The sequence below is a fragment of the Seriola dumerili genome, unplaced genomic scaffold (genome assembly GCF_002260705.1).
Source record: "Seriola dumerili isolate Sdu_G_001 unplaced genomic scaffold, Sdu_1.0 BDQW01000264.1, whole genome shotgun sequence".
Classification (NCBI taxonomy): Eukaryota; Metazoa; Chordata; class Actinopteri; order Carangiformes; family Carangidae; genus Seriola; species Seriola dumerili.
The window spans coordinates 271,030-343,118 of record NW_019174519.1 but is presented as its reverse complement, the minus strand read 5'-3'; the positions used below and the strand labels follow the sequence as shown (position 1 = coordinate 343,118).

Below are 72,089 nucleotides of genomic sequence, written 5' to 3'. Positions count from 1 at the left end.
GAGATAGCTATCAAGCTTTCAGGTAGACAAAATTATGTGAATTTTAGTCCAGAAAGGAAACAAACGGGGCAAATCCAAAATATATATAAAAATGATTTGTGTTTTTGTTCAAACAACATGTCATTCTGATTTGAATAAGACTTCTTTTGGGCACTGGTACAGAAATGACATCTGACATTCTTATATTCTCTCCAAGAGAGAGGGAGAGGTTATTGTTTTCCACTCTTTTTGTTTTTGTTACTATTATTTCTTTCTTGTCACAGGTTGAGCCTGGCTCAGAATTTCCGCCATTGTTACTGCACCGCGCAGTGCATTCTGGCGACACTTAGCTGCCCCAAGTCCACACAATTCAGTGGGCATGGTTTTTGATTGACATTTTGGGCAGAGGTAACAAAAATTGCTTGCTGCAAATGATAACAGTCATTTGGGGTTGTGAATGATGAATGGTATTCAGTAAAGTAACACAGCCCAGATGATTATTAGATCAGTACTGTTCCAAATAAAATGTCAATCAAGTTTATCAAATCAACTGATAAGTTATCACACTATTTTTCAATTTCCTTAACACCTTAAAGCACTTGTCTGTCGATAAGGAAAAAAAGCAATTTACATACATTTAATCACTTCCTTTATTAATACCTATGCATTTTTTTGTAACTTTCACCCTTGAAGCCACTTTCCTGAAATGATAAATGGCAAATGTTGTGTTATGAATGATGAATGTAAGAATGGGAAAATGATGAAACATGGCTCTGTGTTCATATCACAACTGATTTAATCAAATCAACTTTAAATTTATCACATCACTTGATATTTTATCACTCCATTTTTCAGTTCACCTCCATTTTTATCAATTCATTTTTCAACCACTCACAAACAATAGGCTATTGTAGAGAAACGTAACGGACGAAAAACAGAAGGTATTTCATGCGTCAAAGATAGTAGAGGTATTGCAGTAAAGTCCGGGTCAAAGTGGCTTTACTGTTTCAAAAATATTTTAGCCGGAATTTGATGTGGCTCAAGCATTAATACTCAAACACACTGACAGCATCTGACCACAACATTACATTTGTGCACTAAGTCCATCTATATCTCATTTCAGCCTGAGAAGTAAACTGACGCCTACTTTTTCTTTCCACACTAAGTCACTAAGCTCCATGTGCCTTGACTTCACTGGTCTTGGTTATGACACACGTCCAACCACACTCTCATGTGTGTACCAGACCACATCTTCCCTCATTGGCAAATAAAACCTATTGACCGCAATACAGTAAATGTTTATTCAGCTAAATGTAATGGTTCAGCATTATGACATATACTTGATGGATCTTCATGGTGCCTTTAACTGTCTGCAGATCATTAACCAAGGATCTCTCCACATCTCATATCTCATGATATACATCTGTGACACTCTTCAATGTCAAAGATAAGGCGATATCAGATGTGGACTTGGCTTTTGATAGACCTCATACAATTTAGCCCCTCTGTATGCCAATCCCCTTTGCTACTAATGCACCTGCCATCCGTTTTGTTGATGTTGTAAATGTAACATCCTATTTTTTTCCTGCAGCAATTCAGAAAAGTCATTAAGGAGGATTTGGAAGGTTCCATAAACCTTCTCCTTTGTTGTTCAAATGGACATCCATCTCTGCTTTTTTTCAGGTGTAGATACTTAAGAGAATTGGAGAGAAGGCATTTCTGCATTTACAGCCATGTCCTGTTCTCCTGTGGTAGCTAATTTGGTGTTGGGATGTGCAAGTCTGGTGGTGGGCATTGGGTTGGGGTGAGACGGTTGGTTGCAGCTTCTTGGACAAACCACATTGTTGATGGATTGGAATCCCACATTGTTTTTTACAGGCTGCTTGGTCCAACAAGCTCCAGTTTACCTCAGGGGTGGAAGGTGAAACACTGGCACTACCCACACAGTGTGGCATTTAACAAGTTCATGCAGTTTTACTCGCCTCTCATGCTCGAGCGTGATGATCCACCAAGCCAACAGGTCTTTTCCTGTTGTCAGGAGCTCTGTTGTGTGTCCATTCCTCCCAGCTTTCTCCACTGGGCCGGCTCACCTGCAGCCCTGTGCTGGGTCCCTTTCTATCCGTTGGTCCAAACAATCACTGTGTGGAAAGATAATTAATACCTTGCTGCTGGTGCACGAGGTCCATGCAGGAGAGGTAAACAGGAGATAGACACTTCCATCTAGTGAACTCAATTACACCCTGAAACAGTTAGAGCGTCCACATGAAAAACAGTCCTGACCTATTTTCGGATAGATTAGCTAAGTACCTTAGTTGTCTATACCTATTTCTGTCTAAATCACACACAAGTAAATTAAAACAGACAGATATCAGTTTATGTCACGTTTTTACTTAATTAATGGCTGTATTTTTATATTATTTTTGGTGCTTTAAGTGGCATATCAATTTATCTTTATTCTTTAGTCATTTATGTATTTATTTTTTATTTTTGCAGTTTCAGTCCTCCATATCCGTAATCCTGTTGGGATTAAATGATCTTTGCTCAATCAAAATGAAGCTCTAGTAGTTATTATGTAGTTATCTAGTGTGAGAAACTCTCCTGTTTGTTAAAAGCTCTGTTTTAAAAGCAGAGTGGACACATGAAATGATTCAAACAACAAAACCACCCACTGATACAAATATATACTGATCTTTATTGTAAACTCATTTGTCCCTGTTAGGACCCTGTAGGAATAATGAATCAGTTTTTCCAGTGATCTGATTGGTCAGTAGTTGGGCTGTTGACAGGTTTTGATCTGATCCTCTGACGTTTAAATGCCACAGAGTAGGTGAGTTCAGTATTAGTTACCATGGTGATTTACCCCGGTAACAAGTGAACCACTGACTGAAAACCTGACGTCCACGCATGCATGTTGTCCTTTAAAATCATAGATATCCCTGTTTTTTTGAAAGCTCTGATATCCTCCTTTACGATGATAAATTACAGTTAAATGGATCAGTTTTCAGTTTAATAGTCTTACTGGGTAAATATTCTATTCATGAGTGTGAATGTAAATAAATCAACCCAACGCCTCACAGTCATAGACTCAGTTCACTTCATGAATGACTTTAAACTATAAAGTGTAAAGTTAAACAAAAAGTTTTATTTTTTACACGTTGTTGTCGTGTGTGTGTGTGTGTGTGTGCGTGCGTGTGCGTGCGTGTCCGTGTGTGTGTGTGTGTGTGTGCGTGTGTGTGTGTGTGAATAAAGTTTGAGAGAAAAAAGCGGCAGCGAGTGACAGCTCGCTGTGATTGGCTGACAGCTGACCTATGGTGAGCTGACAGGAGGCGGTGTAGTGAGTGGTCGGAGCTGTTGCAGAATGTTTGGAAAACTTTTCATTTCGCTGTTTGTCCTCTTGGCTTTCAACCATGACCTCACCGACGCCCAGAAGAAGAAGGAGGTAACACACGTTCAACAACACACAGCTCACAAAGTTCACACTCTCTGCAGAAAAAGTCTGAGGCGGGTTCAAAGTTGTCTGTGAGCCATGTCAGTCTGAGGAGCTAAGCTAACTGAGCAGAGACGAGCTAACGTGTTGCTGCGGATGTCTAAAAGTAAATAACTGTGGTTAAATACATGACTTGTGTTAGATATTTAATCATAGACACCGATAACGGTTAGAAAACTAGAGGTTCTGCTGGTGAACTGGTTCCGATGTGACCGGGAGTCTTTGGTCCAGTGAGTTGATGCAGTTGAACTTGTTCACCGCTCAGCTCACGTTAGCTAACGTCAACTAAGCACAGCAGATAAAACACTGCTTCACCAAGGTCCGTTGACACCACTTCCTCCTTTAACCTGCTGCTCCTCTCTCATTAACAACAGATTCATAATTTTCCCCTGGTTTTCCACTTGCTTTGCAAAATCACTTAAGGCAGATGTTATACTCTACACATCTGTGAGGGTCTTAGTGACGTACATTTCATCATTAGAAGGTGCATGTGGTGCTCTGTGTAGATGTTCGTGCAAGGGTGCCAACCGCACATGTGTCTTTCAAGCGAACTATAAGAACAACTATGCATCCATGGTGGAAGTGGACCCTCCTGACTCGCAGATGTGGAAAGTATAACATCAGCCTTAGATCATCTCATATGCCTCATTTGAATGTTTGAGGCCCAGAGAAGTGAAATTGTCTGGTTTTTCACAACAGAATTAAAAACTAGAGATAACAGTTCAGATAGCAGATCTTTGTTTTTGTTTCTTAACATATCCCACAATGCATCTCATGAACACCTCAGATTTATCCTGTGACCCATAGGATGGCTCGTGACCCCCAGGTGGAATCACTGACATAAGACAAAGAGAGAAGAGAACTATAGAATACAGTATTTAGTGTTTTTATGGTGACAAAAGGTGACAAACTACCAAACGATCTTTACTTAGATATAACATCAACACATTCAGAACAATCTGTACACTCATCCCTCACATCTGTTGTTAAGGTTGTTTTGTTTAAAAGATGATCAGTACTTTATACAGCAGGGCTCTATTTCAGAAAGCAGGGATTACAAACTCTGAGTTGATGAACCCAGTTTGAGTTTTCAGTTCCAGAACAGCTGATCTGAGTTAGTTCAATCAACTAGTTTGAGGATGTTGACTCAGTATGTTCACTCTGAGTTAACTGCATGCATGAGTACTATGAAAAGCCATCATCAATGGAGCTCAGTTTCAACAATTCACCATGGTAACAGGTAAATAAAGAGACCAGAACCTCCATTTTAATCCAGTGGAGCCAGAAAGATGAGTATGTGACATTAAAGCACGTTTATTTCTAAAAAAAAAAAAAAAAAAAACTAAAAAACAAAAAAAAAACAGCAGCAGCAGTGAAAGAATCTGAGCTGGAGAAAAGAGTCAATTATTTCAAACTATAACATTTTATTCAGCGTCGTCCACTAGACCACATTATTTATTAGACTTTTATATTCTTAATGGATGTAAAGAGCTGGAATATGCTTTTTGTTAGATTAAATATATTATTCACCTGTGACCTGATGGAGACAAAGTTCTGCAGGAGAAGGTAGATATAAATGAAACAGATCAGACAGAGGTTTATAGATATAGATGAAACAGATCAGACAGAAGTTTATAGATATAGATGAAACAGATCAGAAAGAAGTTGTCTATGATTGTATATGTCTATGATGATCTATGACTGTAGCCTCAGATTCTGACCCAGGAACAGCTTCATGATTTTGGTGATTCTCGGTTGAAAAAGCATCGAGGTAAAAGCTGAGTGTAAATTTTCAGATGTCCACTACTGCTCAACAGCATCAATGACTGTATATACAGTAGCTGAAATGCTGTTAAATCACTTTCAGACTATGTATATTTTTTAAATTTGTAAGTATTTTCAGCTGAATTACTGTCATCCTCCCTCACAAATGAAATTCTTCATAGATCAGAGTCTGTCTAAAGCTTCACACAGATATTTTTTAATTTACAGTGATGAATGTTCAGTAAATGTTTTAGTGCAGAGGAGCTGATTGACAGTCTGACAGGTATCTTAATGTCCACAGAGTCTCAGAAAGACTGAATAGATATTTCAACCATTTACCATGTGTAATATTTGAATGTCAGATCTCTGTCTCTGTCCTCACACTGATCACAGATTGATAATAAAAGAGGTCATGTTCGTAAACACAGGTCTCAGGTAACAAACTAGTGTCCAGTCAGGATTTTAAATTAAACTTGTTTTTTAAAAAAATGTCTCTGATCTGCACTTAGAGAGATAGTATGAATGAGGACATGAAGCCTGTGTCAAACAGCTTCTTCAGGCTTGTCAGGATGAAACAGACAGAAACTTGGAGTCAGCTACCATGGTAACTGACCATGATACCATGGTATGTGACTCTGAGTTAAAGTGATCTCAGTTTCAGAAAACCCAGAGTTTCCCTCATCTCAAATTTAAGGAACTCAGAGTTTTCACTAAACCTACTTTTTGGAATAGACCCCTGGCTGCTATGTGTGATTAGACACACATGACTTCAACACATACACACACATGTCCTAAATGACTATTTGAAGTCATTAAGGACAGGCAGTCTGAAATATAATCAGGAATATGTTTCACACTGCCTAGTCAGGCAGTGTGAAACATATTCCTGACTAAAACAAGCATGTGTTTATTCCAGAGGCTGTAAGACTTTAGAACATCTGGATGTGTTCAGGTGACTCTGTGTAGATTGTTAAATTAATTTTCACTGGTTGACATGATATGAATTGGCCACTTTTTTTAAACAGTCTTTAAATGGATATATTTTGTATTGTTCTTATGTTTATGAGTGAATTGCTTGTTGTCTCTGCTGTCTGTCTGGTCCTGTGTTGTTTCTGAGCCTGAGGACAGCTCCTGGCCTTTTCCATCAGTCCTCCTGTCTTTGTGCCTAACGCACTGTCTGCCCTGTGTAGACTCTACTGTCAGAGAAGGTGACTCAGATGATGGAGTGGGCCTCCAAACGTTCAGTCATCAGGATGAACGGAGATAAGTTTCGTCGCTTCGTCAAGGCTCCTCCCAGAAACTACTCAGTGGTCATCATGTTCACAGCGCTGCAGCCACAGAGACAGTGTGGAGTCTGCAGGTAAAAGGCAGGAGCAGAGGGAAGAAGTACTGATGCTGCTGCTACTGTTGGCTTCTTTCTGAATTAAGAATTTAAATGTATGTTTTCATTTCAGACAAGCAGATGAAGAGTTTCAGGTGCTGGCTAACTCCTGGCGTTATTCCTCTGCCTTCACCAACAAAGTCTTCTTTGCATCTGTTGATTTTGATGAAGGCTCAGACGTCTTTCAGATGGTGAGACAACATCTTGTTTTCTAAAAGTCTAAAAGCCATTCATGCATTAACACCAGAAGACAGAGTCTGTGTGACTGAGGGCTGAGAGGCCAGCTGGTCTCACTGGTCAGTGAACTGAGCTGCTGTTGTGTTGGACTGAAAACCTGTAGACCTTCAGATGTGTAAATGAAAACGTTTTTCTGTTAGTTTTTGCTTCTGCAATTTATACAACCAGATACTGTGCATCAAATCAGGTTCTTCCATACTCATATTTACTGCTGATCACGGCACAATTTTAATGTTACAGTAAAGTGTTCGGTCGTAAGTCACTTGTGCAAAGCAGCAGTATCTGATTTGAGACACAGCAAGACATTTTGACGTGTTTCAGCCAACAAATCATATGTAGTGTTCACTGCTGCTGACATGTTCCAAAGTACATACAAAAATGTGCCATGAAAAACAAGGAAGGAAGCACGACTTCGATATGTCCACAAATAGAGCATGGACAGCTGCTTTTAGTTTTACAAACTGATGTTTTGCATCTAATTCATTGACACGTTGCTGGTGAACCACACGTCTACAGTGTTTGTGCTTGGATTGAAGTCTGTATAAATCTTTCTTGCCACAACAGATCAACATCCTCTTTGGTGAATATACTAAACACTATAGTACACCATGTAGGAAACCATAAAGAGAAACCTGTGATGCAGGTTATATTTTTAATTCAAATCTATTAATTATAAGATAATAATATGGTGCCAGTTTAAGGTCCTTGATGAGAAAAAGTTTGAGAGCCACTGCTCTAAGCTGTGTAATGTAAGTAGAATTAAAATGGATATTGGATCATGGTCAGACAGTAATAAAACCTGCAGCTCAGTATATGTGATCATATGATCATAACCAGGAGAAGTTTCCTGACAGGGACACAAGCAGACTCACTGACAGACTCGGACTGGACAGTGACCAGAGGTTGAATGAAACAAACTCTTAGACCAATGTCCAGAAACAGCTCTGCAGGTTCTTGCAATCAGTTCATTCAGACTCTGAGGTGTCATCAGTAAGTGGATGTGCATCTGTCTTAAACTAACAGCTGACAATGAGCAGTGTTACAGTACAGGTGCTTAGAGGATTGAAGAAAGGTAAAAGGTCAATTTATCTTACCTAAGTCAGATAGTTGTAAATAAACTCCTAGTTATTTTGAGCTTTAGTTACTTACAGATGTTGAAAGTTGAGCTGGATTAGATAAACAACCACTGTTAAACATACTCTGTTGTGACTGTATTTGTGTTTGTGTTGCAGCTGAATATGAACTCTGCTCCAACATTCCTCCACTTCCCGTCCAAAGGGAAACCTCGCAGGTCTGATACCTACGAGCTGCAGGTCAGAGGCTTCGCAGCCGAGCAGCTGGCCAGATGGGTGGCAGACAGGACCGATGTGCAGGTCAGTGTCAGCTGTATCATTAGGTCTGTGTCTGAGTGACCGTGATGACAGCAGCCTCTGGTGATCACAGTCCTGTTTGCCCGTGTTTCAGATCCGAGTCATCCGTCCTCCCAACTATGCCGGGCCTCTGCTGCTGGGCTTCCTCCTGGCTGTGATTGGAGGACTGGCGTATCTACGAAGACACAATCTGGAGTTTCTCTTCAACAAGAACGTCTGGGCCTTCTCTGCACTGGTAACAGCAGCCAACACACATACATACATGTGTACATTGATACACTTAATGCTCTCTGTGAATCACACACTCTGCAAACGACTAATGAAGAGCAGTGGTCAAACGTTGGTAGATTAGGATGTGGCTGAACAGGCTGACCTCCAACAAAACAACCAGCATGAACTTTAAAACACTGTAGACTGTTTTTCTGATGACAAATGTGAAATTGGAAACAAGAATTTGGATCTTTTTCTTTCTTTCTTTGGGTCTTCAAAATAGATGTAGATGAGTGATATTAATTGATCATCACAAATACATTGTATATAGTTTTTGGCTGGACAGCAACAGCGGGGCCAGCCCTACAATGGCATATGTCACTGACTGACTGAGTAATCATAGTTCCACCATTGGTCAGCTGAATGCCACGTGACTGAGTTGGAGTTTTCCATTGGCTGTTGCTCTTTCAAAATGATGTGATGAAAACAGTTTCTATTAGGGGGCGTTTACAGCCTGCAGTGTTGCCAACATAGCGCATTTGGAGCGAACCGAACTGAGACCACCTGTTGAGGAAGTCTCAGTTTGGTTTGCTGAGACCACCTTTCCAGGTGCGCCTCAAGTCCGAGTTGCGGGTTGCTTAACCTGTGCATTGTGAACGCAAAGCACAACAGGTTCGTTATGTTAAAGCCTCACCTTAACATCATTAATCATAAAAAATGACAGAGAAAAAAAAAAACTAGCACTATGTTAAGTGTGTAGTGTATGTTATGGCAAGTCAGTTTTATTTATGTTGTCCAATATCACAAATTTGCCTCAAGGGTCTTAACGATCTCTACAGCACACAACATCCTCTATCCTAAGACCCTGATTCAGGAAACCTCCCCAAAAAACACTAAAGGGTGAAAAAGATGGAAGAAACAGCAGGAAGAGAGGAGGAGGCGAGACGGCGGCGGAGTGTACAGAGAAGAGCAACATTGTGAATTTACAGTGTGAACAGTCAGGATGACAAAACTCTGGATTGTAAACGTACATGAAGATGGACAGGGCCTGAGCCACACAACCTCCTCTGTCAGCAGTGATGTTGTCCCAGAAGGAAAAGACACTGCAGCCTGCAGATGTGTTTTTAAGTCTGGGGACAGACAGGAGCCCTGTGTTGGGAGAGCAGCGAGCACAGGGTGGACATAATGTTTTAGTAGATCAGACAAGTGTGATGAGGTCTGCCCGTTCAAGATTGTGTGTGTCAGTAGAAGCACATTAAAGTCTGTACACCTTAAAGACACTGTTGGAAGCTAAAATTGGTGCACAAATATTACAAATAATCCAGTGTGAATGACACAAAGGTGTGAATCAGGATCAACCAACTGGTGTCTGTGTCGGGCCGATGACCAGCATCTCAGTTTTATCTGAATGTAGGAGCAGGAAATCATGTGACATCATTATGATCGCCTGACCTAAAAGGTTCAGCTGAGTATGTGACATCATCAGCTGAGTACCATCAGTGTAGCAGTGAACATTTAAGTCCATGACTGAGTCATGACCAAGATGTGAAACATAAAGAGAGAAAAGCAGAGCGCTGTGGTTCTCCATAGATCACATCAGAAAATACTGAACCACATGACAGCCAGGCCAGAGATGCAGTGGGTCTGCAGTGATCTGTGCTGAGCTGAGATCAGTGAAGAAAAGCACTGAGGTGGAATCTGAAACTGATGAGCAGATGATCATTTACCACTTTACTAAGTGGTGCTGCTGTGTTTTGCTGTTGCTTGTAAGGGTTAATGCAGCAACAGCAGCAGCAGCAGCATCTTCTCTGTGAGCATATTCTTGGTCATATGACCAAAGTTCAATGGCACAAATTAATAAGTTGCTCACACAAATGAGTAAGTGATGTTTGAAATCTTCATCCCAACAAACATATTCAAGCAATATCAAAAACAGCACAACATTTCGTCTCATTTCAAAATCAAAGCATGAAAACTCAGCTGCCCGCTGAGAATCTCCACTGGTTATTTAGCTCCATGTTACACAGACATGTTCACCTGCTGCTGCACAGATCAGGAGAAATACAAGAAGAATTTATTGTCATTCACACTTTACACAAAAGAACAAAAGTGTGTTGCATCTAGCTCAGGAATATAAAATACTATAATAAGTTCATCAACAAATATGATTATTGCACACAGTGAATGAAATAAAGAATTGCACACACTGAATGAATAAAGTCTCCAGCCAAGTTTCTCATGAATCCTGGTCTTTATGATGTCCTCCCTATTTTCTTCTCTCTGTGTGTCAGTGCTTTGTCCTGATCATGACTTCAGGCCAGATGTGGAACCACATCAGAGGACCACCGTATGCACACAAGAACCCCAGCACTGGACAAGTTGTAAGTCACAGTCCATCCTGACTGACAGTGTGATATGTGAAGTGATCATCAGAGCTGTGTTTAACTGTCCTGTTGTTTTCAGAGTTACATCCACGGCAGCAGTCAGGCTCAGTTTGTGGCTGAGACTCACATCGTCCTGCTCTTCAGTATCCTTAAGCTGACTCACACACACACACACACACACACACACTGAACTGAGTCACTCTAACACACCATGAGGTTAATGTCAGCCCCCCTCAGCCAGGTGGATCAGATCCCCAGTGTCAGCTATGCTCCTCCTCCAGCTGTGGTGTTAATCAGTTTCACACCTCCCTCCACAGGCCTGACCTTTAAAGTAGATCCTGGTTGTAGCTGTTGAACTGTGGTGGTCTGAGGTCATGCATCTTATTTCCTGTCTGAACCTTGACCTCACTATCAGATGCTGCGGTTACCACGGGGATCGTGCTGCTGTGTGAGGCTGCCACCTCTGACATAGACATTGGAAAGAGGAAGAGTATGTACACACACACACACACACACACACACACAAACACACACTAGTGCTCCTTGGATCACCAGCTCGTTTTCTAGTTTTCCTGTGGGCACCTGCTTTTTTAGAGTCTATCCAACAGATGGATGTTTTTCAAATATGTGAAGCCTCTGTCCCCGTCTGTGTGAGAGGGACACTAGAGGACATATGGGTAGATTTAAAGGAAATAAGGGTTGAAATGGTTAAAGAGAATTTCTGTAGATCACTCTGTTTTTGGGAAGTTGTGGTAATCATCATCATTATCATCATCATTGTCATCATCTTTAATGATGGAAACATTTTACTTGTTGAGAAACAGTCCTGTATATTTTACTGCCTCATAGAGGAGAAGAAAGACCAATTCTGAGTCCAGCTGGACCCTTTAGCAGCTCGTAGGTTTCTCTTCTCAGTAAACCAGACCAGTATTGGGAAAGAAATTCAGCCTTTAACTGATCCACTGGGACCGGCCACACCACTGATGGAGCCGGAAAACAAACTTTATGGATGTTTTGACAGTCTACCAGCTGACCAGGATTTGAGCTGGTAGTCCTCAGTCCAGTCCACCTGTGCTCTGGTCTCAGCTCTTTCTTTGTGTGAGGCCTGTTTAGATGAAAACATGGTTTCTTCTTCAGTGGAGGAAATTCTGGAAGGTCACCTGAACACAGCACTGGGGCATCTCACCTGTGGGCTGAGCCTCTGTGTTTATAAACATGGGAGGACCAACAGTTTAACAGGAGGGACGCATATGCACTAACATGAACTTGCTGCCAGATCAGCTACCAAAACAATGACCAGAAAAAATCAGATTACAACACACACAGAGGAGGTGTGGCTTCTTCTCTGCTCAGAATGCCATTACTCCCCTATATCTTTACATAGAAAACAGTTGTTTGCTGCTGTATTATTGTTTAAAATCTCATTTACAGAACCGTTTAAGACAGTCATGTAGTAGTGATGAACAGCAACAATCAACAGTTATGGACATAAAGGCAGTAAAATGTAGAATATATGACCATAGTATGTATCACTAATGTGGAAATGAAAAGTCCAAACATGATGCTGATGATCAACATGAACTGTGCCATCTGTGTGTGTGTGTGTGTGTGTGTGTGTGTGTGTGTGTGTGTGTGTGTGTGTGTGTGTGTGTGTGTGTGTGTGCGCACGCGCGCACACATGTCAGTCATGTGTGTAGCAGGTATTGGTCTGGTGATGCTGTTCTTCAGCTGTCTGCTGTCCATTTTCAGAGCTAAGTACCATGGGTATCCATACAGGTAGAGACACACCTTTATTTCTGTTGATCTTGTTCTACCTGCTGTGATTGGCTGACACAGTGCCTTGTTTCCTATTGGCTAAAAGTCTCATTCTGTGTTGCAGCTTCCTGATAAGTTAGAGCTGACCATGTCAACATGAAGTCCTGTCAACAAACAGGGTGGTGTCCATGGCGATGATGCCACATGACGTTTGCTACGCCATGATTTGTCTTCTGATCTGCGAGTCGAGAGTGTGTATCAACACACACATAAACACACACTGTGCCTTTACAACAGCAGGACCCTCATCACCAGTGTGCATCCTGAACTGCCTCGTGCCAAAATCTGTTTTGTACGTTAGAATCTGACTAAATCTGAATTTCTTTAATCAGTTGATTGGTAATAATCAGGGTCTAAATCCAGTGAGTATTTTAACTGTTAGGACCATAGTGAGGTTCTGGCCTCAGTGGTGTGGTGTGGTGTGGTGTGGTGTGGTGTGTTGTGTGTGTGTGTGTGTGTGTGTGTGTGTTTGTTTGTTTGGGGGGGGCACACAGAGGACGAGATGCATGTACATACACTTGTTGGATTATTTACTAAAAGCGCCACGTGTGTTTGTGTGCACATCCTGCGACTGCAGTTGCACACACAAATATGCATGTGCACGTGTGACTCTCATCAAAATACATGCACTAAAGTGTTTCTTAAAGAGTCAAATCCTTTTTGTTGAACCATTGTTGACTTAAGTGCATCTCATCCTCCTTTTCTGTTCTCACCCCGTGTGTGTGTGTGTGTGTGTGTGTGTGTGTGTGTGTGTGTGTGTGTGTGCTGCTCTTTGAGCTGTGGTCCTTACACTGCTGAGCCACTGGACAGTCTGATCACATGTCTGATTAATAATAAGATTCATGGTCTAGTGATTATACTTTATAAGATTATAACAGTAACACATGACAGCGTTCAGATGGTGGATGATTTAACATCAGTGCAGCCTCACACACTCAGGGTTTCCTATAAACCTGTTTTGGATTGAAGAGTATAAATTACTAGCAAATGGAGGTTTTACAGAGTTAATGTTTTCAATAGTGGGACAGTATTGCCCTCCTCCCTCCATTCATTCATGAATTTTCAGTTTGCCAAATGAGAGTTTGTTGAGTCTTGTTGTTAAAGGATAATTTTTTGTCTTTAATTAGAAGAAAGGTCTTAACCCCAGAGCAAGATGAGATCTCTTTCATCTGAAGTACCATTTTTTTTCTGTTGTGTAAAAGATTGAAGTGCTTTAAACATGGAAGCCTCATCAGGTACCAGGACAAAATATTTGATCTGAGGTTATTTCTGATATTAAAGTGCCTTAACTGTCCCTCCTTGTTGGTCTCTTCATCTTTCCTTCAGTTTTGAAAGAAAGCCCTGTTCATATGGAGTGTCTGGGTGAGGGCGGGGTACACCCTGGACAGATCGCCAGTCCATCACAGTGCTGACATACACATGAACATTCACACCTATGGGCACTTTTGAGTGGCCAATTAACCTATGGTGCATGTCTTTGGACTGTGGGAGGAAGCCGGAGAGAACTCAAGCAGGCACAGGGAGAACATGTAAACTCCACACAGAAAGGCCCAGGTTCGAACCCAGAATCTTCTTGCTGTGATGTGCTAACCACTGAGCCACTGTGCCGCCCCTAAATCAAAATCTATTAAATGAATACATAACTAAATAAATACAGCTATGAAATAAAACCTGAAATAAATAAATTAGGTACTAAATGTAGAAATATATAAATAAATGTAAATATAAATTTGAGTCATAAATGTGACATTCGGAAATAAAAGTCCAGAAATAAGGTAATTCTAAATATAAAAAGCTATTTATTTATTCATTTATTCATTGATTCATTTGTATAGCTATTTATGTAATGACTCATTTATATATTTATATTGACATTTATTTATATATTGTTACGTTTATTACATAATTGAATCATGATTTTCCCCTAGGGGATAAATAAAGTATCTATCTATCTATCTATCTATCTATCTATCTATCTATCTAATTTTAGTTTTCAGGGTTTATTTCATAGCTGTATTTTTTTATTTATTTAATATTGATTAAGATGGCATTCCATACATTCAGGCCTGCGGCTAGAAAGACACTGTGAAATATAATCTATCTGATCATATTTGACATAATCTGTAAACATTTCAACATGAAGTTTGGATATGCCGACTGATTCTTCTCAGTCTAGACCACATATGGGCATTTAGTCAGTGACCACTCAGGCCCTGTTCACACCTGGTATTACTGTAACATCTGTCTCAGGTGATCCAATCACAGGTGTTCAGCTCTCAGTTCGTCAGTTCACACCTGAATTTAAAATGCGTCTCCACGTGTGTCTTGATTGACCACAAATAAACACTTTTTTTTTAGCCAATCAGACAGACAGTGTGCTTGTTTGTGTGAGTGAGTGAGTGAGTGAGTGAGTGAGTGAGTGAGAGAGAGAGAGAGAGAGAGAGAGAGCGGGGCATGGAGGGGTTGAGCGAATTAACGGCCTCAGTCTGCCTCATTACTGTGTTGTACTGAGATCTGAGTCTCAGTGTGGTGTTCCTATGAGGCAGGTTGATTAGAGCTTTAACCACTCATGACAACCAGCTGGTGAGCAAACTGTCTTCACTGTTTGACCCTTCAGAGGTTTCCCCTCTGTTCCCTCAGAAACATCTTTACACTCACTAACCAGGAAGATACAACTGTGCACTGATAATGCACCAGTGCACCTCAGCTCAGCAAATCGAAACTGGACCCGCTGAGCCTGTAATTAGAGGACAATGCACATCCAGGTATGGGGGCTCCACTCATCCTCAGGTGCACCTGTTCTGGAGATGCTGTCTGCTCCCACACTGAGGGACCTGGAGATGTGCAGGGTTCTCAGGCAGAGGGTGATGACTGGCCCATGACAAGATGTCCTGTTCTGGACCCAACTCCCTCATCTGTCCTCGAAGACCACCGCTGTGATGTCACCTGTCCTCAACATGACGTGTTTGTCAGCACCTTCTCCATCGCCTTCAGGAAGTCCAACAGCACCTTCAGGAAAATGGAGTACGAGTGAAATGCTCTGTAGAAAACTTGTACTGGATGAGCACAGTCTTCACCCTTCAGAGGACAAGGTGAGAGCTAAACAGGAAGCTCCTCCAGAAGTTTTAGGGACATGTTAATCTTCCTCTCTAGACACGTTTTAAACTCTGTAAAAATCCTCTTTGATTCATATTTAGTTGAACATGGTTTTCACACAAAAACTTGGTCTGAAGCTCATCTACTCTTACTTCCTGATTAAGAAATCAGGCCTTGAGTCCCGCCCACCACCTGCTTGCTCCAGGTGGACAGGTGAAAGAGCAGAGAGGATCAAGATGTTTAGAGGAGGAAACATCAGAGAGACTCAGCCACATGTTTGAGCCTCAGTCAGACCCAGACTCAGAGGAGGAGTCTGTTGAGACCAGAACCAGAGACTAGCGGACGGATCAGAACGGTTAGCGCAGTTAGCATCTTTTATTTGTTTATGCTGTTTGTTAGCTTGTAACTAGCAGCGGCTGACACAGTGTTAGTGGTTATGCTAATTATGTTAACTGTCTCTCTCTGTACTGACAAGGTTTCAGGTTTATTTAGCCCTGCCCCAACAATTTGACAGGATTGGTTCCTTAGGTTTGTGATGGTCTACCACTCACTTTAGCATGTGATGCCTCTGCATGTGGCAGGTAGAAGAAGAGAAGAAGGTCTTGGACTAATTAATGGCGTAAAGAAATTCCACCAGTAAAGCCAACATCTTTGTATTTGTTACTGTTGCTCAGACTTTGGCATTATCACCATTTCATTCACTGAACAATCTGATAACTGATAACTGAAGAAAATAACTGTCAGACGTATTGGTAATGAAAATAATTTCTGGTTGCAGCCTCACATTTCTCCTGGGATGGAATAACACGACCTCACCTGAGCTTTTCTGACTGTTCATCACTTTAAACAGGACAAATTAAATGATGTGATAACTTATATTAAATCGTTATATTAATATTTGTTATAACAAATATTATCTATGTAGCGTTAACACCGTAATTTAGAATTTACTCGTTGAAATGGGGCACCAGTCCTCAGGGAGGACAACAATGAATTACTTCATTGATAAATTTATCAATCTCATATCGGAAGCCATGACTTCTCGATTCAATGGATCTCCAGTCTCTACATCAAAAGAACACAACAGGACAACAACTGTGTGTAAATGAAGGAGTTTATTAAATAAACTACTATCTACAGAGTAAATGCAAGGTGTAATAATCATAAAGATGAAAATGATAATGAAATGAGCAGTGTGATGAGTTGGCAATGGTGGGAGAGGATATGTTATGGCTATACACTATGGCTATACAGCTAATGATGCTACATCTACGAATTAGGTTTGATGATTAAATATTGCTATATTTCGACATCAACCCAGTCATGAGCAGAGTGTTAAGACCGGCCTACTGTGAGTTGCGCTGTAGCTGAAGACCCTCGGCTGGAACCCAGGTGGCTGTGGTTGCCGTGGTAACCCTGGAGACGTGGGATCTAGGTGGATTCTCCTGGAGGCCGTGTCCCGTTATCACGATGACGGATTCTGCCGGTGTCTCAGCGGTTCAGCTCTGGTGGAGTTTGCCAGGAGACTTTCTGTCTCGGGAACTCTTGATTTCTGCTCGGCTTCTCTGCAGGCGGTCGTGCAGATGTTATCTGCTGGTGTCTCTTCTGGGTTGATGCGAAATAAACTCTAATGCTCTTCACTCTGGCAGGATAACTTTAGAGGAGACTGGCGTTGACCAGATGACTCTAACTGTCTGAAACTTGATGATGATTTAAAGTAAAAACATTACTCTGAGGCACTCCTGTTGTTTTGGTTCAGTTGGTCTTGACTTGGCTTATAAAAATAAAAGATCGCGCATGTAGACAAAAATGATGTTACTTGGAGCACGTGGCAAAGAAAGAATAAAGGACGCGACAAAATGATCAAGTGCAAAAATGGCTAAGAGCCGTGAGTTTGTGGCTAGCAGCTTAGAGCTACCAGTTTAAATAGCTACAGAGCCGGGCTTTGAGTTTTGCTTAGAGCAATGTGTGAATTGATCACATGTTTCAGGGGCGTCACCCGTCTTCTCCTGTGTTTCAACTTGGAGAAGAGAGTAATTTTCCACTGAACTTTTGAATAGTTTAATTCTACAGTTTACCTATAAACTTGCACATCCGTCTTCCACCATGACCAAAAAACATTAAATGAAATAACATATAAACCTAATGGCACTAATAATGGCAGACAGGAGTAGTGGTTACCTGATCAAACAACAATATAAACATTTCCTAAAGCTAAAAGTCTATAAATGTGGATTACACAGCAGTTCTTTGACTGTAATAATAATAATATGGACATTCTGGATGTCATGTAGTGTGTGTTACCTCGTGTGAAGGATGCTGACAGTATGGTCACATGAAGGACATTGTCTTAAAATCTACATGTTACATTTCAAACACTCTATGGGATAGAAGTTTGGGATTAAACTATTGCATAGGAACATCTCATGAGTTACAGAACAGCTAGATATTTAATTTTACATTCTTCCTTAGATCTGTGTCTGTGAAGAGAGTTCTGCTTGTCACTACCCAGGATTGGAATGTGGGTTGTAGTTTATTACTCTTATCTAGAGAGGGGCAGAGGAAGGGAGGTTGGTGTGTGTGTGTGTGTGTGTGCGTGTGTGTTTTCATGCATGGCACAGACAGGCCAGGATTCACACCTTAGTGATAATTAGTCCTTTCGGTGTTATTTGTCCTGTATAAGAAACAATCAAATATCATTAGACAGAGTCGTATTGTTACAAACTGGAGATTTTGCCTATATTCTCCAGTTGCCTGGTGTCCATTGGTTGATCCTCTGGAGCTGACCCTTTGACCTTCGGTCTGGTTCTGTGTCTCTGTGACAACAGCATGGACTGTTTGTGAGATAAGGGTCCTTTGTCTCTGTTTCCTATCAATTTGATAGTTTGATGGTGGGAAGAGTCACAAAGTGTCAATTTTGGGTCCGTAACTCTGCATGTCCTTACAATGAACTTTTTTAATGGCTTGTGACTGATGCCAGGCCAGGTATGTACTTTACATCTAAAACAGCTCAGGTCTGAAAACCAGATTTAAGAGTTCCACTACATGACCAGAACCACAAGATGTAGGATGGAAGAACTGATACAGCTGATATTCAAATTTTATTAGAGCAAATATCTGACTAATTTGCTTTTTATAAGATTATATAGAGAACAATGATCATCTCACTCCTGAGACACATCAAACCTTCATCAGAGAGCCTTTGATAATAATGGAGAATTTAAACCTTAATACAATGCATGATGGGTAGTAAGTGCAAATAAGCATCCAATATTTCTAAATAACTTAATTTGATGGCTTCAGTAAATGATCCATTGGACATTCAGTCAACTGAACTCATAATTAGTGACAGTTAGACCATGTAAAGGATGAAGTAAACAGTGATTTTCCTACAGGAAGCCAACTTGACTGGTGGCTCAGTTTGAAGCGGATCATTATGTGTGCGAGGCCTGACGACGTGTCAGTGTTACTCATGCCAAAGAACAGAAGTTGGTGTTTGACAGTGCAGGTGGTTAGATCAGTCTTTATTCTCCAGTGAGTGTTAGAACAATGACACTACAGAGGGCTGTTGTGCTGTAAATGAATGTAACATGAGGGAATCAGCTGTAGTGTCGATAAGCCAATCAGAAGTCAGCAGGCTGGTCAGGTGATGCTGTGGCGGGTTTCCTTCTCTTACCCACTGTGTTAGGGATCAGGACTGTGAACAGTGTCCACCTCTGGACTGATTAGAGTAGAAATGAAGACACATGACACACGCTCTGCTAGATCAGTTAGCCCATGTTCTGCCGGTTTCCGTAACCTCTGCGATGAGTGTCTTTCCAGTCATCCCAGTTCCTGGCTTTCAGCAGAGCCTCCTCATCATCCTGTTCAGCCTTTTTCTCTTTTTCTTCTTCTTCCCTGTCGTTTGCATCAGCGTCTTCTTCCACGGCGACTCTCCTGGGAATCCCCTGGTCAGGCAGGGCTCCATGTTTCCTGTGCTGTTCATACCAGTCATCTACCGTCATGGTGGGAAGGCTTGGGTAACCTGCCCCGAAGACCCGAGCCTTTGGACCAAACAAACACACTGTCACACACAAGAGCTTGCACCGGTGATCTGAAACCTGCCTCGTCTATGAGGACTGTCTTAATAAAGACCTCCGTGTCCTGCTGTCCCCACCAATCAATCAAAATCAACTTGTTACTGCTCTCTAGTGGACAACCCCCCCCCCCCATGTAACAGGGACTAGTGAATGACTTCATGTAGCTGGTTCAGGAGCAGCTACCTCCCACAGTGCCTCCTACCACACAGTCTCACCTGTACGGCATCCTTGGTGAGGATGAATGGCTTCATGGGAGGCCTGGCGGGCTGAGCCGACGGCTTGGTGGCAATGTGCTTCAGAACATCCATCTTCTTGAGAATCTCCACCTCCTGGTCGATGCTCTCTATTTCCTCCAGACACACGGTTACCCACCTCCGGATGTTCAGGAGGTAAAAATCTCTGCTGACCTCGTCATCCGCCTTCCCGCTGTCCACAGCTCTCCGTACATCTGACAGTCTGGCCTCCAGCTCCTTCTTCTGACGGTATCGCTCGATCTTTGCTTGTCTCTGTGCTGCCATGGAAACCAGGTCTGACGGGCAGGGGGCAGACTGGAACGAGAAGTACACATCATAGTTCAAACAATGCTCTAAGTGACATCTCTGATGTGGTTTGCTGTCATTTACTCTGCTGTGCTTCCTGGTTAACTGTGTGCGTCTTGGCCCCTCCACACACACACCAAGCATTACTCGTTAAGAGCTCGTTACATTCAGAGCAGTACAAATGTTAAACCAAAGATGGACAGATGCTGACTTGTCAACCAGGAGGAAACACTGATGTCACTCTGCTCCTTCTTCCTCTGTGTGATATCACCTCATTTATCACCAGCTCTGTCCCACCAGGATCTTCTCTACTCTCTGTTGATATGCAAAACTACTGTTGACACTGTATCATACTTCCTGTATGTTCTTCCCAATGAAAGTGTTTTATTTTGAAGGCAGTGATAGTTTAATATTATCAAAAGATCAGCTGAAAACGATGATCTACTGATTTGACACGTTCAGGACTTTTTCCTCTTTCCTGAGGCAATTCACACTCAATGGAAAAAAATAAATGTGCAATAACTACCGTGGACTGTGCAATCTGAAGACTGGCACTTTATATTTATTGTTTTTATACTAGGTTGTTGTTTTGGTTTTTTTTAACTGTGTGATATATTGTGTTCAATGTGTTCTTTTTAACTTTCATTACTTTCACTTCTTTCCAAAGGTTCAGGAACTTTGGGGGGTGTGGTCTGCAGTGCTGAACATTTCTGACTGGTCGAGTACTCGCTGCATTTTATTTCACCCGCCATGTTTAAAGGTCCGCAGTGAGCGAGCAGACAAACACTCCACACCGCGAAACAGGTCCAAGAGAAGGAAAAAAACTGAAACAGGACTTCAGGAAAATAAAGAACCACAACAGCCGGAGTGGCGAGGGTTGCCACCCATCACGTATAATACGGGATCGTCCTAAAATTAAAAATAAAATGCTGCGTCCTGTATTTTGTCCCGTAATTTCGTTCATGTTATGTCCTCAAAGTGCTGTGAATAATGTAATGTCAAGTAATAATTTTGCATAATCTTCGCGGACTTTAGGCCGCGGTGGAAAAGCAGACAACAATGGGCCACAGGAACCGTTCAGTTCCTGAAGAGAAGTACTTGGAACTTTAAGTCAACAACTGTGTTCCCACAGAGCAGTCTGCAGCAGTCAGGCTGGTCTGAATGAGACAGAAAATTATCCAGAGAGATTCACTCCAGGGTGGAGAGTTCGTTGTCCTCCATTTTGGTCTAAATACAGGTATATATGATTCACCTATTTCCCATTTTTGCACTGAATGTGTTTTCTTTGTTGAGTTACTGAATAAGTATGAAGATGAAATTAGTAGCTCATGTTCTACCATCATGTTTTTTTAGTTCCATGTATGTGCTGTGGGTCCACTGGAGGTCCAACTTTTTTATAAGGCTTACTAGCTTTAATCCTGAGTCATGTATGAACCATTTCAACTCCTTTCCTGGGTCATTGTCCTGTAGCAGCTGGATGGATAGTGGTGGAGATTATCTTTCTCCTCCAACTCAATCCAAACACAGGTGGTCGCTAAAAGGCACATTTCTACCATGTAGTTATTTATCTCATTTAAATCATCTGTTGTTTACAGTGACATGAGGTTACCTGCCACTAGGGGACCACACCATCAGCCACTGTTAGATCTCTGCTGCTGGAGATGGTGATGCTGTGGGTAACTTAACCCAACTGCCTCTAACTAGACTCAACTACCTGCTGATAACAACACCTGATGCAAACAGTTGCTGCCTCTACAGAAGCTGATTGTGATGCTCACAGTTGCAGGGTCCCTTCTCTGGCACAAACATGGCAACAAGCACATGATGGGCTGGTTCAGGACTGAGGCCGCTCTCCATCGTGGATGCTCTGTAACCTTTAACCCACTCACCTTGGCCGCAGAGAGTCCGTTTTCTGAATCTCCGTCTGGACCACTCGTGTCTCCGCCCGTCGACGCTGGCAGCTCAAACTGTGACATGTTGTACTCTCTACACCTCCTCAGGAAGTCCATGAAGTAAGCCCGGGCTGTCTGGACTATCTCCAGCCGCTTGTCTCTGCTGGTCTGCTTCATGGTCAGAGCTCCGAGGAGAGCGGGCAGCAGCAGGTACTTCAGGTCCGCCGTGGCGATCTCCTCCAGCTCCTCGTTACGGCTGAACAGATCGAGCTGAGCCGCCATTCTGGACGCTTCTTCTAACATCCCGATACTGCGTTTCACCCTCACTTGGACACTGTTCGAGCCCAGCGCCTCGTTTGTACTATCCACCTCCTCAAACGTCTTCCACCCACGATCTAGCAGGTCGGATAATTTGGGAGGTTCTGTGTCTGAATGTGACGTCTGTCTAACATCACTGCTATTCTCGCATTCCGCCATCTTGTCATAGTTCCGGGTTCCGTCTTCTTTGTCTTATATTTTTCTGCGGTGCAGTTCTTAAAGGAGAACTACTGCCCACTGCAGAGCAAACATTAAAACTGCACTCAGTGGATAGCTTTCCTTTCAAAATCACTATCTCACTAACGCTGCTTCCTTCTTGTGTTTATACAAAACTAACTGGACAAAGGAGGAATAGAGGAGAAGAAGAAGAACAGTGAGGGGCGGCCACGAGTTTGTGTTCCCCACCCTCATCATCAGTCATAATGTGGGAGAGTGGCCTGCTTCTCTCCTTGAAGACTCCATCTTTGGGAAAATCCATCTCCTGTGGGAAGAAGCAGCTGTATCACAGCTGTGTAAAGGTCCTGAACCTCAGCTTTCTAGCAGGACTCAGGAACTCCAATTGGATTTAGGTGTTTGATGCAGACTCTTCCCCTAAATGCTGCTGGCGGCTCCTGTCCAAGCCTCCTGTTGAAAAACGGATGGCTGGAGTAGCTCAGTTGAGCATCCGCCCCATGTGCAGAGGCTACAAGACATCGCTGCAGTTGGCCCCGGTTCGAGTCCCGCTTCGGACGGTCCTTTGCTGCATGTCATTCCCCCTCTCTCGGCTTCCCCATTTCCTGTCTCTCTCTACTGCACTATCAATAAAGGCACAAAAAGCCCGAAAAAATAAATAATAATAAAAAAACAACAACAAAAAACGGATGGCTGACCTCCAGTGGAGGATCATACATGGAGCTATAGCTACAAACAGATACAGGGCTCACCTGGACCCCTGTACTGGGGAGGGCTGTCCTTTTAGAACACCTGGTGGTTTTCCTGTCCTCGTGGTGGAGGCTTTAGGTGAAGTTTTTTCGTTTCTTTTTTTTGTTTTTGGCCCAAGGTACACTTTTAAAAAGAGAAAGACACTGGTTCTTATCAATTTCTTGTTAGCAAATGCTAAGATAGCAATCTGGAAAAGTTGCAAGAACCAGTTGTCAGGTGTGGGTTGGACAGAGCCGGTGCTGTGTCTGAAGGCTCTGGTCTCAGTTCGGCTCAGAGCAACCTGGATGTTTTCAGGGATGTGTGGGGGATCAGGCAGGTCCTGTGTTCCAATGGGGATAGTGGGTCACTGCAGCTCAGCTTTTAATTTTTTAACTTGTAAGGAGGAGTGTGTTGTTGTTGTTTTCTTTTTGATTGTTCACTGGTAATTTATTCAAAGTTTTGAAATGGACCATTTAAGTTTTTTGGCATAAAGTGTCCCAAATAAAGTTGTGTGAAAGTCAAAGAAGAAGAAGAAGAATAGACAGTGCTGTGTACTCCTGTGTTGCCTTTGCTGTCTTTCCACCCCAGAGGCCTGTGCTATGAGGCAAATTCAACATGCCCAGGATAACTTTCTGTTATCTGTCTTCAGTGAGTCTAACGTCCTGAGACCTGTAGGATCTGAGGTTATCGAGGCAATGTGGCCCCCAGCCCCTTGAGACTTGGACCCCTAAAAATCTGTGTGATTACATTGCACTTCCCATCATTGGCTGAACAAATTTAAATTACTGAGTAAGTCTTTGAAGCTTAAAAAGGATGACAAGAAAGCCTGTAAATTAATTTTGTTACTTGATTTATTTAAGTTAATCTGAAATTTTTTAATTTTTCTTTCCTTTTATATGATGTACTGTTTGTTTGTTTATTGAACGTGCTTATGCTCAACCGCTGTTAGTCTTTTTTTTCTGTGAATAAGGACAATGTCTTGTTTGTTTGTATCTTGATATGTCTTGCTTATGTTATGGCCGGCTCCCTGGCTGGCGGAAATATACAAGAAGTATGCGTATTCACATAAAATTCAAATAAATACAGTACAACAATACAATACAAACAATTTTGACTTAAATATTTTTGCTTAGTTAAAAAAAATTGCACTTCCCAGCACTGATGGTGGGAGGAGCCACACTGCAAGAAATGCAACACTTCCTGTTTTGATTGCAACCTACAGGAAGTTCTTTCTTTATATATTGCACATATATTGAATTATCAACATTATTTTAATTACGCATCCATAGATTCTTTATGCAAAGTTTTGTGCAGATCAGACTCACAGTCTAGGAGGAGTCAATGCATATTTCATATATTATTTATCCTTGGCAGAAATGGGCGTGGCCTCTATTGGAGATTCAGATAAAATCGGGAATGTAAGTTTTCTATGGGCGATGTACAATGTGAGAGTTTCTAGTCAAAATGCCCTCATGTTGATTATAGCAACACCTGCTGGTAGACGTGTCATATTATACCTCCCCTGAAAATTTCACTTACAAAACTTTTACAATGTAAGTGAAAGTACCACTGCAGTATCACTTTTGCCAACAGATCACTCAATCACTCAATCAATCAATCAATCAATCAATCAATCAATCAATCAATCAATCAATCTAGAGAATATCTGTATCCGTTTTGGCAGCATTTGAATGAAGACTTATGGAGATAATGATGTTAATTGATTCTGTGTATTCTGGACTTCTGAATTGACCCTAGGTTGCAGTGAAGCAAGCTTCTGTCACAGTTCAGTGGATGTGCTATGTACATCTCAGTTCTGTAGGATGTAAGGGGTGATTTTCATATTTTTGAAGTTTGGAAAGTGAAATGTGTAGGAATTTAGATTTTTTTGTAATAAGTCAAGCCCACTTTAATCAATCATTACCAAATGTTATGTATGGCCTTTATGAAGTTTGTTGAACTGGCATCTGAAACTTCATTTGTGGGGGGAGATTTTACCTGCCATAATCCCTATCTGGCCTCTCTCCTCTTTCAAAGTCAGCCAGGTTGCTCACTTCTACTATTTTCTCTGCCCTGCATAAAAGTTCTACCAGAATTGTTTATTTTCATTCCTTCATCAGACATGTTTTTGGTTGTGGCAGATAAGCCGTCTGTACTTTGGGAGACCTGTAAAGTTTACTCCCAGGGCCTCATCATGTCATTTGTAGCATCTAAGATACCGTAGGTTGAAATAATAAACAGTATAAAATCCTTGAATCTAGGTTAGCTGATTTGGCGAAACATTACATATCTAGCCCAAACCAAAATTTACTCATGGAACTGACAGCCACACGTGCTGCCCTGACTATTCTGGTGATGCAGGACTCCGAGTTCAGGGGTAAACCCAGTAGATATCGTGCCAATCTCTCCCAAGCTGTTGTTTCATACAGACTCCATTGTAGCGAGATAATTGGGTTCCAAAACTATTAATAAAGAATTTGTACTATTTTATACCAATTTATATAAGTCAGAACAGCCTGACAATGCACAGGCCCATATACATTCATTTTTCTCAGACCTGAGACTCCCAAAGCAGCGCAAAACACAAAGCACAAATGCCCCAATAACAAGAGAGGAAGCATTGCTGGCAGATTATAGGGCTGGCTGCCACAGCCCTGGAATGTTGCTGACTGACGGATCATATTTTCACTACCGGTCAGTGGAGTGTGGAGCCACACAGCCACTCTGATTTCCCAACTGCTCAAGAACTGCAGGGAAGAGGAGGAGCACTTCCAATACACTGAGCCTCACCTCTATTACAGCAAATAAACTAATTTCATTACATGTATCAAAAAATGCAAATGTAAATAATGTTTTAAAATGAAATGGTCTTTAAAAACATTAAAGTTTAAAAACTCCTATCATTATTTATTTATTTTTTATTTTTGTTGCCGGACGGAGCACATCATATACTTGTTGCTATCTCAGTCTGATAGCGCACTAAAAGATCACATCCATGACAAAAACTGGAGAATCAAAATGGATAGCTGGTTAGCAACAGGAAGAATTAAAAAGAAAGTCAGAGACAGACAGTGAATCGACAAGTGATGTCCTCTGTAAAAGAAAAAAGAAAAATTGAACCTCCTACATGCTTCCTCTGCTCTCAGTTCAGTCCTGAATGTTTGATCGTTATTAAAATAAAAAGTGCTCTGAAAACATATTAGTTGACGTCTGTATTGTTATGGGGTCTGATGTGGTTCGCCAACATTTTTGAGATTTTCAAGTGGGCCATGAGTTGGACAAGGTTAGGAACCACTTGTCCATATTACTGGTCCTGGTTACTGGAGGACTTTTGACTGGGAAAGTTTTCAAAGAAGTGAAACGTCATTGCTGATTAATTGATTAATGTTGCTATGTGATTGTCACTAGCAACGCAGTTGACAGTGTTTATATTTTCATATTTATGTACTGTATACATTTGTGTTGTGGCTTTTGCATTGTGTTGACCTGTCTGGGCCAACGTAGTTTGTGACTCTTAAAACATGTTGGACCTACACTGTCATTCTCCTTATTACAAGGGTTTCCTAAACAGGCTGACTCTGTCTCTGTTTTCAGGTTGTACGTCTGTCTGTCCCATTCACATGAAGGTGATAGCTCAGTAACGCCTTGAGGGAATTTCTTCAGATTTGGCACAAATATTCATTTGGACTCAAGTATGAACTGATTAGATTTAAGTCAAAGGTCAAGGTCACTGTGACCTCACAAACACATTTTTGGTCATTACTCAAATTCTAACACTAATTATGACACAATTTAACACAAATGTCTAATAGGAGATGTGACATTTTATATCCAAAAGGTCAACTTGACTGTGACATCACAATGTTCTGTAAAAACACTCCTGGATATTATTCAACACTGTAACTCAGGAGGGAGAGACGGTGACCATATTTCATGTAACTTGGCTGGTTGGTGGAGGAAACAACTATGAAACAGGAAATCTAGCCTTTATTCTTATCTACCAACTATGATGGTCATGTCTGAGCTGTTGTGCTCTGTGCTGTATATGAAAAATGTAATAAATAAATTGTTAAATTATTTTACAGGATAAGTCTTGATGTGACCACCTTTCTCTAAAAGAGCAAATCAGAATCTAATAAATTCAGATTGAGAGATGAGAACATGTCACAACAAAGACGATAGAAGTTGTTTCCTGTTATTTTATTTTTCAGTATGTGAAATAGTCTTGTTCTTTCTTTATAAACATATAAACACCATGGAAGCAGATCTCCCTCCATGACACCTGTACAGTTGTCAGTACACAGACAGACGGATGTACTCATCGTATTCAGTGCAACCTGAACAATGAATTTTCTAATCACCTGATAGTGAACATTGACTGTTAGTTTTTAACAAAGATGTTCAACTTTTCCATCTCTGAGGAAAGTGAACCTCAGCTGTATCAGAGCCATCCAGATCCCTGACCAGTCAAATCCTTTATCAGACAACCATCTCTCTCGTTCCTCCAAGACACCAGAGGAAAAACTAATCCAGCCCCTTTGGGCTCGTAAAACCTTAAAAAAGGCTTTAAACTGTTTGATGGTTCACTTCATGTTCCAGCTCCCTTTAGGCAACAGAGGCTGAGAGCTGATCCAAAAATATGTCACAGACAGGACAAAACATACACAGTCCAAATCTGATTTCTCTCCATGGTGAAAAAGGGTCTGAATATTTATTCTCAGAATTCAAATTCAAAATTCAGAACTCGCATCAGTTTCCCACATGGTCCTGGTCCTGGTTTAAGCTGGTCATGGACCAAAAACAATAAAGCTAAAGTGATAAGAACAAAATAAAGCTGCATCATCTGCACGACCGGCCACAAGGAGGATCAGATCAGACACTGTCCCGTTACTGTGAAAAACCAACAGCTTCCAACTGATGATGATGATGATTCAGAGAACGGAGCAGCTAAGTGTAGATTTAAATCTGTTCATTCTTATATTTGAGAACATGTCTCCGCAGGGTTGAGCTAGCTCCCTGTCTGCTGCTGAGTCAGTGGTAACTGCAGCCTGTCCACATGACAGAGCCAAGTAAATCACAATATATTTGCATGGCTGATTGAGACGGGGCTGCATGATGGAGCTGATCTGAAACATCACTTTCAGTGGACTGGACTTATAAAGTCTAGCTCCCTGATCTCTATCCAATGGGCCAAATGTGCAAAGACAAACTTATATCAGCTGCTGGGACGTTGATCCACAGCTGTTCAACATCTGTCTCTTTTTAGTGCTGAGGTAAATGTACCATCCACCACCCAGAGCCATCAACATTTCAGCATGTTGAAAGATAAAAAAAAAAAAACTTAAAAGTGAAATAAAAAGCATAGTTTGTTTGACATTTGTGTCTAAGGCCATTTCAGAGGTAGGCAGCCTGTGGCAGTGGACAGATGAGAGATCAGACCAACACTACAGCACAGAGAGGGTTCTCACTGCCAGTATGATGAACATGAAGAACAGGACTCATTTCACTCACTAACTGAAAACAGACATTATGCTGAATTCACCATTTTACCACCTCAGTGCTTTTCTTCTTTTCTCAACTTTAATTAGAGACGTTCTGGTGCGCTGGGACACTCATACATGCCTAAAGAACATCAGCATCACATGAGCCATGAACCTAATACATAGACTATCAGTTTATTTTCCCCTGAAACTGATCTAATCCATCAGTCTGGTCCTCATGAACCACATCACATCAGTGAACAATCTTCGGAGGAGTTTTTTTCAACATGCTGAGTTTCAGCCACTCGTGTTGGCCAGTTCAGGTTTAGGAGCTCCGTCCACTGTAGTTATTTCTTCTCCATGAAGCTAGTCCAGTCTGAGTTCTCATGTGCGTGGCAGTGTGTGAGGACACAGCAAAGAGACAGACTGTCACCTCTCTGTCTTTCACAGATGCAGCAGCAGGACGCTCAGTGCTGGGTCCCTCTGGATGTGGTAGACAGTGTGTTTTGCGTCTAGTCATGTCTAGATGTAGTCGTCGTCCACAGGTTCACCTGGTGTGTCACAGTGATGAAGGAAGAGGACCACCACTCTCTGAAACACTCCTCGTTTGCTCTGTCTGCGCTCTGAGATCTCCTCCCCGATGGTCTCCATGCAAATGTCAGCTGACAGCTGGCCTTTACGCCGCGGGGCGTAGATGGTGGCTGAAACACAACACAGAGGAAACATTTCATTCATTCATTCATTCATCAGGTAAACTGTGTGTACAAGTAGAGAACCGCTGACAGACAGGTGGATGTACAAACTGCACTCACTGCTTTCATCGTCCTCAAAGTCGTAGCGGGCGTAGCTGTTGGGATCAGCTGCTCTCAGAGTCCTCAGCCAGGGGAAGTCAGTGATCATGCTGTAGGGAGCTCCGTCCACCACTCCTGAACACAACAAGACACAGAACAGTCATGTCAGAGGAGGGAGCTCCAGTCTGCAGCTGCCTGGTTAGAAGTGTCATGTCAGTGCAGCTCACAAGAGCAGACCAGGGCGGTTGCACAAAACACCTTCAGTTAAGATGTAAAGTCTGAGTTAAGGTTTCCTTAAAAAAACAGTTGCACAAAACACTCTTCAGAGAATACTTTAAAGAAACCTTTAGGAGAAGACTTAAGTGTTTAAGGTTTTCTCCTTATCTTAAGTCTTATAATTAAGGAGACACTTAAAGTCAGTTAAATCTTTGCCCAAAAGACCTTAGTTACCCAACAAAAACTGAAAGGTATATCTGACTCCTACTGTCTCTACTGCAACAGGACTAGGGATGGGAACTGATAAGATTTTATTGATACCAATGCCATTATCGATTCTGCTTATCGATCTGATTCTTTTTCGATTCCCTTATCGATTCCTGTGGATTTTCTGTGTGGAAAAAAGTAGGCCCATACAGGTTTTCAGCGTCAACAACGCAAACTTTATGATGAGTCTCTGAACACTGAACAAGATAAATAACCTCTGTGCAGTTGTTCAATCCCTCGAGGAGGGGGTGCTGTCTGCCTCTTGAGGTCTGCCTTGTATTCATTTACAAAAAGAAGCCGGCTCGTTCGCGACCGACACATCACTAATACGTCACTTCACTGCTCTGCTGAGACTGGGAAGCACTCGTTGACCGGCGGCGTAGAGCGTCAAACCCATGGCACTCCTGATATTTAATGCCGTGCTGCGTCGACAAATGTTTCATGTTTCTTTTGAAATAAAGCCACACTTCCTCGAATCCTTCGCTGTCATTTGCGTTGACTGCCTCTCGTGAAAGCGCGACGTCAATGTTTTGCAAGGCATGCGGAACTAAGTGGAAGGCACCGATGAGGGAATGTTAAGCATAAAGGCAAATGATGTCGATGGATCGAACTGGTTGGAATTCCATCCCTAAACATGACTGAGTTTATGTTGATAAATCAAGAAAATGAAGGCATCCCAAGAAGAGTGGGAGAACCCAATGGACACCCTTAAGGGGGAACTGGGGTTGGTTGCACAAAACACCTTAAGTTCTCTACTTAAGTATGACACATAAGGTTTAATTTTTCCTTAGCTGTTACTTAAGGGTGTTGCACAGAAGAAAAAAGTAAAAAAATTTACAGCAGTGAAATTCTACTTCACTTCTCTTCTTTCAATGCAGACCATTGTTTTGCTGCCATTGCACTTGTTTTGGGAAGTTTGTGATGTTAAAGAAGCTGTTATCTCATCCTCCTGGTTAGACTGGAACTTCACCACGGTTAACTTTGGTCTTTTGTGCAACTGTTTAACTGACTTTAAGTGATTCCTGAAGTTTAAGACTAAGATAAGGAGAAAACCTTAAGTGAACATTTTAAGGAAACCTTAAGGAGAAGACTTAAGAGTGTTTTCAGGCCACATGATCTTTCCGGTCAGGTATAGCCGAGGTGTTTCATGTCCACAGATCAGCGGTGTGTTGGTCACTCACTGAATTTAAACTCTGAACACTGTGAAGTTCCAGTCAAACAACAGAAGGATGAGATAGCAGTGCTCTTCTTTAATGTTACCAGCTTCCCAATAGTGACAATGGGTTTCACAAGTGCTAATGGCAGCAAATCAATGGCAGTAAAATTCAAAAGTGTCATATTTAAGTAGAAAACTTAAGGGTGAAGCAGTACGACCCTGAGCCTCTGTAAAGATCTAAATCAAACAGCTGACTGACGCTTCATGTGTTAGAGTGTGACACTGACTTAACACAGCAGGACTCTGAGCTCTTTTCTTAGATGAGCAGGACATGAAGCTGACTGCACTACAGGCCTGATGGAGCATCAACCAGCACTCTGATGATGTCTGTGGTTGGAGGCCTCACTGAGTCACTGACATCACATATTAAACATGGTCACGTCTTGTAAACATCAGGCTCAGCATGTTAAGGTTCTGCAAAACTGAAGGACGTGTCTGATGTCTGCGTCTGACACAAACAAGGTCAGTTCAGTTTAGTGGTAAACTACAAATGTGTGTTGTAGGTGTGGCTGTATTACCCTCCAGTGTATAGATGTCCCTGCCCCAGGGGTATCTGGGATACTTCTGGACATCCTCCTCTGTCCTGGTGGCCTCTGGGAAGAACTCATACTTGATTAACTCTCTGAGTGAGTGAGTGAGTGAGTGAGAGAGAGAGAGAGACAGAGAGAGAGAGAGATAGATAGAGAGAGAGAGATAGAGAGAGAGAGAAATTATATTTTATACATATATACACATGTACTGTATGTATGTATGATTTGAGGAGGAGTTGGAGCTGTGGTGGCAGTGCAGTCATGAGTGAAGAGGGAGTAGAGGAGTGGACTGAGGGGGACAGTGGTGTTGAGGATGATGTTGGAGCCTCACTGCTGGGGTCTGTTGGTCCTTCATCCACAGACAGGGAGGGGCTCCTAAACCTAGTGTCTGCAGTTTGTTGCGCTATTTCTTCAGGCTGATGGAGCTGAGGTCTACAAACAGCATCCTGATGTAGGTGCTGGGGTCTGTGCGTGAAACGTTGCATCATCTGTGGATATGTTGGGGATGCAGACCTTGATGAGCTAACACTTCCTGATTACTGGTTGTAGCATGCCTTCAGTGCATGGCCCGGACCAGCATCAGGACCAGCAGCCTTGTTGCTGCTGATGACCTGATGGTGCTGGTTGGTGGAGGTTATGTCTCGTCCTTCCTCAAAGCTGGCAATGAATGTACTGAGCTCGTCAGGGAGGGAGGGGTTGATTTAGGTGGGGGCGTTGTGGCTGTGTTTAGAGGCAGTGATGATCCTGATGCTTTGCTTTTTTAAAATTGTATAAAGGTAATGTGATGAAACAGATGGAGCAGAGTGTGTAAATTCATGCTCAACACTAACACTATACGGACGCTGACTGTTTGTCTGTATCTGTTTGTATGATGACAACTGCTGTCGCCATGGAAACAACACTACCTCTCTCTTAGGTTCAGGAAATAATTGTGGCAGAGAGACATCAAACCCTGTGTGGACTGTTCTGTGAATACTACTCACTGGCTGATGTTGGCGATGGTGTCCATCCAGCTGCGGATTCGAACTTTGTTCCGTATGTTTGGAGGGTTGCTGAACTCGTGCACTATGGCGATGTGGTAGGGATATGGCCCCTGGAAGAGCTGACGCTCCAGCGCTACTGAGTCAATCTGAAGACACGTCCAGAGAGGGCAGAGAGGGAGATGAGAGACAGAGACCAGATAGAGGTAGAAGCATTAATGTTATCAGAACAAAAGAAATGTTTGCACTTCACATGTGGGAGGCGTTTAATTTGCTGACATCACAGAATACCAACCTGGTGCATAGGGCGCATGTAGATGATGCGGTTCCTCTCAGGAGGCATTCTCAAAATCTGATCCAGGACCTGCTCCATGTCCAGCTTCTTACATTGAGCGTAATCAAACCTGTTCACTATGGGGGCGCTCTCTACTCTCAGCTGCTTCAACACTCGACACCTGGTGGCTGCAGAGAGAGAGAGGACACAGCAGTGAGGGACTGGACTCTGAGTCTGACACTCTGACACCTTTAGTGGACAGACTTTGATATGGACAAAAGCACTGTTTGATTACACTGCAGCAGCTGTTCAGCGGTTGCTAGGATATCGTTCTTACTCATTGGTGGATTGTTGAATGCAAAGATTTTCATCCCCATCACTCATTCATATCAAAAACGTGAGAAAACAAAGCCTGGGTTATATTTTAAGGTTGTCTAGACTTTCTGCTTTGGTACCTCCCACATGTGTACGCTGCACAGCTTGGGCCACAAAAACAAACATTTCACTTTGTGGAAAGAAAATAATCAGGCACTAAATAGGGAACACTAGCAGGGCTTTAGACATCAGACTTGTTTCTCCAACATGATGACTTTTCTTAATAAACTGGTGAAACACACCGTTTCCTCTTGTTACAGGTTTAGTAGAGAAATTAGATAAATATCAGTGTCCTTGTGTGTTACCGTGAATGAACATCATCTTGGGGCAGTCTTTGAGGACCAGGTCAGTGATTCCACAGTTGGTCAGAGTGATGCCCACCAGGTTCTTACTCTTCAGAGACAAAATCTGCACGAACAAATGCATCACGTTATGTCAGTCAGGATACCATCAGGACCCATATACATGACTTAGATTCAATCTACACCTCATGACGCCTGAGGCGGGCTCACATCATTAAAGATCCCCCCCGGGCCACCACCTGGTCAACCTGTTGCCGTCTGGACGGAGATACAGAAACATTGTAGCTCAGACTTGGCTGACTGTTTCCTGACACACGGCCACGACAACCACAGGTAACAGATTGCAGCCTACTACTACTGTAACTTGGTAAAAGTCACTGTTGTGTCAGTCAGCACTGAAATGATCCAAATTCAGACTAAAAGGCTCCAGCTCCATCTGGTGCGGAACTAAACACCAGAGCCTTGAGCCTGGTTCTGGTGCAAAAACTCCTCAGCTGCTAGACCGTCTGGGTGGACCAGTGTGGCTCAGTGTGCCTGGCTGCAGAATCTGGGACCATTGGGGACATCAGGGAGGCAGGTGATAGGGACAACAAGAGTGGAGGACTGCATATACAAAAGATGCTCTGCCTGGGCAGCAGCTACAGAGACCGAGATCAGAGAAACCAAATCCTGCAACATTAGACTGTGGGTCCAGGTGGGAGGAGCTTGGTGCGTGGCTGAGAGCGGTGACTGCTTTGTTGTGACATCACAAAGTTCCAGAAGTCCTGACAGCTGGTTTTAAGGCTCAGTTTCTGAATACAGGCTGCGTGCATTTCTCTGTGGACTGAGCGCTTTGATTAGAAAGCAGGTCTATATTAACACTGTGAAAGTATAAAACAACACATGGATATCTATCTTTAAACATTACGGAGCTTTAAGACTATAATGTCATAGTGAAAACAAATATCTACAGATTGGACTGTGTGCATGCACCTGTACGTGGTCATCCTCAGTGACCGGGTCTGAGGTGCTGGTTGATTTGTCAGCCATTCGTTTCCTCTTCACTGCTACTCGAGGTTTGGCTCTTGAAAGATCTACACAACACACAAAGCAGAAGTATCACCTTAAACAACACAACAGTTCACATTAACTGTCACATGCAGATCAACTGTGTTGTAGCTGTAGGCAAAAAAGGAAAAGTGTACTTCTAGAAATCTGTTGGGAGTCATGATGGACAGTTAAAAATTGATATCTTTTTTTATTCCACACCTGTACCACTCCTGTCTGCTCTTTGACCATGTTGACATGACCCATTAAACCATCTAATACTGTGTAAAACACAAAAGATTTCCAGTATGTACACTGTCAGTGTTCATCCTTCACCTTTAACACTTTTTGACGTGTATTTCCAGACCTGTGTATTCAGTATATGTTGTGGTTTATGACCGTAGTGGGTCAGACTGATGACTAACCTTGTTTTATCGTGTTGATTTTCATTTATGTTTCATTACTTCATTTGTCCTCTTTCCTCCCCAACTTTAAATCACTTTCATACATTTATCTTGGAATAATTCATAAAGAAAAAACAAACCCCCACAATATAACAATGCACACATTATTAAAATGTACTTATACCTTCTTAACTAACTTGTACATGTGGTTATTGGCACTTATCTCTGTGGTCTTTTTGTAAATCATCTCACTCTGTTTTTGTTTTGGTCTAGTCCACATATCTCGTTTCTTTGTCCTACTTTGACACTGATGACTTTTAAAAGTGGGTTAAATATCAAAGTGTCAGTTTTATGTTTGTCTCAAAGTGGGCAGGAGATGACTTCAGAGTACAGATGTTCAGATACCCCCCCCCCCCCCGATATCAATTCTGATACCTGAGCTTGTGCATCAGCTGATACAGTGTTCTGCTCAGACACCACTGCATTAAGAAAAAAACCCAAAAAAAACAAAAACAAGCTGTAAACTACTGACCCGGTATGTGATAGGTCTGCCATCATTTCTATGGCTCAGATTAAACCCTTTCTAAAACATGAACAGATACATGAATCAAACTTTAGGCAAAGGTCTGAAAAAGGATCTGCACACTGTGCTAACAGCTCCCAGCAGTTATATGCTTTATATGGACACAAATGCATTCATCATTCAGGTGATTGTGATCCTGAACCAAACAAACTGGAACCAATCAGAGCAGAGCTGGACAACATGATGATTTATATTTGACTTGACTTTTGATGTGTTGTATTTCTTATGTGTCTGTATGAGATTATGCTTCAAATTTGTTTGTGTCTTTCTTTAGAGGCATGCCCCATCCCCCACGTGGTAGGATCAGTGTTGTCCAGCTCTGCTCTGATTGGTATGATATTTCAGGGCTGCACAATAAATCCATCATGTCACAAACATAAAACAGCTGCTCTGCTGTTTCCACCACAGCAATGGAAATCTTTCCAGGGCTCAAGTTTGTACATTTATGTGGGTCTGCCATGGAAAAAGTACAATCATGTGTCACTTTAAATGTTGCCGCAGCAAGGAATTGTGGGACGGCATTTCACCTTTCCTCTTGTAATGGAAGGTCCAGTGTTTCCTATGCTAAAGGAGATAAGATAGGAAGCATTGAAGCTCCTTTCCTCATCATGTAGAGAAGTGGAGCAGCTGTGATCATGCTGCTGCTCAGAGACTTCAGCTCATTTCACTCAGTTTGAAGCTTCATAAGAAAAAAAGACTTTTCGACTGGAGCCATTGTCTTTGTGATGATGAGCTATTAGCACAGTGTGCGGACCCCTTTTCTGACCATTTCTACTAGTAGGACTCTCCAGTGTAACATGATGCCAACTTACTCACATTTTGTTAATGTTACACTATTTACAGGAAATCAACTTCCTGTGTTAGCTACTGTTTTAGAGCAGCGAAGAATTGATTTCCAGGAAACTGCTGTTTTGTCCGAGTGTGAAACTATAAAGTTTATTAACAAATTACATGGCATGTGATTGGTGCACAGACTTGTGCACTCACTAATTACCGATACCGTATTTTATGCAGAATCAGAGTCATTCTGAGACTAGTATCAGTATCAGAACAACTCTAGTTCAGAGGGGACAAGCTGAAAATCTGCACACAACTGTCCAACACAATCAACACTTTACAGCACAGACTTAAGCCTCTGCAGATGAGCGGACACATTAGATGCATTTTGTGTTTGTAGCGTCAGCCTTACCTGTGTCAGGTACCAGGGACACAGCGGACATACGGGTAAGAGATCGGGTCAAAGGTCGTCTCGGAACAAAGTCCTCGTTTCTGACCTGACCGTGCTGTGAACCTGAACCAGCAGCAGGCCCAGGATGTCTCTCTCCCTGTCCAGCCTGCAGTGCTGGTCTCCTGGGACCATGGTTTACAGCAGCACCTCTGGGCTCCAGACCGTCCACACCGGCAGGACTGCAGTTGAGCCTCCCCCCAGCCTCCCCCGTGTAACTGTCCCCAGTCTGTGCTCCAGAGGGGCCCTCTGTGCCATCATTAGTCCTGCCAGTTCCTGTGGCTCTGTCAGTGGTTGTAGTTGTCCTGTGGCTGGTGCCCGCCACCACCCTCCCACATCCACCTACCTGCCTGGATGTGGCTGCCCCAGGTCCAGTTCTGACCAAAGAACCAGTCACTGGCCTCACTCCAGTCCTCACTGTTGCCCCAGCACTCCCGGTGCCCTGAACTGTCCCACTGTCAGCCCTGGCGGTCTGACAAGCAGTCTCCCCAGCCTCAGTAGTAATCCCTTTACTGCTAGTCCTCCTGCTGGTGTCCCCAGCAGCCTTCATGTCTGCCTTGATCTGTTCACTGGTCACCTGACAGCTCTTCTCGCAGCTGCTGTCCGACACCTGAGCCTTCGTCTGCTCCACCGACACGTTGTTGCTCCGCCGCAGAGGAGTCTTTCCCTTACCTGGACGGACAGGCGGACAGACGGACAGACGGACAGACAGACAGACAGACAGACGGACAGACGGACAGGCGGACAGGCAGACGGACAGACAGACACACAGACGTTACACTGCTGCGGACACTCTGGTCATTCATTGTCCAGAAATAACTTGACAAAATCAATTTGACTTTTACCCCAAAACAAGCCTTTTAAATTTAGGTGACTATTTTTTTATGTTTTCAACTGCAACACAACTGTTGTGTTTGAGTTACTGAGCCCAGTCTACACCCACAACCCAACTTGACATGCAATGATGGTATGCTCGTCAAACACACTATGTCAGTTTCTCCTGTACATTTTTTTGTAGATAAAAATGACTGAGTGAATAAATGATGAAGCACATGAAGAAGAGGAGAAGAAAACATCAGATCTGTGTGGAGCGATGATGAGGAGGAGGAACCTTCCTCACATTAACACTTGCAACAGACAGAAATGTCAGATCTCTATGTTTTCATTATTGGAACTTTGACTGGATCTTTTAATGACCTCTTATTCTTCTGCAGTGGTTTTAAGGCACAGACTGGTTTTCTTGAAGTTAGGTTACATTTGGGTGGAAACCTGGCTACTGTTGTGACTCCTGGGTTTGTTGTGTGTTGTGTTGACACCTTCTGTACAGGAAGCTGGCTCCTGCAAACAGGAAGCTGGCATTAGCCTTGAAACAAGGCCCTCTTCTTCCTCGCTGTCTGAGTCTGAGATGACCAGTGGGGGCTTGGGAACAATGGCATTAGCTGGTCTGCACTGCTGCACTAAACCACTGGGACCTGGAGGTGCAGAGGACACATCAGTACACATCAGAAATGAATCACATTCTTTAACTTCTGCTAATCATGAAAAAAAGAGGCTGCAAACCTGCTTGCTCCTCATCAGGAGGTTGTGGTGTTCCAGCTGGACGACTGGCCCCTGGAGCCCCGTCAGCTTCCTCAACTCTCACCGCGCCCTCTGCTCCTTCCAGCTCTATCTGAGGCTCAGCCTCCATGTTCTCCTCCAAGATCACCTCCTCTTCCTCCTCCTCCTCTTCTTCCTCATCTTCCACCCCATTTACTTCAACTGGTGCTGTGGAAACAAACAAACGTCTTCACTTGCTGTCACCCAGGATGTGAAGTTTATGCTCTATTTTGTTTCTCTGTCATGTCAGTGACATGTTCAGTTTAAAATGCCATAACTCAGTATTCATGAATCTTACTTCACATGTTGCTCACTTCATCTTCAGCACAGTTTACCCTTCTCTGTTTCTAAAGCTTGGTGCCAATAAATTGAATCTGAGATAAAAGTTAAAATGTGAAAAATTGAAATGCAATCCATGATGTCATGAGCTGCTGCTCCACTGACTAAGATGCAGGTGGGACTTGCCATTGTGCTGCTGTTGTTGTTGTTGTTGCTGCTGTTGCTGCTGTTGTTGTTGTTGTCTTTGGTTGTTGTTGACAGGTGGAGGAGCAGGGGGAAGGTTAGCCTCATTATTGTGGTGATGGTGGTTGTTGTTGTTGTCGTTGTCATTGTTGGAGTTCTGGTTGCTGACCAGTGCTGAGGACACACCAATACCAGTTCCTGCACTCAGGCCCACCCTGGCACAGCCCTAACACACACACACACACACACACACACACACACACACACACACACACACACACACACACACACACACACACACAGACACACACACACACACACACACACACACACAATAGCATCAGCACATACACTAACAGACACACATATATGATTCATATGAAATACATTTTCTTCTTTTGTTGTTAATTGTGTGTGTGTGTGTGTGTGTGTGTGTGTGTGTGTGAGTGCGCGCTAATACGCCTTTAGTGCTTAGATTAGAATCACCTACTCCACCTTTAACTGATGTTGATGCATTTTAAAGTTGCAAAAATATAAACTGTGTGGAACAACATCATTTAAAAATTCACACATGATGAACAATGATGTATGAACATCTTCATTTAGAGTAAACTTTCTCCTTCAGTCAAAAATAAGTTTTGCTTACTGATTCATAATCTGGTCTGAAGTTTGAGCTTGATCTGAAATATGTTCCCTCATTATGTGTTTAGACGATGGTGGTGGAGAGCACTGTCTGACCAACCCCACAGCCAAACAGTTGTTTAGTGATGATGCAACTTTTTTTTCTAAACGCAATTCCAATGTTTTTAAAGTTTGCATTTTGTGTCATTAAGATAAGGGAAGGATTGCTGTAATGAATCTTAACCTATGTTTAAAGTGTGGTTACCATTAAGCAGCTAAAACACTTTAGAGGTTAAAGTTCAGGAAGGATCACACTTAAAAAAAAAAAAAAAGTGTTTTCCAGCTTTGTGAGGGGGCATGAACTCCAGTCTTCAGCATGGAGGTCAGACATGCTATCTGCTCATTCACCACTCTGACTTCCACACCCTTACTTTGCACCTCATTACCCTCCCCATTAGCACAGAACGTCACACTGGACATAAACCAGGAGGTGCAGAATTGACCAATATGGACACAGGTCCAGGGGACACTGAGCTGGTCTAACATGCCTCACAGGTGCTCAGTTAGTTTGAGATCTGGTAAATGTTCAGGCCGCATGATTCATATCAATTAGATACTGGTCAAACCTCATGTTCTGTGTGAAGGCATCTACACAACATCGGTTTCTTGACTCTTTTACTCAGGTTTTTCCTTTAGTTTGTGACAATGTCTATATATATAAATGCATGTGAAAGGGGCCTACAGTATGACTCTGTGTGTGTGTGTGTGTGTGTGTGTGTGTGTGTGTGTGTGTGTGTTTATGAACATGCTGTGTACCTTGGGTGGTTCTCTAAACATCTGGTCCAGACAGATAAACTCCAGACTGGGCAGTAACTCTATGAACTGGGAAAATGACTCCAGTTTGATGGCATGGCAGCGAACAAGAGTGAGGTCAACGAGACGGCTCCATCTGGACTGATCTGAGGACAGAGAGAAGCAGAATTAATAGCGAAGGGAACACACTCACTGCAGGGACTCAAAGAGTGAGAGATGACAGACAGCAGCAAAATGAAATCTCTACTTGTGTCCACTGTTCCCTTCATTATATAGACTCTTTATCATACAGACAAATGTGTGGACATGAATATTCAGGCCATGTGTGACTGGAGTTTGGTAAGGAGTTGTGAGGACTCAGGTGTGGTAGGTGAGTCAATAGGGCTGGGCAATATGGCTTAAAGTAATACCCCAATATTTTTAGGCTATATGGTCATACACGATACGTATCGTGATATTTTGAAATCTACTCTGTAGAGCTTCATAAATACAAGATTTAACCCTATGATGCATAAAGAGACACTCTCATGCTTCACTGCCGTTGTGTGAGCTAGAGATTCGGCATCTCGCCTGTTTTACACTCATGACGAGTGGGTCCCAGCAGAAACAGACAGGGAAACATTTGTTGATAGTCACACTGATATGATACCAGCAACATTATATATAACTGACACCTTTCACCAGCCTATAGTTTCAATGCCTGGACTTTATATGAATAAGACACAGACATGAAAGATTTTATATTCATAAATATAAACATATATTAAATTATATAATTTACATATATATATATATATATATATATTTTATTATAAATAATAACCCGACCGTCATCCTATAAACTTATTTTTAACCATTTTTGCCACTGCATGGAGAGACAGCGGAGACCACATGTACTATACGGTCACAGCAGAAATCCAGTTATGGTTTTAATCATGTTCATAATTTAACAGGTAAAGGGCAGTATTTTACAGGTGCTCTTTTCTCTCTCTCTCTTCTCTCGCTCTGTGTGTGTCTTGCTCTGAACGAGGGTAAACAAAAGTCAAGGCAAACCAGGCAGACAGTGTGTCTGATGCCGTTTCTTTTGTGAACCAATTTGTCTGCCTCCATCTTCAGTTACTGTTTCTACACATGGATAAACTTGTTTTGGTGATTCACTTTTTTCAGTTTTTTTTCAGTTCCCTGCACTCCAGATACAAACACACAGACCTCTTCACCTACATCCCACATGTGGAGAGTTTTCTGGATGCTGTGCTTCATGCAACGTCTTAAAATAATTATGTGACAATTTTTACTTAATGTATAACTGGAACGTGGAACACGCAGCAATACATCGAGTATATTCGGTATACCGCCCACCCCTATGAGTCAGGAGTGTGTTTTACCTGTGATCCAGTGGTGAGGGTTATGCAGGTGAGGACAGTTGTAGATGAGCAGGTATTTAATGTTAGTGAACACCTCATTCACCACCTTTATGCCAATATCAGTGATGATGCCTGGGTTCTCAATGACGTCAGCCAGACCGTACTTCACCAGCTCCGAGTGACTCATCTTACCTGCATGTAAAACACACAGACGTTTTCACACATCCAGAAACTACACTTAACATTCAGGAAGTTGTTATTTCTACTGCAGACTTGATTTTTAGCCACTGTTGCAATTTATCAAACTGTCACAAGCTAATGAGTAACTCTCACTTCTGTGACCTGAAGCATTATTCTAAGAACGAATATTAATAAAATAAATAAAAACATAATGAAGGTCAGTTGATAAAGTAAAGGAGTGTTCAGGAGAATGGTGCCCAATGCTCTGAGCCTGTTTATGATATCAGAGAAGAGGAACTAACATTGCAGCAGGAACTCATCCACATATCCCAGATGAAGGGTCTCAAACTGAGGAAACTCTAGTTCAGCCATTTTAAGAGCCGAGAAGACGCCATCTTTCGTGAGGGAGGGCTGGATACGCAGCTCATGAAGCCTGTCAACACACAGAGGTCAGGTCATTAAATGTCTGTTTTACAATATCCTGCGGCTGACCAGCGTCAGGAGAAGTTACAAACACCCTAGTCAACTTTTATATATGTTTACAAGAAAACTCCACATATTATAACATATGGACATAAAGATGATGCTGTGATTCTGACATCATTCTGTGTCCAGAGATATTTAACATACTGAGAGTATTACTGAACTTCTTACTCTGGATCCTTCAATTCACTTTGTTACAGACTGAACAGAGATTAAAAAACATTTTCTTTAAAAACATAAGTGTTGTTCTCTGTTAGTTTAAGGAAGCGTCAGACTGAGCACCTGCGTGCAGCAGTGATGATGAGGTAACCCAAATCCACTTCCAGAGCGTTCTTACAGGCTCCAAACACGATGGTGTGGAGGTTTCGAAATCCTCCTGGAAACATGAATGAAAATCATCTGACATCACCAAATACAAATGACTGTGACTGAATAACAGACCAAAAAGAAGAGACATTAGAATAAACTGGGAAACATACAAAATAATTTGTGTACATTTAGGCAGTTCATTTTTGGTTTTAACCAAAAAACATAAGAACAGGGCAATTTTTCTGTTTTGGTTGTCATGGTGAAAAAATGAAAAACAAGAACATCAGATTTGAAGAACTGCTCCAAGTCTGGCATTTGCAAATTCCCTTTTTCCTTGTTGAACTGAACAACAAAGAAAGGTAGTCAGGTGGCACGCGCACGCACGCGCGCGCGCACGGACGGACAGACGGACGGACGGACAGACAGACAGTTTATAATTTGTTTATTTCTCTGACATGGACCAGAGAAGAGGGAGATTTTGGGGTTAGAGGTGGAATATCTGTTATTAATTAATAACATTTAATTTGTAGGGCTGGGTTGAAGAAATCGATTCTCTGATTAAAATCAATCAAGAAAAATCAATGTTGTAACTAAAATATGTCGAACTGAATCGATACTGAATCGAAAACTTGTGAATCGGAATTGAATCTATTCAGGAAATCAGTGGCAATACCCAGCCTTACTAATTTGGAAGTTTTTCTTTGTTTCTTCTTTTCTTTTCTTTGGTGTTTGTTGAAACTCGTCTGTAGACCTGACCTTAGTGGCAACTCGACAGAGCTTAAACAGCTACACTATATGTAGTTATGGTTTTATTGCTTTTAATGATGAAATCCATGGCCTAAAAGCTGCAGATATGATAATCATCAATATGGCTGTGGCAGATTGATGTATCTTCTATGTGATGTCCGGCTGAGGACTGATGAATTTCAGAATAAAGGTTATAGTGCTGGCTACAACCAACAACAGCTATAAACAGTGAACACTGGCTTGTTCATGTAGCAGAATATGAAGAGATTTGGTGAAAGGACGAACAATAATCTGGTCACAGTAGAGACCTCTGCTGGTCACTTTAGACAACACTATCTGGCAACAACCACACAGTGTATTTACACATTAATTAATGAGGCTGTTAATTCATGCTACACAAGTAAATAATACATCACACATTTTTGATACAATATTTTTCATGTCTTAATGCAAAGCAAAATAGAAAAGAGATCTTTATCTATCCATCTGCATTCGCAGAATGTCCATGCTGTCCTCTCGGCTTTTATTTTGAAATATTAACCTTTACTTCTGTGCCACCTTTCTTCATTCTTCAAGGAAAGAAGAAAACCAGACTTGGATCGTTTCTTCTAATCTTATGTTCTAGTTTTTCATGTTTTAAATCTGACAACAAAAACTTGCAATTGCTCTGCTTCGATTTTTTTTTTTGCTTCTTTTATGTTTTTACTGTTTTTATGTTTTTGGTTTAAAAATGAAAAAACAGCTGCCTGAAAGTACACAGACCTAAAATCTTCACATCTACATAACGTAACAATTTCTTAAGTAGAACTTGAACTATTTTCATATAGTGCCACAAAGATGAAACATATGTAATCCATATAAAAAGGGTCACATGCAGTGTGTTGGCATGGAGATTGTTCCCACAGTCAGTATTAATCTGATTAAACTCCCATGTGAACAGGACATGTAACATGTAACAAATAAAATGTAATAAAAAAAGCAAAACCCACAGTAAATGAATTCTCCCAGCTAGTTTTATCCACAGCCTGACAATATGTCACTGAAACACATAACACTGTGGTAAGACCAACACTCAGGCGCTCTCCTCACCTGACCTCCAGCTGTCCTCCACCACATGTTGGATCAGCCCTCCCAGAAAGGGAACTCTCACCAGCTCCAGCTGCTCCAGGTTCCGGGCTGATGCTAAACCAGTAACCAGGGGAACGTATTTGAGGGAGTTGGTTGGTCCTGCGCAGTTCCGCATGACGAAGGTTCTCAGGCTCACACACAGGAAGTCCTTAAATGGCTGTGGTTTGGTGAGGCGAACCCACTTAAGGTAAAGATGGCGCAGCATAGACACGCAAGGTATCTCTGGGACATTCACACCTACAACAAATAAGCACAATTAAGTATGTCAGTGCATCAGCTGTAGAGTTTTTATAACTGGAGCTGACACAGAAGCCCCTCCCCAAAAGACTCAAATTAGAGGACTCAAATTAAGGTCAGCAAGAGTTTGATCATGTAAAGTGATGTTCACGTTATTCCAAAGTTTTTACAACTTGATTCTTCTGTGACCCAGATGGGTTTCATTAAATTTGATGATGCTGTAGAAAATAATCGTAAACACTTGATGTTCTGTGTGTGTCTGCAAACACACCAAAGTCACAGAAGAGCCCACAATGTCACCCATCTTTAAAATCTACTACACTTTTCAGGGAACAGGAAGCCCTTGTCCTCTGACTGGACTTTGCTCTGTGATTGGACTGTCATTGTCAAATCAGATTCAGGTGTAAAAACAGAGTCAAATTCATACCTGTAACTTCAGGGTCACACACAGTTTGGGAACTTTGAGTGCTGAGTTTTACAGTTTCCTGCTCTGTACCTGTTCAGATGCTCTTCTTCTTTAACAGTGTTTCAGTGTGACTTCACCACTAATATCATTCATTAACTGATTTTATAGTCTCTTTTTTACAAATGCAAATCACATGTACAAACTTTAATGTACAGGTTTACAAAAGGTTGATTTACAATCAACAAACTTTGGACTGTTATTTGTTATTTTACAAGCTCAAAATCTTTTTGACCTCAATTTCAGTCCATACTTCTGAGTCTTCAGGCCTCATCCCACAGCCAGGCACCAACAGGGAAGTGAAGCTGACTTACATCCACTATGTCTCATCTCTTACTCCACTGTGTTTGGGCTGTAATGTGGAGGCAGCAGCAGGAAGTGTCAGTTTGTTGTGAGATCCTACTCACCCACTAGATGTAGGGTCTGGATCTTTGCAGTTATGGGGATGGTCAGTTTGTTCTCAGCAGGAATGGGAAATGCTCCATTGCGGTTGCGGAACTTTCCCAGTATGTGAACCTGGGGCATGTAGTTCCATATGGCCTCCACGAGCTCCAGATGGGACGTCTCCACACCCTGACGTGAGGTCAAATAAGGTTATCTGATAACAGGAAGTCTTAACTTAAGGTCCCACTTACTGGCTTTTTTTCATAACTGCATCTTGCAGTTTCTTCAAGCTAAAGCAATACTACTATGTCGAGCTACACAATTAATGGAAATATAATAAAAATCACAATATGGCCTAGTGCAAAATCCAAATCACAGGAGCTGCAATTTATTTGATATAGGTAAATGTATGACACTGTTGTGCACTGTTATAATCATCATCAGCACTGTGGTGCTACAAATTAAAACAGTGTTTTAAAATAAAACAATCTCTGTCCAGACTAACACACCTGAAAACTAGAGCTCGACTGATATTGGATTTTTGGGACTGATGCTGATATTAGGGAGTAAAAAAATTCTGATAATGATATATCAGCCGATACATATGTACAACACTTGTGAAAAAGATACGTAATGACGTTTCTACATCATCGTTTCCAAAGGTTTCAGTTTCTGTCCCTCCAGATAGAACACAACCCCAGAGTTTTCAGAATAAAACGGGGCTAGCAGAGTTTCTGAAAGTCTCTGATTTAGGGGCTTGAAGACAGCGTTACATGTATGTCAGGAGTATGAGATGAGTTTTAAAACTAAAACGTAGTAGTGTAGACGTAGCCTCAGTGGACAGACTTCGCTTAGTTGTTATGGCAACAGCTCACTTCTCATCTCCATCAGCTGATGAAGGCCACAACATGCAGTTGAAAGATAAGTATAAGCATGAACATTCATTCTTAACCTTTGAAGCAGTAGTTTTAGAAAAACTCAAGGTCCAACAGTAATACAAACACAACATGCTGCATTAGTGGCTTTCAAACATTTCTCAGAGTCTGATCTGGTTCAAGGTTAATACAGCTCTACTGCTTCCTGTTTTCAATATTGTTCCTACCTGATTACCAAGGCAACACAGTCACTGACTGAATGAACAACCAAGTCAAGTGGACCTACAAGGCTTCTGCTTCTAATATATGCAGACTCTAGCACAAAGACTGACACTCCACAGTATAGACCATCATCTCAATCCTGTTGTGTGTGGTTGTGTGCCGTTTGTAACAGAACCAAATACTACAGAAGGTCATTTTGCTGATTAGACCAACAACCAAAGAGGAGGAAGCCATCAGTGGAATCACATGGTACTGTTATTGGTTAGATTGAAAAACTGCGTGCTCCTGGCTCTACATGATGTATAACTACCTCCATCAACACATGTACGTACTGACCAGCAGATTGGGACAGGTCTGTAGTGCCTCCAGGACTCCAGGTATACTGAAAGCCTCGTAGCCTCTGACTCGTCTCCTCTCCAGGTATCGAGGGTGGAGGCCGTATAGCTGCTCCAGGTCTGGCATCTTCTTAAGCAGGAGGAGGAAGCTGCTGTCTGTAAAGCCTGAACCAAGAGACACAGTAAACAACATCATACTCAACATGTGAAAACACTTCATCATCAGCTAATAAACCAAGTGAGGGTTTGTAGCATAATCAATCACCAGTGACATAAGCTGATACACCAGTACTTAACTCCTTTAGTACCACAACACTGTACCCCCCTGCCACACTACTGCACCTCCCTCCTCACCATCTGCCAACATACCTCTGCAGCTCAACAATACTGCTTCAACCTCCCCAGGTTCCCCCAACCTGCCCCCCTGCTGCAGCTCACACCCAGTTCCAGACTCTGTCCAAACCCTAGACTCCAGTACAAGGAGAGCGACTCAGAGGAGCCTATGTTCTCTTCTGTGCTCTGGCCCCACAGTGGAAACATTAACTCCCCGCTGAATTCAGGACAGCAGAGTCACTGTCACCACCTTTCCAGGCTGCACCTCCACATCACATACAATGGCAAGAACAAGTACACAAACCCTTTTGAACGATCTGCATTTATGTATAAATTTGCCTTTAAATATGGTCAGATGTTCATCCAAGTTATAACTAGGATGTCACACAGAGCACAGACCTCCACCAAGACCAGGGTAAACTTCCTCTTTAACACTGAGCAGCTCTGATCAGCAGCTACTGAAGAGCTGGTTTCAGAGGAGGTTCATCCAGTTATTAAATCCAAGGTTCACTGTTTCCACCAGCACTGTCAATGTTTAATGGCTGTGTTCAATACAGACACAAAAGATTATAATTGTTTATGTGATATTAACTTAGAGGCACTGTGTTTATCTACACCTGTGACTAAGATGAAGATCAGATCACATTTTATGACCAGTTAATACAGAAAACCATGTCATTTAAAGGTTGGCTGACTTACTAATGTCTAATTTCTGCAGAAACCCCTCATGTACTGGTTCACTGTAGCACTGAACATGCTCTTGATTATTTGTTTGCAGTGGTTATACTGGGGGCTTTTACCTGAAGGCATATACTCCCACCAGCGACCAGCACACAGATCCACCACTTTTACCACTCTCAGGTACAAAGTCACAGCTTCTCGAAGCTTCCTGGACAGACTCTCCATACACATTATGTCCTTCATGGGAAGGTACCTGCAAAACAAAACAGTGCTCAAACTGTCAATACCATTTGCAGCCTTTGCTTCAGTTGCGGAGTCACACTTATTTCTGTAAAGTCACCCACAGTAGGGTTAGGTAATGTTTTGTTATGTATACTAGGAGTGTAACCGTACGCAAAACGGTTTTGAATTCACGGTTCGGTATGTTTTCTGTACAGTGAAGAAAATAAAAAAAGACAGGAAAAACGTGACATTTCTTTCAATTTATTATGAATTTAAACATAAAGGTGTAAATTGGCTATAATTACAAAATGGATAAAGTAGAAATACAAATAAAAAGGCACATTTCTTAAAAACAAACAAGCAAAAAAATACCCAAGTCATCTAGGTATTATTGATATTGCTGCAATCTACTAACAAGACTTGAATACTGTATGAAATACACAACAGAGCGGTGTAGCTGGAGGCTGGTGTACCTGAATATATGACAGAGGACTTCATGGGACAGCTCATTGATGTAGTCCTTGGGCTCACTGGGACTCAGGACCAGTTCCCCTCCACCGCTGCCCCCTACAGGCTGGAGTTTAGAGGCCTTCCTCCTTGGACCCATCACTTCTACGTCACTGCTCAGGCTTTTACACACACACCTCTCCTCCCTCCTGCAGCCTGGAGGCTCTATTTCCCAGCATGAACCTCAGTTCTAGAGACAGCACAGAGTAAGGCAAGTTAATGGGAGCAAGGGAGGAGGAGACAGAGGCAGTTTCTCATTTGTCTTATTTCATGTGACCTGGAAACTGATCTGGTCTGCAATCATTAAGACATCTCCATTGGCTTATTTCTGTTTGGATGAGTTAGGGGGAAGGGGGAAAGAGAGACAAGACAATCCAACGTTTTACTGTTACTGACTGGACGCTGCAGCTCATCACAACATGCAGTTTTACATCAGGACAAATAACACAACCAACTTGCACATATAAGACTTTAAAAGTTGTGGATTTGTGTTAACTGTAGGTCTAATCAACAAAGTAATCACACAAAAAACTGCTTCAGCATAACATACGTCACATACAGACGGTGATAGATGAAAAGACAAATCAACATCTCCCTCCCTACATGATTGTAATAACATAATCCAGGTTTTTGATCGCTGTCTGCTGCCTGTGGAGGCATGACCACTGCTCCAGGTTCTAGCATTACTTCAGCAGTGCCATCAGTTGAATATGAGCCACCTTAATGTCTGGCTGACTGGACAATGCTGCACTATAACACTTTCTGCTAGAGTTGATTTTTCCTGGAAGACGAGAGCAACAAGCAAAACCCAAATGATCCTCAACACAAGCAGTTTTAGCTCTGTTTAGTTCTCTACCAGCTCCACATAGAATCACCTGACTCCTGAGCTAACAGACACTATTATGTTCACTGGCACTCAGTAACTGTGTCTTACAGCCATGTGGTTCTTGGCAGCTAAATTCAGGCATTACGTTAGTTCTCTAACCAGATACTGCCCCCTTTAAAAAGGGTATACACAATTTTATACATGACGATCAGTCATGAGTAGTACCACTTTGAGAAAATAGCCCTGATGATGTCATAGCAATCTGATCAAGCTTATCTCACCTTGGGCTTGGAGACTAGTCATGACAGAAAAAAGGGGGCCATTTTAAAATTTTCTCTTGCCAGTAGCAGGTGGTGGTGATGGTCACTTACCAAGAGCTTCAGCCATTGTTGTGATTACAATACAAGAGGTTATAATACGTCCTCAAGACAGATTGGAGGCTACAGTGACTCACTATGGGAATGTGATTTAGACGACCTGGGCTGGCTGGTTAGCATACTAACTTCAGTAGAAGACAAGAAGTGATACAAATAGAAGCAAAATAAGAGCGTTTCTTTCCACCTCTGGAGACAGCTGTTGGTGAGTAAAGGAATGAAGTTTGATGCTGAACTCACAATATTTCTTCTAGACTAGTAAGTAATCAACTGCTAATGCTAGCGTTAGCTACGTAGCAATAGCAAAACTTAAAACAAAGCTTGTTTACTACAAACTGGAGGGGTATTTGAATGATATAGGTGTTAACCAGGCAGGGAGGCTCTAAGGAAAGATTCTATCCAGTTGCACTACGGGAAATGTAGGATCCAGTAGTTTTGGACCAACAACTTCATGTACAGTACTGTGCAAAAGCTTTAGACTCTTTAGATGTTTAGATTGTTCTCCACCACCACCACCATCATCATCATCAGCATCATCATCATCATCATCAGGAGGTGTCTGATTGGTCCAGACTCATTCTGGTCTGGTCTCCACAGAGACCTGATCTCAACATTGTGGAGTCGGTCTGGGATCAGATGAAGAGACAGAATACACTGAAATCTGAATCCACAGAAGAACTGTGGCAGGTTCTTCAAGATGCTGGAACAACCTACCTGGCAAGATCCTGAAGACCAGGTGTACCGAGATGGGGTATTTCTTGTGCTAATATAATATTAAATTCGGAGGGGTATGAGATGTTTAGCTGATGCTATGGATGATAAAGTCTAAGCACCCTTATCCTGACAGCTCCACCTGCTTCGTCAGTACCGATGAGTTACCGGACACTGGGCTGCTGAGGCTGCGTCCACACGCCAGGTGTGTCTTCACAGTCAACACAGCAGCACGGAGCACTTGGTGGAAGTTTTGAGCCTTTGGTTGGTGTCAGTCACGTTAGTTTGGTGTCAGGACCACGGTGTGCAGGTGAAGTGTAAAGGGAAACAGCTCGGTAAAGGCAGGTTAACGGAAACACTTTGTCACTGATGTGACAAACAGCGTTGTTCATGTCTGTTAGCACGATCACCAGCGGCGCTATACCGGTGTACAGACCGGTGACAGTTACGCCTTAATTTATAACAGGACAACCCACATTAAACTGAAGAAACACACCTGTCACACTCGTCTCACGTCTCCATGCTACAAACTTTAGCCTGCTCTTTGTCAAAGCTAGCTTAGTTAGCATAGCCACAGCTAACACTATACACAAAGACAAACCCGCACAAATATACACACAGACTGAAAGTGCTCGGCCTTTAGCAGGGCCCTTAGTAGTGGTGCTAACGTACCGGTTTGATTCTATCACAGCCACTGTGATGTTGCTCTGCGTCCATCCTGCAGCTTTACTGCTAAACACGGAGCTGCCTTCATCACTTCTTCCTCTTCTTCCTCTGGTTAATGGCGGCAGGCAAAAAATGGTACGGTGCTTTAGCGCCACAGTCTGGTGCGGAGTATGGACTGGGAGGCTAACTACACTGTTGCTAATTCCAATAAAATATAAAATATAAATTGATCTTATATAATTGGGTTATGAGGACAAACGTAACCCCCGAAAAACTCAATAAATTCAATCCTAATATCCCAGATAAAATAAAAACGTAGAACAGAGAAAAGTACCTACATTATTTTATTGTAGATATATGAGTGACCCCTGAGTGAGTCCAGATTCCTGCCAAGCACAGACCCAACTTTTTGGGCAGCTTGTCCAGTCTCCTTGTGTTCATGTGAATGTGTAAACATGCCGGAAATGAATAATCAACACAATTTCCAACACAAACAACTACTCCCAGAAATTTGTACTCTTGGACTCACTCACACAAAAGTATTGTCCTTAAAAAGTAATGAAAGTCAGTTGGTTAACTTCTGTCTTTTACAAGCAAAAAATCTTATTGAGACACAGGAAAAGTGTTTGTGGTTGTACTTTGAACCTTTGGATTAAAGAACTTTCTTCTTACATAGAGATTGAAAGGCTTACACACAGGTCTAAACAAAAAATAAATATTTCTCATGAGACGTGGGATTCACTTGTCATATTTTTGGAATCAATACCTGATAACCTCATTTCTTAAATTTAACATATACCAAGTGAGACTGCCCATACAGAAATGTGATGTATGATGTCCCTATATCAAGAGTGATGTTGCCATGTATGTCACCTATATTATTATGTACACATGTACACATCCTCTGGATGTATGAAGATCCTATGTGTATGAGAGACCCACAGTGAAATTTGTATATGAACATATATTAAAAATATCTATATGATGATTTTTTACATCGGTGTAACATGTTGCGACTATATATGTTAATGATGTATATTTTATTTAATATATGCAAGTTTATTAAAACAACATACATATGAAAATTCTGTGCACATATATTTATGTTACTGACAGGCCTTGGGATGGATATATATTTATGTAACATATTTCTATAAACATACATAAACATAACATATTTGTTTGGGACAGGCAAATATGCCAATATATGAAATTGTTCCCATTTCTAATAGGTTTCACATATAATTTTTACATATGTGCTTTTATTTTATATGATATATGTCGTATATGGAAATTCAATATATATACATATATTATCCTGCATTTGCGTACCCCTTTTTTCTTTTCTTTTTAATTCTTTTGATAAACAGGTATGTAGGTATGCATTTAAACACATTGGTAGCTATATGTTTAATTTATTCATTTATCATCACCATCATTTTTTCAACCATCATTACTGTTTTCATAAATGCTGATGGCAGTCAGTTCATGGGTGAGATTTTGGGAGGGAGTTAAGTTGTTGAAAGAAGAAGACCAAACTACTTTGGAAAAGTGATATAATGATATAGTGATATAATGTTCAAATTCAACAAGTGATACAAACAATAAAACATAGAATGGAATTAAAAATTATTAAGAAAACAAAGTCATCACCGTCTATGATGTTGGTTCTCCTGCAATACAGAAACAGAGAACATCTCTCTCTCCTCTATCCAGAACATTCTCTAGGTTTCAGTTTGGACAGGCAGTCATAAAGTGACTTCATACCTTCCTGCATTATGTTTTTCCATTTTAAATACTGCTCTGTTTAGTCCCACATGAACGTCACACTCATCCATCATTATAATGTATTTCTAATTGCAACTGGCTGGACTGAAGTCAGAAACACTGCTGCTCTCACTATAAAGCTACACCAACAGGCCATCACAGATTCTTTTACACTCATGTTTCATGTTCAAATCTGGAGCTATGAATGAAATGCCAGTTTAGCTTATTTTCACTTGATGTGATTATAAAATCAAGAAGTATCCACCCAAACAGTGAGGCAGGTGCAGTGAGGAGATATTACTTAAACAGTGACCAAAGCTTACAGGCAGGTAGATAACTGCTAACAGATAACGTGACAGATACAAGAGTCACCAGAATGAGAACACAGTGAAACATGCTCCCACCTGCAGGGAGCAGGGGGAACAGGCAGGTTTAAAAACTTGCCAGGATAATTTGGAAGCTTCAAACAGCTGTGTGAGTGGGCCGGGACAGTCAGGTGACTGGGACAGGAGGGAAAGTCCAAGGACATCTAGTGGTCGACTGTAGAACGACATTTGAGAAAAGTTCCTATCAAACACATAGACGTGTCAGAGACAATGAGGCAGGCAGATCTTCACACGTGTGTTTGCTCACATACACACCTGACTCTCTAAACTTAACCCTACTCTTTAACATGTAAATACAGAGTGTGTTCACCTTTTATGTCAGTGAATTAATGACAAAGAACACACAGGGCCTTACATCCAAACAATGGCTGTATATCATATTTATGTTTTATTAATGAGAAGTCAGCTACAGTATTCCTCCTGGGCAACTACATATATTCACTAAACAGATGTTTCAAACCATCCAGTAGGTAAACCTAACTCTGTTTAAATAAATAAAACAGTGGCTCTCTGAGATTTCAAACAGCATTTTGGAGATTTTCAAGGCATGTATCAGTGTGATAGTGTTAATTCTTATAATACTTTATAATAACTCTGCCATCAAGCTGTAAATCATCTGTAATGACGGGTCACCCTTACCACACCTAAATAGAAAGTAATATTACTGTTATTAGTATTTCTACATGTTTGATATAAGTAATAAAATAAAAAAGTAAAGAGCATATTGTCATGTAATACAGGGTAAGTAAACACACCGGTGGAATTTTGACATTGTATTTATTGATTGTCTGAATATTTGTGGTTACATGGGTCAGGTGTTTGCAGGGAGGATGTGGGGCTGTTCACCCTGTCGCTCACCTGTGGACGAGCGGATGATGCATATTGAATTATGACTCAATAGTGTTGGTTATTGAAATTATGAAAGACACATGCTGTGCTGAAAGTAACACTGAAATTGTCTGTAAAAACACAATTTGTATATATATATATATATATATATATATATATATATATTTTTTTTTCCCCCAATCTTTATTAAACTGTCACTGGGGCACATCAGACATTTTCAGTGTTAAACGACGATTCCAAGAAGCACACTTTACAAAACTAATACAAATAGCAAATGTTTAAATATAGTATATATACATATGTAGTTGTCAGTTTATTAGGAACACGTAGCTAAAATGTGTCAGTTTAATACAGGAGTCTTGCAATAAATCCTCCTTCATAAGGTTATAATGTTCGGTTTTTGTTTCTAGAGGTGTTGATTCAACTGTGTGGCCATGATTCCCAGTACTACAGAGTGTCATTTATTTATCCAAGTTGTTTCTCTCTTATTCCCCACAGTCTTGCTTTCTTCCATGGTACCTACACTGGGTCCAAGGGTCTGAGACCAAAGTGATATCAAACTTTTGGACCCCACTGTACATTTAAGTCTCAGCAGGAACCAGTCAGGATTTCACTGCTACCTGATTCATGCAGTGAATCTAAACATAAACCACAGATGGATTATAAAGTACTATGTAGGATTTTATCTTTCCCTATAAATCCATCTAACTGATGGGGTCTTATCAAATGAAGCACCTGCATCCTTGTTCACGTGTGACTAAAATGTTACTGTGGAGCGTTTAAATGTCAAACTGCTTTAACCTGCTGTAAGCGTCCTGCTCATGATGAAGTTGTTGGAGCTGACTGAAAGCAGATGAAAGCAGCTGCAGAGACAGAGCAGGTCTACCTATACACACTGTTCTAATTCTAGCTCCACTAATCTCAGCTCTTCCTGCTTTGACAAGTTGGAGTACAGCAAGATGGAGTCACACTCTCTGTGTCACACACACACACACACACTGTTCCTGGTGTGCTGCTGTCACTGAATGTAAACAGAGTGAAACTGCCCACAGCCTCCTGCTGCTCCTCTGGACTTCCTGTGACACTGAACAGCCTCTGTTAGGTCCTCACACTCTTTCAACACAACAGATGTTTATAATGTATTAGTCATGGGATTGGTTACATAAGAGTCATGTGATGACGAAATTAAAGACTGGGCAGGTGGAGGTCAGAGGTCATGTCAGAAAATGTGTTCTGAATCAATGTGCAGTAATCACACACCAGCAGTTAGCATGCTGCCTGAGAGTCTGCCTGAGATTTATCAGGAGCGAACAAGCTCAATTTAACACCAGCAGCTACAGACTCTGTACGGAGAAGGAGTAAGAGACACAGAAGCCACGTAGCCAGACAGGCCTGCAGCTCAGACTGGACTTCACAAAGCAGCACACCAGAAAGACCACACTTTTTCCATGGACTGGCTAACGTTAACTGGGTCAAACCTAGCATAGCATAGCTAAGCACAGGACTGTTAAGCCTTTGTCATATACTGATTTGGTTAGTGTATCCAACACATTTTACTTTTATGATGTCTGTTTTAGGTTAAGTTAGTTAGGCACACTGTTAAGTTGATGCAGTGTTTCCCAATTGTAAAGTGCCTTATGCTGAAATTAACAAAAACATTTTGCTACATTTAGCTTCAAATAGTGTAAAAAATAAGTGGTTTGGATGTTTTAAACAAATTTACAGCACCATTTATGAACTTTGTCACGTTTACTTTTCTTTAAAAAGAATATTTAATGTAATGTCAAAGATAAACTTAAATATTAAATCTAAACCAAATGTTAAATCTAAATCTAAATCTAAATGTTAAATCAAATCTAAACATAAAACTAAATATAAATATCAAATCTAAATCTAAATTTTAAATCTAAATCTAAATGTTAAAATCTAAATTTAAATGTTAAATGTTAAATCTAAATGTTGGTGAAAGTAAATATTTAGCTAATAAGCTAATTTCAAACTGCTGGTCAGTGGAAGTACCAAAATAAAAGCTTTATTGCTTGCTTGCTCCATCCATGGTCAGTCCAGGCTCAAAGATGGTACAATTTTGATCCTAGGACTGTAATCATATCACTTTACTAGGTTTTAATATTTTTTCAGGTGGGAACGTTACTGTTTAGATTTAAATTATGTGGTCAGTTTATCAGAATAATGCCATTTTGTCAGGACCCACTGGCGGGATGGGAACAGTGCATCTCAGAAGCTCGCAGCCCAGATACATTCAGCCCTCCGTAGTTTCCCACATAGTGTATACTTGCAGTACATCCAGTGCTAGGTCCTGCATGTAACTAACCTCTCTTTTAACCTGGTACCTTTAGCCTACATGAATTGGTCTTAAACAAAGAAAAACACTGACAATCTCTATACCTCACATGGCATTCGACCCCAGTGGCCATCTTTGAGTCTGCCATCTTGTTGTATTTCCCTAGTTTCCTGATAGTCAATAATTGAGAGCCTACCAATACCCAACAATGTTGACACATTTTGTATTATCTATGAAAGGAGCTAAAATGTGTATTTAGTCTGTGTTGTTTCTTGATTTGTTCACGAGTTAAGTTTGGATCCATAATGCACTGCTCCAGAAAGGGTTCAGTTGAATCTTCCACCAACCTGCTGGCTCACACCATGGAGCTGTATAGGAAAGATGAATCAGATCAGTGTGTTAGATTCTCAGTTCCACCCTCGGTGTGCAAAGCCTTGATGAGGAGGGTCTCCACACAGTGAAGCTGAAGCTATCCTCAACAGTCGTCCTATTACCAAGGCTCCAACAGATCCAAATGAGCTTGAACCACCTTCTGCTTCTAAAGAGTAGATCATCACTGCCATCAGGACTGTTTCAAAGGGAATACATACAGGTATATGCTCACCAGAGGTAAAGTTCTGTCTACATCAGATTTGTTCTGGAAAAGATGATTAAAGAATATCTTCCCCAACTGCAAGATAGACAGAAATGCTCTAAGATCAGATGCAACTTCACAGGAGGAGACATCATGATCACCATGGATGATTCTACACCTCAGAACTACAGGCTAACTGTTGAGACCAGTCTGGACAAAAAAGGCCAAGACTAAGACTTCCTTTCTTAGGAAGCTTCAAACTGATTTTCATTTAATTATTATTTCAATGGCTCATCTTTGTCTATCTGTATTTTTCTTTTTCTCTTTCAATCCTGTTTGTTTTGTTTTTGTGGTTAGTAAAGGAGATTTTATTTTCCTAAGTCCTCATGAATCCTCCTTAACATCTTTCCTTGACCTCATGACTCTTTCCATCAAGGTCGAGGAGAAGTGGTTAGAGAGGAGATTAGTTTGACTGTTCGACCGCAGCCTAAGACTGGCTTTCTGAACAGACCCATCAACAAAGTCTGCCCTCTACTGGAGGCAGAGGACCTTTGATTGACCAAACTTGGACCTTGCCCACAGCTATAGACTGTACTGATCCAGACTGGTGGTAAGGATCACTCCTTTATAAGCCTGTGTGATAATAAACTCTGGACTTGAATGAATAATGAAGAAAGAAGACATAATCTACATAATAATCATCTACATAATATTGGAATATACTGTGTTTGGTTGTCATTTATAATTGTGTAATTATTATTTGAGACACAACAATTAGGGGCTGATGTTAGAAGAGCCAAAATGTGCACTTAGTCTGTCTTGTATATTATTAGTTTTTTGTTATTTACTTACTTATGTTACTATGACGTCTGGTAATGGGCACACATGTGGATTCACCTTATCTACTTGTTCACCTCCATTCAGATTCAGACAAAGAGGGTGAGTAACTATTCCAGTAGAACAATTGCCGGTTGATATTTTTTTTTGTTAATAAACATTATAAAATATATCTGGACTTCAGTGTGGATTAATATAATTGTTTCAAGAGCCTACTTAGTCTCTTTTATCTGTTTTTTATTCCAACAGTCTGTCTGTTTGTTTGTTCTCTTAAAACAATATCTGAGATATTACTATGTGCTTTCCCCATCACTCAGACCGCAGTTTTATTTATTTATTTTTTTCTTTGCAGCAGATGAGACAATGTTCACTTAGTTTCTACAGATTAGTGCGTCAGCCTCTTCTCCATATGAGGGAACAGGCTGCAAACACCCTGATAGATTTATACAAGATCTACTCGCATGTGGACTCATTGTACATTTAGTAAAGGGTAATGTAAGTGTGTGTGTGTGTGTGTGTGTGTGTGTGTGTGTGTGTGTGTGTGTGTGTGTGTCCATGCTTGGTTGCCATCACTAATAGGCCAGTCTTGTCAGCTGCTGTAAACAGTGAACCATCTCCAAACATTACCTTATTAAGACACGAAAGACAGAACAGACAGAGGGTCTGAATAATCCTGTCGACTGTGCTAAAATAAAGATGAAACTTCAGAGGAAACGCTTTGAAGAGCTCCAGCTCCAGCTATTTATCACACAGCTCATATCTGGGCTTGAACGAAAGCCAAGAATATACCATTCAAAGTGACAGCAGCATATTACCACAGAACATGAATAACAGTTCTCAAAGTGAACTTGAATTAGGGGAAGTCCAGTTTACTGCAAGTCTAACCAGTATGACACTAAGCAAGAAAACAGAAATACTGCACTAAAGAGCTTCATCACATCAGCACTTTAATGACAGCATCATTTTCATGATGCTCAGGTTGCATTTTGTGACTTCTGACTCCCAGAGGCTTTTGTATTCCTTCTGTCCCACAGTCTGTTCTCAAGTCTGTACAACAAGCAACTCCAGCACATGTGAGTGAGAACACATCCATTCTTGGATTCAGCCTATTTTAGAACAAGGTCTAGGTCAAAACTAGGGCAAAACCTAGAATGTCTGGACCGCCTCTGGTCAAATCCTGATTTTGTAACTGTGAAGCCGTCTGACAAAATCACCAAACACATAAAGACAAAGACTGTCTTTCTTCTATCTTGCTTTTCTTTAAGTTATTTTGCCAGGCTTTTGCCTTTATTACAGTTACAAAGGGAGAGAAAGAGAGAGAGGATGACACACAGCAAAGGGCCACAGGCTGGACTTGAACCTGGGCCACTGCAGCAAGGACTAAACCCAAATGTCACGTGCTCCACCAGGTGAACCACCGGGGCCCGAGTCAGACTATCTGTGTTATTTAGTCTCTCACACAGCACAGCCTCAGTCTGGATCCACCATAGTTTAGTCTTTATTTACTTCAACTCCAGAACGTCACCGACTTTTATTAGAGGCAGGTCTTTATGTGTAACTCCCTCTGTTTGATATGTAGAGTTGGTCATAGTCGTTAGTACGAAGCCTCGTTACCAATGACTTCTCTCTCTCCCTCCTTCGCTCCTGCTCTCTCTGCTTGGTGTGTCTTATGTTTAGTTATTCCTCTGCCTCCTTTAGTAATAATAATACATGAATACAATAATCAATGTTTATTTGCTGTAATGGAGGCGAGGCTCAGTGTATTGGAAGTGCTCCTCCTCTTCCCTGCAGTTGTCAGGGAAGAGGCAGCCACAAAACCAGAGTGGCTCAGTAGACTGCGGCTTGGAACTCTGATGACCATTGGTGGAAATATGATCAGCCAGTCAGTCAGTCAGTCAGCGACATGTGAACAGAATAAGCAACAGGAGCCACAGCAGAGTTAGCATGGAACAGCTAACTCTGTGAGAAGAACAAAAGAGAAAACAGCGGAAGCAACACAGCCAGACAGGACTTTACTCCATCAGGAAGCCATGCAACTCACATCGCCATCTTGTGTAGTCTTCCTTGTTCAGACCATGTGGTCACGGCGACCATTTTGAATTGGCCATCTTGCCTGTGTCTCTGTCCCCACAGACACACCCCCATACACACAGACACACCCCCATACACACAGACACACACACACACACACACACACACACACACACACACACACCTGCATATACTTTAGATTAGACATTGTATGTTTTACTTTGTTACATTGTGAATAAATGTCTTTACTGTTGTGTTTAATGTTGCGTAAGTGGGAATATTGCCAACCCCAGTAGAACTCCAATCCTTCAACTTTTACTTACTGTTGATATGGTAATTTGGTTATAGTTATTATATTAATTATTAATCAGAATTCCAGATTAATAGTAATAATTTGAGATGGAATCAACATTGGATATCATTGCCTATTTCAGGCAGGTGTCCCTTTAATTCATCTTACAGTTATCATTTTATATTAATATTTTTAATATACTATCATCTTAATTTATGATAACCAATAAATTCATAAACAACCAAGGGCCAACACTACTAAATTTGGTGAGATTCTGTCCATTACGTTCTTGGGTACATGTTTTTGGCATTTGTGGTGCCCCTTATGGGTCGGGTTTAAAATAATTTGGTAGGCCTATTCCAAAACACATACTAAAAATATCTACCAAGATTTACGACAAATCTTTAATGAGTCAGAGCAAATTTCCTTCTAAGCCCCACCCCTTCTCACGTTCATTAAGTTAATTAAATTAAATTAAATATCTTGACCTACACTAAACAAGATATCAACAAGTTTCATTCAGTTTAGTCTAGTGATGAACTATAGAACATTTAATTGCATTACATTTAATACAATTAGACCTATGGTTTTGTTGAAGTTTGTGCCAAATATTTGTTTTCAAAAAAATTCAAAATAGTGGAAAATCCATCATGGTGAACTTGAATGTCCAACAGGCTTTTTTGTAGAGTACATTGAGCTGGACTTTTGTGTCAAATTTTGACGGTCAGAGGGGCGTGGCATTTATAAGCCATTACCATCTGGTTGATTGGGCATTTTTCTTGGGATGAACTTGCTTATCATTTCTAGTTACTGGGCCATGTGTCATGTATCTAGTTCAATCCAGCTCACAGCAATTTGAGCCGATTTTGCAGAAAAAACAAAACAAACAAACAAATAAAAACTGACACAAAACCAATATATTTTGCCCTTTTACCTGCAGGTGTAAAACAAGAATATAAACAACAGTAATTCCTAGATGAGAGGCCAGCCCCCTCCTCTTCAATATGTTTAAAGCAGGAGAGTCAGTAAATCTGCATCGATCTCTGAATGAATATTGGTGATTTTGACGGAATCCATTGTCCTCAGCAGCTATATATATTAGCTGAGAGTGCATTTTTTAAAGGTCACATATTTTAAACTTTCCTGGATCAGAGCCTCTCTTCTGCTTGGTGTTGAGCTCATGACAAAGTTCAACCAAGCCTACTGTCACACCTCCACGCACATGACCAATCACCATCACACACCTGACCAATCACCCTCACACACCTGAACAATGACTCTCACACACCTGACCAATCACCCTTACACACCTGACTGATTACCCTCACACACACAACCAATCACGAACCTGATCAATCACCTCCACATACCTGACCAATCACCCTCACACACCTGACCAATCACACACCTGCCCAATCACCCTCACACACCTGCCCAATCACCTCCACACACCTAACCAATCACCCTTACACACCTGATCATTCACCTCCACACACCTGACCAATCACCCTCACACAACTGACCAATCACACACCTGACCAATCACCCTCAGACATCTGCCCAATCACACATCTGGCCAGTCACACACCTGACCAATCACCTTCACACACGTGAACAGTCACACCTGACCAATCACCTCCACACATCTGACTAATCACCCTCACACACCTGACCAATCACCTCCAAACGTGGCTCTCAGGCTGACAAGCTGTTAAACGTTGATAATATCCAACCCTAATCTTAGCTAAGTATAGCTAAGTAGCTTAGCATAGTGATAACATATCACTATGACATCGTAAGGGTTATTTTCTCAGATAGCTAGTTTCTTGGGGTCAGTGGTGACTCCTGATCCTTGTGAAACATCAGTGAAGTTTTCTTTTAACTTCACAAGTGAAGCAATAATTATCATACAACAATATTTTTAAATGATTAACAAATGCAGTGTCCCAGTGGCCTGATGGTTGGGATTCATACCACAGATCCACAATGTCCTCGGTGCCGGGGACCTTTGCTGCAGATCATGCGCCTCTTTCTCCCCATGTTTCCTATCTCTTCACACTGTCAGCTGTCAATAACAGTAGAAACATAGCATCTAAAAAGACAAAATGACTGTGGTACTGAAAAGTGACTTTTTGACCCTTTGAATATCAGTGCTTTCTTTATTCAGCTACCGCCCACAGACACTGTTAGTAAACTCTGTCTCAGTCACTGTGACCCAGGCTGTGTGTGTGAGTGTGTGTGAGTGTGTGTGAGTGTGTGTGTGTGTGTGTGTGTGTGTGTGTGTGTGTGTGTGTGTGTGTGTGTGTGTGTGTATGTGTGTGTGTGTGAGTGTGTGTGTGTGCGCGTGTGTGTGTGTACTTGTACTTCTATCTTTGTGAGGACTAGGTTGCAGTCTTCACAGAGTGAGGACATTTTGTCTGGTCCTCTCACCTTCAAAGACTGTTTGAGGTGAAGATATTTAAAGCCACAAACATCAGATACTTTACCCCCAACTAATTCTAGGCCTAAGAACAATGTCACCATGGTAACAATCATTCACACCTGCGCTGATCAGTAGCACCAAACAATCAGTAACACCAAACAACAACAAAAAAAATGAGAAGAGGAAGAGTTTTTAGCAACTGCAGTGTTTTTTTTCTTCAAATCAGATTTTTCTTTTTATTGTTTCACTCTTGACTGAATTTCCCAAGATCCTTGAGAGAAAGTACCATTTTTCTGGGCGGCTTTTTTAAATAAATGAATACATATATTCCTGTTTGCGCGCCACTTCTCTGTCAAACAAATATATAGTTTGGCTAAAAAATCTAACTATCAGGTCGGGAAATTAGTCTGTGGCGTCTCCACGTCTCCTGCACAGCGGTGAACATGTTCACACACCAGTTACGTCAGACAGGCAGGCAGCACCTCCAACTGCTTAAACTTTTCCCGTTGTGGTGGTTTTCCTTGGCTTGTGCTGAGGTGAGTGTTTGGAGGTAGATTTGTTTAAATATTATTTGTGTGAATAGATAGACAATCCGTCCGGGAAATGTGTAGTCTGTAAATATAAAACACCTTCTACAAAAACAAAAAATTAATTTCCAAATTCACAAAAATATCTTGCAAATATGAAATGGATTTGCATATATGCAAACAAATTCCACAAATAAAAAAGTTTTCTGTGAATGCATTCAATTAATTCAAATACAATAAACTCAGTGGTAAAAAAGAAATGGCACCAGTTATCTCTTTACAGGTTGGATGGGTATAAAATGTGATCTATTTACAATGTATCTTCATCATCATCATCATCAATCCAGCAACCTGCTTTCATGGGAACAGATGCCAGTTTAGTAGTTAACGTTAGTGTAGCCTGCATATCAACAATGAACAATAAAATTGCAATAAGTCCTTTCTTAAAACAAATATCAACACCAACAGCTATACTATCAAAGACCAGGTCCTGTCACTTCATATCTTACAACTGTTAACATAGTGTATGTTACTACTTGAAAAAACATGTAGAAGCCTACGTGCTCTTACTTTGAAAAGTGGAAATGGTGTCATCAGCAGGTGATCACGTGTTTTCTGAAAGTGGCTGAGTGATACAAGTTGCTTTTGGTTCAGACTGGTGGAAAGTTTTTTTCGAAACTGTGTGTGTAGAACGTAGATTTGAGATCTACAAATGATTTTTCACTTGGTGGAGGTAAACGGTGTAACCAAGTCATTGCTGTCATTCGCAAAAATAAACCAGTTATCAGTGAAATTCTTGAAAATTCTTAGTTCACTATGTCCCTCTCCCTGGTGCAGCCAGTTATACTAAATATATTCTAGAAACTAGTAGATTACGAAACATGCACAATGTGGCATAGTTTGTTGTTGTTGTTGATAAAACTAATAGTGAATATTAAAGAAGACCACTGTCTCTGTGTGAACTGATAATTTTGTAGAAATCTGTTGAGTATTTAACATTTGCATGAGTGTAGGGGTATTAAAATAAATCGGTAAGCAAGTCAGAGATGTGCTACTATATTTAACTTTTTGTTTTAAACTTTTTTTTTAATAAATAATTATGAGAGGTGCCCTTTTTTCACTTGAGCCCTTGCCCCCCACAATGTCTGTGCACATCCCTGCTTGTAACTGTTGAATTCTTCCAAGAGACAAACATTTTCTTAATTTATCAAGAAGTGGTACATTATTTTATATTATATCATATTATTTAACACTCTGGCTTAAGATAGTCAAGAACTAAAATGCTTTGAAATGAATGAAAGGAATTTAGACTCAGTCTATCTGAAGTCTGACTGATATATCTAAGCCACAGTCAGAGTCTGTCTTTGTGAAACCGGCCCCTGGTTAAAGGGTTCAGGTTAAAATCAGGTTTAGGTCAGTGTTAGGGTAAAGGTTGGGGTTATAGTACAGTACAGTAGTACAGTTTGTTCAGTTTGTTCAGTTTCCGTGAGGAAGGACATTTTGTTCAGTCATACACTTTGTATGTAGATGAATGAATGACAAAAAGTTGACTTGAAATGTATTATTTCAATAAATGTCCTCATAAAGATAGAAGTACTAGTGTGTGTGTGTGTGTGTGTGTGTGTGTGTGTGTGTGTGCGTGTTTAAGAGAGAGAAAGCAGTCAAACAATGTTACTCCAAATAATTACTCTCTTCCTGCTCCCTCTCTCTCCCCCTCTTCTCCCTCCCTTTTCTTCCCCCTCTCTCTCCCTCTTCTCCCTCCCTTTTCTTCCCTCTCTCTCTCTCTCTCTTCCTCTCTCCCCTTCCCTCCACCACCCCTCCCCAGCAGTGTAATAGCTTCCACATGGTATCTCAGTTTGCCGTCCAGTCAGCTGCCTGATGCAGAAAAAGCCCAAATTTAGAAGAAATATGAAAATTGTCAAACGTTTTTTTTTTTTTTATCCAGAGGAAAATATACCACCCGACACACACACACACACACACACACACACACATACACACACACAAACACACACACACACATACACACATACTCCTCCTTTTTTCCCTTTCTCTATTCCTTCTTTCCTCCCCTCTTCTTTTCCTCCCTCCTCTCTTTTCGCGCCCCCCCCCACTCCACCTCCCTAATTTCAGCTCTTCCTCTCCAATCTCTCTCCTTGTCTTCTTTTCTTCTTTCCCTCTTTCTCTCACTCTGGTTTCTCATTTCCTCCTCTTCTCTGTCCCTCCATCTTTCCCACACAGACTCCACAGGTCACTAGTTGAGGCTTCTGGGTTCCTCTGACATCAGCCGATCGGTCATGTCTGGAGGGGGCATTCCCTGGTGTAAGGCCCTCCCCCCAGTGACCATACAAGGTAACAGAGGAATGCATGGCTTGGCAGTCCATCTGCTTCATAAGACAGACGCACACAAAGAGCAGAGGGTGCCCCACACTGATGAGCAACATTATTGAAGTCTGATTTTAACTGTAAGAGTTTTAAATCTGTCAGAGAGTTTCAGAGAACTTCAGGACGATGCTCCCATCTCATCATCATCATCATCATCATCATCATCATCATCATCATCATCAGCAGCAGCAGCAGCCGCAGCAGCAGCAGCACTGTGATAAAAACAGCCTCATAGTGGAGAGACAAGTCAAAGAGCAGCTGATTCATTACACCCAGGAAAACTAAGAAAGCAGCCAGTGGTGATGACAACAGATGGAAACCTTGTCGGTGCAGCAGTGAAGCAGCTGACCTGCAGCAGAGCCCTCAGTAAGGTATGACCACAGAGACTCTTAAAGGAATGCAGCAGTATTTCACTGATCCTAATAGAAATCATGTATATTCTCTAATATCAGGATGGTTTCTTTTGTTTTAAATGTGTTTTACTTTTGACAGTCAGGGGTTTTTCAGACTCATTAGAAAAGTCTGCACAGCATTAACATACCAAGTCATCCTGCAGGCTGTCAGTCCAGACCAGCACTGTGAGACATGTCCAATGACAGCTAAACAATTCTTAGTGTGACTTCTGCTTCAGCCCAGGTGTACCACCAGACAATTTGAAGACAGCATGAAATAGATGCAGTGGCTAGTACCCACAGACACATGCATGTTAACACCTTAGTCATATGTCCATGTCAATGCTACACACCCTTTTTGAAAAAGGAGAAATGTTGTCCTTTGTTGCATTTGACTCAATGTAACATGTCAGCCCTACACGTGTCTCATAACTGACATCTGACAGTCTGACACAGACTGCAGCCAGGTTTTTATGAACCCAGTCTCACACAGTAACGTGCAGTGAACCTGTTAGACTGCTGTGGACTCACTGTGAGCTCAACCAAATGTGGAGGGTCAGAAAATCCATCAATACAAAAACTCTAAAATGCTCTGATTCACTTTGATGAATACTCAGTGGTTCTGCAGACTGTGTGTGATGTGAGAGAGTAAATCTGGTATGGTTCTTGTGCTGTTTGTCCTGTGTAGTTGAAGGTGTGTCTGTCACTGTCACTCTGCATCACTTCACCCGTCTCAGTTACACCGACATGTCACTTTCACTTGTTCCTTGTTTCACTTGAACTGGACTCGGGATTTCTTTCTGTCTGTTTGGATATAATCTACATTCATTATCTCCCCCATCCATGCACAGGGCAGCACACACAGACCCACAAACACACTGTCACTCATAGTCATTAGGACAGTGGCTCCGTGGTGGGTTGTGGGGGGGTCATGAGATGATTAACAGGATGAGGAAGAAGAAAAAATATATTTCTGCTGCACAAAATCTTTGTGTATTTATGTGTATATGTTTGCATTTTTTGCCACTCAATAGTGTAGCTGTGCTCCCTCAATTAAACAGCTGAACTGATCATAAACAGTAACTCATGCAGGCAGATTCTCAGGCAGACAGTAGTTTAGTAGTTTTCAGGTGTCACGGGTCAATAAGTTTGGTCTCTGATTTAGTTTCCAGATTCATCTCAGTTGGAGGGAAAAAAAATCTTATCCAGCTTGTGTCCTGGGGGAGGGTGGGGCAGGGTGGGGTCTGCTGCTGCCCTTAAATGGTAAAAACAGAGGAACAATCTGATGTGAGACCCTCGTACAGTATGGCTGACATCAGTCGCATCTCATACAGAAGGCCAGCATCACAGACTGGGGCCAGATCTGTACCATGGACAATGTGTAGTACACACACACTCACTGAACCCATGTTGTTCCCACAGAGCTCCACCTGTGTATGTTCAAGACAAGACAGATGGAGGAGAACCAGGAGGTGTGAAGAAGACCAGGTAAGAGCAACACACACACACACACACCCCTGAACCGTATTCTGACCTGAACCCTAGAACCAGGTCTGAACCTTCAAACTGATTCTGAGGTACTGAAGACCAGAGTGTCTTCACAGTTCTCACAGAGATACAGATGCTTATGTCAACAGGACTGGACAGATCCTGGTCCTGGTCCTGGTTTGTGCTACAGTGCGTATTTGTAGACAGCCTCTGTTCTGTAGGTTCTGGTCCCTGTCTCATCGTCTCTACAGCAGCTGATGGTTCATGTGGCTGCAGCTTCTATTTTTTCTTCACTTAGTTCTTCGCTCCTCGTCCTGACAGGCCGCCTGCTGTGTTCATGGTTTTAATGCTAATGTATCAAAGTGTCAGAGTGAGGTCCCCATTCCCAAAGTCCAGCTCATAGCCCCCCTGGCAGCTGGGAGCTGCTGTCCCACTGATGACTGGGACAGACATGAGAAAGTGTCCAGAGGGAGGAGAGGAGGAAATGCTGTATTTATTTACCCAGCAGTCAAAAGTCTTCAGGGCACTGGGTTAGGAGGACTTTCACATAACCCCCTACACACACACACTCATACCAGTCCCCCCCTGGGACCAAGAGACCATGATTACCAAGGTCAATTTCACATGGGAGAATGAGGGGGAGGGGGAAAAGGGGGAGAAAGAGGAGACGAGGCGTTCCTCATGGAAGACCTCAGGGTCCTCTCTGGTTTCTTCTGGACTGGACTTCTACACTCAACACAACCAACAGCAGCCACAGGTCCAGCAGGTCCAGCACCCTGTCGACCCCTTTCAGCACCCTCAGACCCTCATAAAACCTCCATCCAGTGGTTCAGTCTCTGTGGCTTGTGACGCCTCAGAACAGGTTGTGGTTTCAGTGCAGTTACTGTAAACTGACTGTCAGACATATGAGTATATATTTTTTCTTCATTCTCTTGTGACTCCTGAGGGGCCCGACCTCCACCATGGGAGCCCTTACCTATAAGGTAAGGTAAACTCATAGGTTCCCGTGGCCCCCTGGCTCCTTGGTTCCCACCAGGAAGCCTCCCTAAGTCCCTCACTGCACCCTGAATTCTTTCGGACCCCCCTCCTCACACCAGCACCGGCTCCCGTAGCTGCTCTGATCCAGCTCCAGTGTTTGACTCACTGCTGCAGCGCATTGCCATTTTTGGTAACTGATTTTAAGACCCACTTTTACAGTGACTTTTATGTGTGCGCCTCAGTCTGTTTCTGTTTAGACCTGGTTCTTGACGTGGACTCGACTTTGACACTCTCATGTCTTAAATCACTGCACCAGTTAATCTGACTGGATTTAAGTGTTTGAGTTTGTCTTGCAGCTTTTCACTAAATTAGATTCTACATTATACAGGCATCACTCCTCTGTGTGTGTATGTGTGTGTGTGTGTGTGTGTGAGAGAGTACTAGAGAGACATTTAGTGTGACAGACAGATGGGGTAAAATGGAGAGAGGGCTTCCTGTGTGTGATTTACAGAGCCAAGGGGAAAGAGAAAGAAGACCATATTAGGCAATGTTTGGCTCAACAGGAGAGATGGCTCTGACTGTTATCACAGCCTGTCTAAACACACACTCACACACACTCACACACACTCACACGCACACACGTTCCCACTCAGGCCTGGTGGTGTGTAGACGGACTGTGACTGTGACACAGCTACCATCACTGAGTTCATGATCTGATTTAAATCAGCTTCATGTCTTTGAACTTTATTTTAAAACAGGGAGTTATCATAGAGTCAGTCAGGTAGTATGTGTGCTGACTATATACAGTGTCAAACAGCGGTACACTGCTGTCTGCAACGGGACTGACACATATAAACTTTACATATTTTCCCAGTTGTGAGCCTCATGTCCAAAATACTCTTATGCAGAGATGAATCAGAGATGTTACAACATGCCTCAGTAGGTCTGATGTTCCTACAGTAATCCCATAAGTAATAAATTAATAATACCATAATGCATGCAATGTAAGATGGAGGTCATCTTGGACAATACCAACCATCCTCTCCACAACATTCTGGCAGGACAGAGAAGCAGCTAGAGGTGCAGCAAATGTCTCATCTCACTGTGCTGCAGAACAGAGAGGTTCAGGAATAAAGTATCTATCTATCTATCTATCTATCTATCTATCTATCTATCTATCTATCTATCTATCTATCTGATGCAACACAAACTATATTGACTGTACACACATGTATATTAGAGCTACACACACAGAAACACAACCTTCTGTCCTCTCTTCAGTCCACCTGAGACAGTCTCCTTAAGATGTGTCCACACAGCCAGGTTTTAGATGCTGATGAAGCAGCATGGAGCAAATGTCTCATTCAGTCATGTTGTCTCAGGTTTTAGGTTCAGGGTGAAACAGTGTGGAAACATGTAAAATGTGTAACCCCACCGAGGTTTGGTGGAGCCTCTGTTGAATCTACAGCTCAGTCACAGAGATGCTGCTGTGAAGAAACAGTGGCTGCTACTTTAAAAATAAACCTTAACATTTTGATATTTGAATCAAAACAGAACAAACATTGAAGTCATTTGATAAGAAATAGTCAGACAATATGACAACAATCCATCATGAAGGGGTGCGTGTGTGTGTGTGTGTGTGTGTGTGTGTGCGCGCGTGCGTGTGTGTGTGTGTGTGTGTGTGTGTGTGTGTGCGAGGCCAGGCTGCTGTCTGCTCTCACACACACTGTACACCACCCAGTGTCAGGACCTTTTGTAGTTTGGGTGAATACACACAGACACATTCATAGAAACTGAGAGTTAATGTTAAATTAATAATGTTTAATAACAGTATTTTGGTGATGACATCATCAGTCAGTGTTAGCTCTATCCAGTTATTATTATTAATATTATCATTATTTTCCACTCACTGTAAAATGTGTCTTGGTCTGAAATGAAGCAGTGTGAGTTGCTGGTCCTGGTTCCTGCACCACAGTAAAAACATCAGTCCTGTTTCTGTTTGACCTCAGCAAACTTTAGATTCTTTTTCATTATCGGAGGAGTTTTTATTTGAAATGTGACCAGCAGCTGTCACATATTTCAGGCCTGCTACAGCAGCTGCTCTGAGATGACAGACTTTGTCTCTGGCGACCAGCAGACAGAGATTCATTTGGTGGAAGTTTGAAGGACATTTGAGCAGTGAGCAGCTCTACAGGCTCATTTTTGACCAGTGTGTAACTGTGTGTGTGTCCACGGTCAGGCTGCAGAACTCCACTATGGAAACCACAACACACACACACATACACACACATACACAGTAATGGTGGGAGAAGGCAGATTCATTTGTTGCTTTAGTTTTCATGAGGGCAACACTTCCTTCGAGACTTGACCTGTGGGTTTCTCTCTCTCTCTCTCTCTCTCTCTCTCTCTCTCTCTCTCTCTCTCTCTCTCTCTCTGTGTATGAGAGAGAGAGAGAGAAAGAGTCTTTCTTCTTAATATGGACTTGTTGAGCTCAGAGCAGAGGGAGAAGGACTGAGTAAGATAAAGGCATCCTCTCCCCCTGCTGCCTTTTAAGAGAGTCTCTCCTCACTGTGACTAGAAAAGGGAATGTATGTAACCAGCTGGAAGGAGGTGGAGGGGTGTGTGTAAGAGTGTGTGAGAGTGTGCGAGTGTGTGTGTGGGTGTGTGTGGGGGGTGTGTGTGTGTATGACAGACTATCAGTGAGAGCGATCACAGACTGGAAGAGGGAATGTTTATCCAAAGCAGTGATCCCATTTTCCATGATCCCCAGATGAGGGCCGGCTCAGGCCTTACATGGGCAGACTGGGAGTTTCCAGCCGAGCGGAGTCAGAGCATTCCTGGAAAACACCCGCTCCTCTCCCTGCCTCTGTCTTTATATGTCTCTCTCTCTCTGTCTCCTCTCTCTCTTGGATGAATGAGTGATACAGAAGGCTATAAACTGTGTGAGTGTTAGTGCTGCTACTCAGAGCACATCAATGTTAACGAGTCCCTGCAATTATACAGTTCATTTCAAAAAGTGGATAAAACACAAACTCTGTTCTCCGTGTTCTTTCATCAGGTTGCTGCTGTTGAGGAGAGGAAAGATGGAGACCAGCAGTCTGCATTCAGGGTAAAGACTCTACACCAGGGCTGGACTGGGACAAAAAAATCGGCCCTGGCAATTTTGACCCAGACCAGCCCTCTCTCAGTCGGTTGAACAC

The 72,089-nt window shown here is 41.8% G+C and overlaps 3 protein-coding genes across 3 annotated transcripts; 1 reads left to right on the top strand and 2 right to left on the bottom strand.

Moving 5' to 3' along the window:
* The first annotated feature begins 3,303 nt into the window (after window positions 1-3,303).
* Window positions 3,304-13,921, top strand: LOC111230408 (magnesium transporter protein 1-like). The gene is made up of 10 exons (XM_022757139.1): window positions 3,304-3,418; window positions 6,421-6,590; window positions 6,685-6,802; window positions 8,081-8,221; window positions 8,313-8,453; window positions 10,720-10,809; window positions 10,892-10,955; window positions 11,228-11,302; window positions 12,498-12,588; window positions 12,692-13,921. Exons 1-10 carry the CDS (start codon window positions 3,338-3,340, stop codon window positions 12,705-12,707), a joined length of 987 nt encoding a protein of 328 aa, XP_022612860.1. The 5' UTR covers window positions 3,304-3,337; the 3' UTR covers window positions 12,708-13,921.
* A 5,311-nt stretch (window positions 13,922-19,232) lies between these two features.
* On the bottom strand, window positions 19,233-22,721 carry igbp1 (immunoglobulin binding protein 1). The gene is made up of 3 exons (XM_022757085.1): window positions 22,231-22,721; window positions 20,018-20,350; window positions 19,233-19,766 (listed from the first exon to the last, which is right to left on the bottom strand). Exons 1-3 carry the CDS (start codon window positions 22,708-22,710, stop codon window positions 19,494-19,496), a joined length of 1,086 nt encoding a protein of 361 aa, XP_022612806.1. The 5' UTR covers window positions 22,711-22,721; the 3' UTR covers window positions 19,233-19,493.
* Window positions 22,722-27,569: 4,848 nt separating this feature from the next.
* Window positions 27,570-51,754, bottom strand: fbxo38 (F-box protein 38). Its single transcript, XM_022757138.1, has 21 exons — window positions 51,666-51,754; window positions 49,049-49,272; window positions 48,473-48,606; window positions 47,341-47,504; window positions 45,931-46,096; window positions 44,785-45,060; window positions 42,922-43,015; window positions 42,459-42,589; window positions 41,998-42,168; window positions 40,616-40,758; window positions 39,228-39,404; window positions 38,681-38,888; window positions 38,437-38,592; window positions 37,085-37,792; window positions 34,855-34,955; window positions 33,886-33,988; window positions 33,227-33,393; window positions 32,935-33,080; window positions 31,940-32,043; window positions 29,744-29,857; window positions 27,570-29,632 (listed from the first exon to the last, which is right to left on the bottom strand). The coding sequence occupies exons 2-21, from the start codon at window positions 49,180-49,182 to the stop codon at window positions 29,454-29,456; spliced, it is 3,576 nt and encodes a 1,191-aa protein (XP_022612859.1). The 5' UTR covers window positions 49,183-49,272; window positions 51,666-51,754; the 3' UTR covers window positions 27,570-29,453.
* Between the last annotated feature and the right edge of the window lie 20,335 nt (window positions 51,755-72,089).

Coding starts and splice junctions, on each gene's coding strand:
- igbp1 (XM_022757085.1), bottom strand. CDS start 22,710: ATGGCGGAATGCGAGAATAGCAGTGATGTTAGACAGACGTCACATTCA. Junction 20,351..22,230: donor ACGGACTCTCTGCGGCCAAG/GTGAGTGGGTTA, acceptor TTCTCGTTCCAG/TCTGCCCCCTGCCCGTCAGA. Junction 19,767..20,017: donor TCACCAAGGATGCCGTACAG/GTGAGACTGTGT, acceptor TTTGGTCCAAAG/GCTCGGGTCTTCGGGGCAGG.
- fbxo38 (XM_022757138.1), bottom strand. CDS start 49,182: ATGGGTCCAAGGAGGAAGGCCTCTAAACTCCAGCCTGTAGGGGGCAGC. Junction 47,505..48,472: donor GTGGGAGTATATGCCTTCAG/GTAAAAGCCCCC, acceptor CTCTTGGTTCAG/GCTTTACAGACAGCAGCTTC. Junction 34,956..37,084: donor GTCCCTGGTACCTGACACAG/GTAAGGCTGACG, acceptor TGTGTTGTGTAG/ATCTTTCAAGAGCCAAACCT.
- LOC111230408 (XM_022757139.1), top strand. CDS start 3,338: ATGTTTGGAAAACTTTTCATTTCGCTGTTTGTCCTCTTGGCTTTCAAC. Junction 3,419..6,420: donor ACGCCCAGAAGAAGAAGGAG/GTAACACACGTT, acceptor TGCCCTGTGTAG/ACTCTACTGTCAGAGAAGGT. Junction 10,956..11,227: donor TCACATCGTCCTGCTCTTCA/GTATCCTTAAGC, acceptor CCTCACTATCAG/ATGCTGCGGTTACCACGGGG.